Source organism: Eleutherodactylus coqui, chromosome 13 (genome assembly GCF_035609145.1).
Source record: "Eleutherodactylus coqui strain aEleCoq1 chromosome 13, aEleCoq1.hap1, whole genome shotgun sequence".
NCBI lineage: Eukaryota > Metazoa > Chordata > Amphibia > Anura > Eleutherodactylidae > Eleutherodactylus > Eleutherodactylus coqui.
The window spans coordinates 49,379,557-49,440,504 of NC_089849.1; the positions used below are offsets into that span (position 1 = coordinate 49,379,557).

At 42.5% G+C, this 60,948-nt stretch overlaps 1 protein-coding gene across 1 annotated transcript; it reads right to left on the reverse strand.

Annotated features, from left to right (window-relative positions):
• Nucleotides 1–31,949: 31,949 nt before the first annotated feature.
• Nucleotides 31,950–60,049, reverse strand: BPIFB2 (BPI fold containing family B member 2). Its single transcript, XM_066586363.1, has 15 exons — nucleotides 59,627–60,049; nucleotides 55,165–55,315; nucleotides 51,846–51,950; nucleotides 48,905–49,054; nucleotides 47,785–47,845; nucleotides 47,173–47,233; nucleotides 44,907–44,998; nucleotides 39,533–39,718; nucleotides 38,898–38,951; nucleotides 38,015–38,185; nucleotides 37,768–37,835; nucleotides 37,591–37,642; nucleotides 35,238–35,301; nucleotides 34,510–34,586; nucleotides 31,950–32,078 (listed from the first exon to the last, which is right to left on the reverse strand). Exons 1-15 carry the CDS (start codon nucleotides 59,730–59,732, stop codon nucleotides 32,037–32,039), a joined length of 1,440 nt encoding a protein of 479 aa, XP_066442460.1. The 5' UTR covers nucleotides 59,733–60,049; the 3' UTR covers nucleotides 31,950–32,036.
• Between the last annotated feature and the right edge of the window lie 899 nt (nucleotides 60,050–60,948).

Sequence of the window (60,948 nt, forward strand, 5' to 3'; positions counted from 1 at the left end):
ATGTAATACTTAACTGTTTGTCATGCATATCTTCTGATTCACACTATTAAGGATATAATCCACCGCTGGGCACACCTAAAACATATGGTCGTTTGAAATGTTATAGTCTTAAAGAGAGCCTACATTAATAATAAAAATACACAAATGTGTCTCTATCACAAGACTAAGAAACTTTTTTAAAGGGGTTTTCCCCCTTTAATAATTGCTCTGACCACTATGTCCTTCCTGGTTGCTGCTGACCAGGACATGCGACTGCTGCAGCCAATCACTAGCCACAGCAATAACCTTCAATAGCCAGTGATTGGCTGCAGTAGTCACCTGTCCTGGTCAGCAGCAATCAGGAAGGACAGAGTAGCAGTGAAACAATTTTAATTCATGGGAAAACCTCTTTAAGCATTGGATGTGGGCAATGAAGAGACTGATCGAGTGGTTTGTCCCTACGTAGTCTGACACTATCGAATCAGTGCTGAATCTATCATTCCGGCTAGAGACACACTATATTGACAAGGGGAATGCTAGCACATGAATGCTAATTTATTCATACATTTCGAGGAGGTATAACATTGGGATAGCTCAAGGCCTAGCTATAGGAAAAGATTACCCAGAACTATTTCAAGGGTAATACAGGTATTTACTAAAACAGACATGTCAGGAGAGCTGATAAGTCCTCCATAAACATACTTTAACCCCCCAGCAGTTTAGGACAAGCTTTATTAATTCTGAGGGAAAATGACATTACAGTTTTGGACGAACAGAGCTTGTTCTATTTAAGCAGCTGTAGCTCCAGTTCTATCAGACTACTGACATACTTTTGATTTCATTTTAAACTAAGAATCTTGGCTTTAAAATTGCTATAAACTGACACCAAAGACATGTCAGTAGCCCTTACAGAACCAGAGCTACAGCCGTTTAAAGTTTGGTCAGGAATACTGAATTTATAGATGTCATTTCAGTGAGTGTGTGTACAGCAGAGAGGAGGAAGGGGTCAAGCCTATAGCAGAGAAGATCTGTAATTCTGTATATTTTCCTGTCCCAGGGGAGAGGTGACATGAATTTTCGTTCATGCCATTAACACGCTATCAATCAGAGAACATATTTGCTCTCTGGTTGTCACATATGGGGTTTTCCCCAGAAAAAGGAGTGCAATAATCAGGACTTACTCATGTAATCACACCTCTAATCACTCTAATGGCGCCACACAAAATGTCTTTAAAAAAAAAAGTGTTTATAGTGTGCAAAAGTGTTAAATCTTTATACAATGTCTATAAATTTGGTGTTGTCATAATCATGATGAGCCGTAGATTAAAGACAATATTTATGCCACAATATAAGTGCCATAATAGTAAATCACAAAAAAACTAGTGGTGAAATTGCTGTTTCACTGCTTCGCGGCAAAAAAAACAAAACTGCTAACAGCTATTCAATACATTATATGTATGCAAAATTGGTTCCTATAAAAACTAGAACTCGTCCTGCAAAATCCAAGTTGCCATTTAGCTACATTGACAAAAAAAAATAAAAAAATTATGACCACTAATACACAAAAGGGAAAACTATTTACTGGCTGTTACAGGTAAAATGAGTTATGTCACCAAGGAGTTAAAAATGCACATCAACTGGCTACGTTCTGTGCTAAATACATTAATATGAGACATAAATTCAAAATCTACAAGAAAAAAAGAACTTTTCAGGACGGTTTTTCCAGTTTTAACATGACTAGGGGTTAAAGGCTGTGAGGTTTGTATGAGGGTAAGGTCATCCTGTGTTTGCAGTGAACCACCAATTTGTGCCTCCAATGTATGCCACTATATAGCCATATGTTATAATACTTTGCCCATAGGCTTTCATGGTAAAACATACACCGCACTGCAGACTCCTATTGCATGCAGCTGAAAAAAAAGACGCTTGACTTTGATTGGCTGAATGCAGACCTATAGATACATTTGACAGCGCATTAGGCAAACTGACACTGCAAACTGTCAATGTAGCATGAAAGGGAGACCTATTTATACATTGCAAACACAGTATGACTAAACACTCACAGCTTTTAACCCCCAAACAGTCATGTAAAGGGCTTAAACAGATGAGCAGGATTTTGTCCCGTTTTTCGACCATTAAGATCACGGCCGCAAAACGTGCCAAAACAAAACCAATCGATTTCAATGGTTTTGTTTTCACTAGCGGGATTCTCGCGTGTTAATATTACACTCGATAAAAGATATGCCTTGCCCTTGTTCTGCCCCGGGAATCCTGCACTGTAGCCTCGCCATGGTGTTTGTTGTTGCTGATGATGTCATCAGAAATCACCTAACTGCTGCAGTAACTAAAAAGGCTGCAGCATCACCGATCTGAACTCCTAGCATCATGGTGCCCAGGATGTACTCACAGGGCAGCCAGGAGAAAGGGCTGTGACAATACAGGTGTCAGGTGTCTATCAATGACATCACCAAACACCAGGGGGAAAGTGGGGCTGCATCGCTGTAGCAGAGGATGGGTAAGTACAGCTCTTTTTGTATTTTACACAGTTGCAGCTATAGGGGCAATATTGTAACCGGACAACCCCTTTATGGGATCAGGATTACTTCTATTATATTCAAATAACTTGGGGGGTAAAATTGAGTAAATTTAATGATTTTAAATTGAAATGCACCCTTTTTTGTTGGAGGATTACTGTCACAAGACAAAAGTCTAATGTTGAAAATATACGAAAGTTTTTTTAACAGGGGGTACTAATGAAACTTTGTTTTCAAACTGTAGAAGAATCACTGAGACAGATGGGTTCTCTTTCTGAAAACTCAATCAATCACTGTAGTGTAGAGGAACACCTTTGAGGACCTGACCACATAGGGTCTATTAATAATTAAAATATAACTTTTAATAGTTTTTATCTTAAAATACCATATGGGACCACAACACTAAATAGACAGACAAGAACAAACGAATAACAGTCATGAGCTAGGGTAGATCATTAATGATCATCCATATGATAACTACTAGCTATTATTATGCCATAGGGGATATAAATTGGACTGTGTAGTGTGAAATGCCAAGGTCCAAAATTCCCCTTGTGCATAAAGGGTACTCGAGTCTGCTCAAGTGTATTAGAGGTGAGGACGATATTTGGGTAAATTGCTTCGCCCCTTTCTATGGTCTTTAAACATATGAGAGATTCATGTCCATAACCCCTCCTTGAGTGTCTTTCAATAGAGGTCTTGTAATTAGTTAAGCTCAGGCGCCCGTATTAAGATCATACAGCCTTAACGAGCTGCTTCATCTGTCTGCTAGTAGTGCATGGATGAAACTTTCTACTCAGATAAATGAAAAACATCAATCTAATAAGGAACTGTAGTGTTTTCACTTAATATATCATTACTGATGGCGCCAGTTCTTATTCCATATCATCATCGTCATGATCTATATCATCATCATCATCATCATCATCATCGACGCGTTTCCTCAACCCCCATATATTGGGCCTGATTCATCAGGATGAGAGGTGATGAGTATCACTACGTTGCCCTAGTTGTGTTTACTGAGACAGAGTGCACAGATACAAAGTGCATCAACTGTCTATTTACTAAGGCAAAGCTCCTTCACTAGAGAACTAGGAGACTGGTCTTCATGATTGCTATCTGGGAAGGTTTTTGTAGATTGCAGCTCTAATGAAGTCTGTCCACAACCCTCATATGTTAGCATATGTGCCGTGCTCTCATTGTGAGCTCACACGGCTTACTGACAGTCTTGGACTGACTTGGACTGTCTAGTCCCAAATTTTTAATCAGGGGGTATATGGTTTCAAAAGTGTTTGTGAGATGTATTCCCAAGTATAAAGGCTCTTTATAAGCCATCGAAAATTAAAATTACATTTCAAGGGTTTAATCATGGTTGGGAGGTAAGTTTAGGTTAAAGGCCAATGATTTGGTATCATTGACTCTGAGGCCCGAGATTGCTCCAAATTTGTCCAGAATATGATATATGTTGGGAAGAGAAGTGAGAGGGGAGGAGATGAATAATAAAACGTCATCTGTGTATAGAGCACATTTGTGTTCCTGTCACTCAATGTGGTTACTAGAGATGAGCGAGCACCAAAATGCTCGGGTGCTCGTTACTCGGGACGAACTTTTCGCGATGCTCGAGGGTTCGTTTCGAATAACGAACCCCATTGAAGTCAATGGGCGACCCGAGCATTTTTGTATTTCGCCGATGCTCGCTAAGGTTTCCTTGTGTGAAAATCTGGGCAATTCAAGAAAGTGATGGGAACGACACAGCAACGGATAGGGCAGGCGAGGGGCTACATGTTGGGCTGCATCTCAAGTTCACAGGTCCCACTATTAAGCCACAATAGCGGCAAGAGTGGGCCCCCCCCCCCTCCCAACAACTTTTACTTCTGAAAAGCCCTCATTAGCATGGCATACCTTAGCTAAGCACCACACTACCTCCAACAAAGCACAATCACTGCCTGCATGACACTCCGCTGCCACTTCTCCTGGGTTACATGCTGCCCAACCGCCCCCCCTCCCCCCCACAGCGCACACCAAACTGTCCCTGCGCAGCCTTCAGCTGCCCTCATGCCACACCACCCTCATGTCTATTTAGAAGTGCGTCTGCCATGAGGAGGAACCGCAGGCACACACTGCAGAGGGTTGGCACGGCTAGGCAGCGACCCTCTTTAAACGGGGCGGGGCGATAGCCCACAATGCTGTACAGAAGCAATGAGAAATAGAATCCTGTGCCACCGCCATCAGGAGCTGCACACGTGGGCATAGCAATGGGGAACCTATGTGCCACACACTATTCATTCTGTCAAGGTGTCTGCATGCCCCAGTTAGACCGGGCTTTTTAATTCATAGACACAGGCAGGTACAACTCCCTATTGTGAAGTCCCTGTGGACCCACAGCATGGGTGGGTGCCAGGAAGCCACCGGCGGTACACAAAAATATCCCATTGCATTGCCCAACACAGCTGAGGTAGTAATGTCGTGCGTAATACAGGTGGGCTTCGGCCCACACTGCATGCCCCAGTCTGACTGGGGTTCTTTACAAGTGGACACATGTAGGTTAAACTCCGTGTGCACCGACAGCATGGGTGGGTGCCAGGAAGCCACCGGCGGTACACAAAAATATCCCATTGCATTGCCCAACACAGCTGAGGTAGTAATGTCGTGCGTAATACAGGTGGGCTTCGGCCCACACTGCATGCCCCAGTCTGACTGGGGTTCTTTACAAGTGGAAACACATGAATTTATAATTCCCTGTGGACCCACAGCATAGGTGGGTGCCAGGAAGCCACCGGCGGTACATAGAAATATCCCATTGCATTGCCCAACACAGCTGAGGTAGTAATGTCGTGCATAATGCAGGTGGGCTTCGGCCCACACTGCATGCCCCAGTCAGACTGGGGTTCTTTACAAGTGGACACATGTAGGTTAAACTCCGTGTGCACCGACAGCATGGGTGGCTCCCTGGAACCCACCGGCGATACACAAAAATATCCCATTGCATTGCCCAACACAGCTGAGGTAGTAATGTCGTGCGTAATACAGGTGGGCTTCAGCCCACACTGCATGCCCCAGTCTGACTGGGGTTCTTTACAAGTGGAAACAGATGCATTTATAATTCCCTGTGGACCCACAGCATGGGTGGGTGCCAGGAAGCCACCGGCGGTACATAAATATATCCCATTGCATTGCCCAACATAGCGGATGTAACGTCAGCTGTAATGCAGGTGGGCTAAAAATTAATTTGATTACACTGTAGGCGAGGGCCCACAAAAATTGCTGTATCAACAGTACTAATGTACATCCAAAAAATTGGCCATGGCCAGCCAAGAGGGCAGGTGAAACCCATTAATCGCTTTGGTTAATGTGGCTTAAGTGGTAACTAGGCCTGGAGGCAGCCCAGTGTAACGAAAAATTGGTTCAAGTTAAAGTTCCAACGCTTTTAAGCGCATTGAAACGTATAAAAATTTTTAAGAACAATTCTATGAGTGAGCCTTGTGGCCCTAAGAAAAATTGCCCGTTCAGCGTGATTACGTGAGGTTTCAGGAGGAGTAGCAGGAGGAGGAGGAGGAGGAATATTAGACACAGATTGATGAAGCAGAAATGTCCCCGTTTTGGATGGTGAGAGAGAACGTAGCTTCCATCCGCGGGTGCAGCCTACGTATTGCTTACGTATCGCTGCTGTCCGCTGGTGGAGAAGAGAAGTCTGGGGAAATCCAGGCTTTGTTCATCTTGATGAGTGTTAGCCTGTCGGCACTGTCGGTTGACAGGCGGGTACGCTTATCTGTGATGATTCCCCCAGCCGCACTAAACACCCTCTCCGACAAGACGCTAGCCGCAGGACAAGCAAGCACCTCCAGGGCATACAGCGCTAGTTCAGGCCACGTGTCCAGCTTCGACACCCAGTAGTTGTAGGTGGCAGAGGCGTCACGGAGGACGGTGGTGCGATCGGCTACGTACTCCCTCACCATCCTTTTACAGTGCTCCCGCCGACTCAGCCTTGACTGGGGAGCGGTGACACAGTCTTGGTGGGGAGCCATAAAGCTGTCCAGGCCCTTAAACACTGTTGCACTGCCTGGGCTGTACATGCTGCTCGATCTCCGCACCTCCCCTGCTACCTTGCCCTCGGAACTGCGCCTTCTGCCACTAGCGCTGTCGGATGGGAATTTTACCATCAGCTTGTCCGCAAGGGTCCTGTGGTATAGCAACACTCTCGAACCCCTTTCCTCTTCGGGAATGAGAGTGGGCAGGTTCTCCTTATAGCGTGGGTCGAGCACTGTGTACACCCAGTAATCCGTTGTGGCCAGAATGCGTGCAACGCGAGGGTCACGAGAAAGGCATCCTAACATGAAGTCAGCCATGTGTGCCAGGGTACCTGTACGCAACACATGGCTGTCTTCACTAGGAAGATCACTTTCAGGATCCTCCTCCTCCTCCTCCTCCTCCTCAGGCCATACACGCTGAAAGGATGACAGGCAAGCAGCATGTGTACCGCCAGCAGTGGGCCAAGCTGTCTCTTCCCCCTCCTCCTCATCCTCCTCATGCTCCTCCTCCTCCTCCTGTACGCGCTGAGATATAGACAGGAGGGTGCCCTGACTATCCAGCGGCATACTGTCTTCCCCCGCCCCCGTTTCCAAGCGCAAAGCATCTGCCTTTATGCTTTGCAGGGAATTTCTCAAGATGCATAGCAGAGGAATGGTGACGCTAATGATTGCAGCATTGCCGCTCACCACCTGGGTAGACTGCTCAAAATTTCCAAGGACCTGGCAGATGTCTGCCAACCAGGCCCACTCTTCTGAAAAGAATTGAGGAGGCTGACTCCCACTGCGCCGCCCATGTTGGAGTTGGTATTCCACTATAGCTCTACGCTGTTCATAGAGCTTGGCCAACATGTGGAGCGTAGAGTTCCACCGTGTGGGCACGTCGCACAGCAGTCGGTGCACTGGCAGCTTAAAGCGATGTTGCAGGGTGCGCAGGGTGGCAGCGTCCATGTGGGACTTGCGGAAATGTGCGCAGAGCCGGCGCGCCTTTACGAGCAGGTCTGACAAGCGTGGGTAGCTTTTCAGAAAGCGCTGAACCACCAAATTAAAGACGTGGGCCAGGCATGGCACGTGCGTGAGGCTGCCGAGCTGCAGAGCCGCCACCAGGTTACGGCCGTTGTCACACACGACCATGCCCGGTTGGAGGCTCAGCGGCGAAAGCCAGCGGTCGGTCTGCTGTGTCAGACCCTGCAGCAGTTCGTGGGCCGTGTGCCTCTTATCTCCTAAGCTGAGTAGTTTCAGCACGGCCTGCTGACGCTTGCCCACCGCTGTGCTGCCACGCCGCGCGACACCGACTGCTGGCGACGTGCTGCTGCTGACACATCTTGATTGCGAGACAGAGGTTGCGGAGGAGGAGGAGGGTGCTTTAGTGGAGGAAGCATACACCTCCGCAGATACCACCACCGAGCTGGGGCCCGCAATTCTGGGGGTGGGTAGGACGTGAGCGGTCCCAGGCTCTGACTCTGTCCCAGCCTCCACTAAATTCACCCAATGTGCCGTCAGGGAGATGTAGTGGCCCTGCCCGCCTGTGCTTGTCCACGTGTCCGTTGTTAAGTGGACCTTGGCAGTAACCGCGTTGGTGAGGGCGCGTACAATGTTGCGGGAGACGTGGTCGTGCAGGGCTGGGACGGCACATCGGGAAAAGTAGTGGCGACTGGGAACTGAGTAGCGCGGGGCCGCCGCCTCCATCATACTTTTGAAGGACTCCGTTTCCACAACCCTATACGGCAGCATCTCAAGGCAGATAAATTTTGCTATGTGGACGGTTAACGCTTGAGCGTGCGGGTGCGCGGCGGCGTACTTGCGCTTGCGCTCCAACAGTTGCGCTAGCGACGGCTGGACAGTGCGCTGAACTACACTGGTGGATGGGGCCGAGGACAGCGGAGGTGAGGGTGTGGGTGTAGGCTATGAGGCGGTAGTGCCTGTGTCCTGAGAGGGGGATTGCATCTCAGTGGCAGGTTGGGGCACAGGGGGAGAGGCAGCGGTGCAAACCGGAGGCGGTGAACGGCCTTCGTCCCACCTTGTGGGGTGCTTGGCCATCATATGTCTTCGCATGCTGGTGGTGGTGAGGCTGTTGGTGGTGGCTCCCCGGCTGATCTTGGCGCGACAAAGGTTGCACACCACTGTTCGTCGGTCGTCAGGCGTCTCTGTGAAAAACTGCCAGACCTTAGAGCACCTCGGCCTCTGCACGGTGGCTTGGCGCGAGGGGGTGCTTTGGGAAACAGCTGGTGGATTATTCGCTCGTGCCCTGCCTCTACCCCTGGCCACCCCACTGCCTCTTGCAACCTGTCCTGCGGCTGCAATTGCCTCCCCCTCTGAAGACCTGTCCTGAGTAGGCGTTGCAAACCAGGTGGTGTCAGTCACCTCATCGTCCTGCTGCTCTTCCTCAGAATCCTCTGTGCGCTCCTCCCTCGCACTTACTGCCCTCACTACTACCTGACTGCAAGACAACTGTGTCTCATCGTCATCGTCCTCCTCACCCACAGAAAGTTCTTGAGACAGTTGGCGGAAGTCCCCAGCCTCATCCCCCGGACCCCGGGAACTTTGCAATGGTTGGGCATCAGTGACGATAAACTCCTCTGGTGGGAGAGGAACCACTGCTGCCCAATCTGAGCAGGGGCCCGAGAACAGTTCCTGGGAGTCTTCACGCAGCTGAGCATGTGTCATTGGAGTGGAGTGAGGAGGCTGGGAGGAAGGAGGAGCAGCAGACAGAGGATTCTGATTTGCAGCAGTGGACGGCGCAGAACTGTGGGTGGACGATAGGTTGCTCGAAGCACTTTCTGCCATCCAGGACAGGACCTGCTCACACTGCTCATTTTCTAATAACGGTCTCCCGCGTGGACCCATGAATTGTGCAATGACTTTCGGGACGCCAGAAACGTGCCTCTCTACTAATCGCGCAGCAGACGGCTGCGATACACCTAGAACAGGAGTTCGGCCTGTGCCCACACCCTGACTTGGCCCTCCGCGTCCTCGGCCGCCTCCACGTCCTCTAGGCCTACCCCTACCCCTCAGCATGCTGTATTACCAGTGATTTGATTTCACAGGCAGGAAATAAATTGGCGCAAGACTGCAGGCCAAATATAATTTTTTCCCTTTTTTGAAAAGGAAAGGCCCCACTGCCTCTAGTGAATGAATAATCTAAGTTTAATAACTGTGGTGTGGCCCTGCAAATGTGTCACTCACAGAACTTAACTGTAGCAGAGTTATTATAACTCTGGCAGAGCAGGTATTTATTTCCCAGTCAGGAAAGAAAATGGCGCAAGCCTGCAGTAAACCGTAGCTGGGTGCGTCTGATTTTTTAACGTTGTACACGCAGCACACACGTACCCACAGCCCTTAGGACTGACAGAGGCAGGCCAAATAGAATTTTTTTCCCTTTTTTGACAACCAAAAGGCCCCACTGCGTATATTCAATGAACAATACGTTTAATAACTGTGGTGTGGCCCTGCACATGTGTCACTCACAGAACTTAACTGTAGCAGAGTTATTATAACTCTGGCAGAGCAGGTATTTATTTCCCAGTCAGGAAAGAAAATGGCGCAAGCCTGCAGTAAACCGTAGCTGGGTGCGTCTGATTTTTTAACGTTGTACACGCAGCACACACGTACCCACAGCCCTTAGGACTGACAGAGGCAGGCCAAATAGAATTTTTTCCCCTTTTTTTACAACCAAAAGGCCCCACTGCGTATATTCAATGAACAATACGTTTAATAACTGTGGTGTGGCCCTGCAAATGTGTCACTCACAGAACTTAACTGTAGCAGAGTTATTATAACTCTGGCAGAGCAGGTATTTATTTCCCAGTCAGGAAAGAAAATGGCGCAAGCCTGCAGTAAACCGTAGCTGGGTGCGTCTGATTTTTTAACGTTGTACACGCAGCACACACGTACCCACAGCCCTTAGGACTGACAGAGGCAGGCCAAATAGAATTTTTTTCCCTTTTTTTACAACCAAAAGGCCCCACTGCGTATATTCAATGAACAATACGTTTAATAACTGTGGTGTGGCCCTGCAAATGTGTCACTCACAGAACTTAACTGTAGCAGAGTTATTATAACTCTGGCAGAGCAGGTATTTATTTCCCAGTCAGGAAAGAAAATGGCGCAAGCCTGCAGTAAACCGTAGCTGGTTGCGTCAGATTTTTTAAACTTGTACACGCAGCACACACGTACCCCGAGACCTTAGGACTGACAGAGGCAGGCCAAATAGAATTTTTTTCCCTTTTTTTACAACCAAAAGGCCCCACTGCGTATATTCAATGAACAATACGTTTAATAACTGTGGTGTGGCCCTGCACATGTGTCACTCACAGAACTTAACTGTAGCAGAGTTATTATAACTCTGGCAGAGCAGGTATTTATTTCCCAGTCAGGAAAGACAATGGCGCAAGCCTGCAGTAAACCGTAGCTGGGTGCGTCTGATTTTTTAACGTTGTACACGCAGCACACACGTACCCACAGCCCTTAGGACGGACAGAGGCAGGCCAAATAGAATTTTTTTCCCTTTTTTTACAAGCAAAGGCCCTACTGCGTATATTCAATGAATAATAACTGTGTTGTGGCCCTGCCTACACAATTCTGTCCCTGTAGTATCAATGGAGGGTGCAATGCTCTGCACAGCCGATTTTGAGAAGAAAAAAAAATATGCAGCACAGCTAACAGCAGCCAGCACAGTACTGCACACAGTTAAATATGGCCCTAGAAAGGACCGTTGAGGTTCTTGAAGGCTACACTCACTCCTAACACTCTCCCTGCCTATGCAACACTTCTGTCCCTAATGCCGGGTGCAATGCTCTGCACAGCCGATTTTGAGAAGAAAAAAAAAGATAGCCACTGCTAACAGCAGCCTACACACAGGTATTAGTGGCCCTAATAAGGACCTTTGGGGTTCTTGAAGCCTACACTAACTACAAAAACTCTCCCTACAGCAGCTCCGGTACCAGCAGCACTGTCCCTCAGCTAACTCACAAGGCATCTGAGGCGAGCCGCGGGAGGGGCCGACTTTTATACTCGGGTGACATCTGATCTTCCCAGCCACTCACAGCAGGGGGGTGGTATAGGGAGGGCTGGAACAACACAGGAGGAAGTTGTAATGCCTTCCCTGTCTTTCAATTGGCCAGAAAAGCGCGCTAATGTCTCAGGGAAGAAAGTGAAAATAACCCGAACATCGCGTGGTGCTCGTTACGAGTAACGAGCATCCCGAACACCCTAATATTCGCCCGAGCATCGAGCTCGGACGAGTACGTTCGCTCATCTCTAGTGGTTACCCTTCACGTTCTCATTTGCTCTAAGCATAGATGCTAATGGTTCAATTGCTCATGCAAATAGGAGAGATGATAGAGGGCAGCCCTGCCTCATTCCCCTCTCGATTGCTATTGTGTCAGACCTAAAGCCGTGGATCCAGACTGAGGCTGAGGGGAAGGAATAAAAAGCTTCAATGAGGGTTCTGAATTTCCGTTCAAAATATTTTTATTCGCATATTTTTACTGGCATTAACCCTTTCCAATCCATTTATTTTTTCTCACCCATTCTCCACAGCTCCAAATAAATTGGAGCTGGGAGAATGGGTGAGAAAAAATACATTTTCCCTGCACCCTCCTGATCTGACAGAGTTCAGGAGGGTGCAGGGAGGAACCTGTTTACCTGACCGGCGTCTTGTGCATTCTCCTTCTGCCTCCCGGCTCGGCGATCATGTGACCGCTGGGGTCAGGTGACACCTGGCGGTCACATGATCGCCGGGTCGGGAGACAGAAGGAGAATGCACAAGACGCCGGTCAGGTAAGTAGGTCCTTGCACGGTGCAGGCTCCCGGCTCGGCGTTCATGTGACCGCCGGGGGTCAGGTAACACCGGCGGTCACATGATCGCCGGCCGGAATCTATGCATTGCATAGCGCTAATTGAGCGCTATGTAATGTATAAAGAAGTGGGCAGAAAGGGTTAAAAACCCTTTCTGCCTTCTCCTCGGGGGTCCTCGATGGGGACCAGTGCAGGACTGCATCTGCACCCGATGTGCCTGACGATCGGGTGCAGATCCACTCCTGCACTGCAGTGTCGGGCCTGCCCCGACATCGGAGCTGTGGAGGAAAATGATGATGTCGGGGCAGGCCCGACATTGGACTGGAAAGGGTTAACATACATTTGTCATTTGCTTATGAATTTGGAATGACATGCAGTATCACAGACAAAGGTAAATAAATCCTTTACATTTCAAGACTTTGGCTATGCGTCTTTTCTTTTCTTTTTCTTCCTTCCTAATCAAGCAGTTGAATACTGCTCTAACTTATCAAAACTTATACTATAACAAAAACATAATTGACAGACAGGGTGGTACGGGGTAGGTGGGAGGGGGGAGGGGGGGTTAGGCTTATATGGGGGGCTGGGGGCGGTGGAACTCTGGGGCACAATTTGGGGCGGTGGAGCCCATCCCCGGGAAGAGCCACTCTCAGCTCCCGGGAACTTTCTGGGGTCCACCAATGTCTTCTACGGACGGCCCATAGCTACCCAGACCTTAAATCGTTCAGAGGACCTGAATGTGGTCCACGTCTGCCAGGTATGGTAGAATCTTTCCTGAGTTTCGCCCTCCTCCGCCCCCAACTCGTCGAAGCGCATGAGGTCGTTTTGTCTCTTCTACCCACATCCCTCTTGAGGGGGGGGGGGGGGTCATGGTTTTCCAGAGTCTGGGGATGACCCTTCTGGTTGCGAGTATGAAGAATCTAAGGACACTGTGTTTAATACTTTTGATAGTTCCTGGGAGGACTGAGAGAAGGGCCATCTCCTGCGTGAGTCTGAGATGTGATTTACAGATATGATTATATAGGTCAATAGTTTCCTTCCACAAATCAGACACTCCCGGGCAACTCCACCAAATGTGGGACATGCTCCCTATGTCAGCGTTACATCTCCAACAAGTTGGCGGTGTCTGGGGGAAAATTTTATGTAGATGGTCGGGAGTTTTGTACCATCTAGACAAAATTTTGAAATTTAAATCCTGTGCTTTACCAGCAGAGGACATTTTGTGACATAGTGTCCAGGCATTCTCCCAGTCCTCTCTTGGTAGACTGTGGCCTAGTTCCTTCTCCCAGGCCTCTGTGTATGCAGGGTTTTGGTCCTCTGTCTCTCGATTCAGCATCAGCCTATATATGGATGAAATCATGTGCCTCTGCGTGTTTGGCGACATGGCCATTTGCTCAAAGGGCGTAAGCGCGCCCATTAGGTTCACCCGGGGAGCCAGGGACCCCACAAACCCCCTCAGCTGAAAATATTGTAGCCAGTAGCCGGGATGGGATCCTCTCTCATCTATGAGCTCAGTAAACGGTTTTAAATTCGTGTTGGACATTACGTCTCTAATGCTTGGTAGTGACGACGTGTGTAAGCCTAGTATGGATGTTCCCTCTAGCATTGTCTTGAATTGTGGATTTGTTATTAGAAGGGTTAGGGGGCCAGGGACTGAAACCATGCCTTTTTTTTGCCCGAACTCTGTCCATGTCTTGAGTAGCTGACCTACAAACGGGGAGATGTTGGGGATCTCTTTTATGAGTTTAGGTGGGATCAATGCTGCTCCTCGTAGGGTTCCCGGGACCAATGCATGTTCCGCAGCAACCCAGAGCTTATGACTGTTTTCTTTAATTAGGTCTAGTACACAGTTTGAGAGACAGGCTTTATGATAGAGGGTGAAATTAGGCAAGCTCAGGCCCCCTTTTTCCCTTTGTCTGGTGAGGAGTGAGAAGCGCAGTCGTGGCTTCCTTCCTCTCCTAACGAACGCTGTAATGAGGGTTTGAAGACGTTTTAGGTAGTAGTTTGGGAGTTTCACCGGGACCGCCTGACATATGTAGAGGAATTTCGGTAAAGAGTCCATTTTAATTACGTTAACCCTGCCACTCCAGGACAGGAACAATGAAATCTATTTGTTCAGGTCCTTTTCAAGTTCTGACAGGAATGGCAGGAAGTTGAGTTTAAAGGTCTGTGTGGTGTCTGCCGGGAGTTGAATGCCCAGGTATTTTATCGAGGACCGTTTCCATTTGAATGGGAATTGTGCCTCTAGTTGTGATACCTCGGACTGCGGCAACGTCATGTTCAAGATTTTTGGGTGTTTACTTTATAGTTGCTAACTCTGCCGAAACGTTTAAACTCTTGTAGGATTACGGGGAGTCCCACTCGTGGATTGGGCAGATAAATTAGCAGGTCATCCGCTAACAGAGCCATCTTATGTTCAATGTTCCCGGTCAGGATCCCTCTAATTGAGTCATTTTGACGGATTGCGGTAGCTAGCGTTTCCATGGTTAACACATAGACAAACGGGGAGAGTGGGCAACCCTGTCTGGTCCCGTTTGTTATTTGAAAGGCGTCCGACAGGGAGCCGTTTACCCTGATTCTGGCTGAGGGATTTCGATATAGGGACATGATTCGGTCTTTTGTTCTCGGTCCCACCCCTATTTTGTCCAATGTGGCCGAGAGAAAGGGCCAGCCGACCCTGTCGAACACCTTTTCAGCGTCGACAGAGTTCTGAATTTCGTTGCAAATCTCATCCCCCTCAGGAATGAAGAATAAGTATTGCCATGAGACTGAGTCAAAGACTGCATAAATCTAGGCTAAGGAGAAGTCCTCGCCTATTTTCCAATCTACAGTATTTGATAAGTGTTGGGCATGTTGGTCTAAGATTTGGAAAATTCTAAATAAAATTTATCATGGCAGAGAGGGTGGAGCTGGAGTTCAGGAGAACTTGGAGAATGTGTCCTTTTCCATTTTTATCTGAGTTTTGGGGGCTGGGCGTGTGTGTTTTTTTTTTCTCTCCCTGTTTTCCTTTCATAGGTTACCTATTATATTTTTTTAGTTTGCGTTTTGGATGCTACTAAGGTCTTATAAGTAAATTCCTAAAAAAAAAAGCTACTATCCATCTATGTAATAACTTACTGTAGTAGGCAAAAGAGTTTTAAGGTTTTTATCCAAAAAACTACTCATCACATTTGGCAAAATTCTGCAAAATACAAAAGGAACTGGGGTTATTAGAAAATTCGAAACAATCAATAAGTTACCAAAGAAAATCTAAATGTAGTGTACTATGATGAGAGAGAAGGGCATCCGAGACCACCACAGAACAGGGGACCTAGCATTTTAACAGCATCTAACTTATACTGTAGCAGTAGAACCTTAATTTACTCACCCTTTTGGAAGATTGGCTTCAACATTAATGATATTTACTTTACATTCCTCTTTGACCAATGTTGGGCAGTCTACCTTCTCTTTCTTCAAACTTGAATTTGTAATAATGTTTACTTCTATTTTTATATCTGTTTTTCCACCCAAGAAACTGTTAAATATTAAAAATGCATCAATAAGTTGTGTATGCCCATATCATATATAGGGCTATGCAATTATTTCGCCTAAACAAAGCAGATCACATTTCTGGGCTGAATGGAGTACCTGTGACCCTGATGACTTTGGCACTTAGAGCTTGAACATTCAATCCACTACTTGGTGTTCTTTGGGCCGCTGTATAGTTCTGTAATTTGGCCACCTTGGGTCCAATTATTTGGCACTGCATCGTGTGGCTATCTGTACACTACTGTATATTGCAGGATTCTTTGGGCAGAATATGGTACAACATATAGGGAGGTGCCAATAGTAGGTGCCATGTGTAAAACCATTCAACCTAAGGCTGATTCAGTTTATATGTTTAATTGTTACCCATATTTCTCTTATCTTACCTTTTTCCGGTGATTTCAATCTTGTTTGTTACAAACATCCGGATACCAGTGCCTGGTAGCATGATCAGTGAAATCTTGGAGAATTCAAGTTTAGTAACCTTTACACTGTAAGAATATTAGAGGTAGTTATTTCCAATTTCCTAACCAGCTATGATACAGTATATGTAAGTTCCTTGGAAAAAGAGGTCGAGCACGATGGTTGCAGTTTCTGATACGGGTACAGCGAAACTTTCATTGTGACAGCATCATTAAACGGTTGATGATATTGTTAAAGGGATGATCCTCTTAGAAGTAACGCTAAACAGCAGTGTATATAGGAAAATGTTCACACTTTATGTGCTAACACTATTAAAGGGATTATCCTAAGATTTGAACATATCTCTTATTCACAGAATAGATTGGTAGGGTATGACCATGGGTACCTACACCTATCGCAAGAATGGGAGTTCAGTGTATCCCTGTATGAATGGAGTGACGTTCAAGCATACATGCTTCCACTCTATTCATCTCTATGGAACTGTGGAAGAGAAGCCGAGTAGAGCATTCCTTAGAGCAGCTGGCATGCTAGACTACCGTTCCATTCATATGGGGATACGCGGGACTCCCATTCTTGCAATCAGTGGGAGACCCATAGGTCGGAAACCCCACTAATCAGACATATTTCCCCTATCCTTGCTGGTGGAAATGTAGTGGAAATGCTGTGAAGTTTCCTCAGTGAGAAATTCTGCGGTAAAATTTGCAGCATTTTCGTAAAAGAAACAGTCAAAATCCTCACCAATGGTGCAGATTTTGACTATAAATCAGCTATGTATCTGCAGCTGATTTCGTCTCTTCACCTCGAAAGTCTTTGCTCTGTCAATGCAGCCCTTCACCCGGTATCTAGCGCTCTCTAGTGTAAACAGGGCTGCATATCCACAGCTGATTTCAGCCGCCACAGTGCTCCTCTTCACCTCGAAGGTCTTTGGGCTGTCAGTGCAATCCTTCACACGGTACCTAGCATCCTCTAGTGAGTGATACAATACAAAATGCCCTAAGGTGTACAAGGTCTCATTACATTAAATTTCAAATTGCGAGAAGCAAAAACATGACCTATTTGTCATACCTTCCCAAAATGAAAATAAAATAATAAACCCTTATTACATGCAAAAGCACTAAGACAAAGACAATTAAAAATACAGGAGCCGGCAGTCCAAATACACTAAGCCAATGTGTGTATTGGCTGTGTGTATTGCAGGTGGTACCGTAGTCAGACCAAACTGGCTGAAGCCAAGCAACGCTATCTAAGTAATGAGAGTAGTAAATGAATCCACCTCCATTTAAAGCATTCGAGCTATCACAGTAGAGTAATATCTTATGGACCAAACAAAAACTCCTGAACTAAAAACATGAACACATCCCCCCCCCCAACATGTTTCAACATGACTGGCTTCATCAGGAAAATAATGTGGGGCTTCATTTAATATATCATTGTGGTATATTCAATAATTTATATGTAAAAAAAAAAATTGGTTTATTGCACCATGGTGGCCAATCTATAGAACTATGCCAACTGCAATATATCGTACGTCAACAGACCAATGAGAAACCATCAAATTAGCCAAAAGTAGCCAAGATGATCGGTGCAAAATGGGAATGTTTTTTGTGTTTCTTGTAAAGTTTGAAAGATTTAACATGCAACCTATTGCAGTTACCATAACGATATATTGTATAAATGTAACCACTAACCGTCTTACTCTCGATACGGTATATAATACATGTAATACTAACACAAATTAGTTCTTCATTAGAATGGGATATTTTTTTATATTGTGAATATCATCATTTTGGTTATGTATAAATTTTAAACAAAATCTTAATTTATACAGTGAGTGCACACTCTGTGTCTCTATGGGACAAAATTGACGAAATTTAGATAGTGACTGTACAACCATATATGTGGTTCTTCACTGTCCATTTCCGGGTCCATTTGGTCCTCACCGCTTCCGTTTTTTTCCCTGAAATTGTCAATCATATATCTTTCACTAAGATCCAACAGATTTTGTAGGTGTCCTTTTGTTGAACTGGCCAGGCTCTTTGTTCCTGCCGCTTTTCAATGCTCTTATACCTCTATGATCTATAAGGTCATCGTCACCTACAGTTTCTCTAAGTGTTTCTTTTGCCTAACTGAGCAAGCTCCTGGATTTTGACCGTATTTCACTAAACTCATATCTTTATAAATCGTACGGTAATCTTGATCTTCAGGAACTCTAAGTGTCTTTTTTGTCTAACTGAGCATGCTTATGGTCTTTGCCGTATTGACTATAGCGATACCTTCTTGAACTATATGGCAGTTTTGGCCTACAGATTTTCTAAGTGTTTCTTCTGCTTAATTGAGCATATTGCTAGTCTTGACAGTTTTTCACTATACTGATACTTCTATAAACCATGTGGTATTTTTGACCTACAGATTTTCTAAGTGTCTTTTTTGCTTAGCTGAGCATGCTCCTGGTCTTTGTTACTTTGACTGATGGAGATTGGTTATATGCTTCTATTCTGTGATGTCAATCAAAGAGTACTATACAATCTATTGGATATTGGAATGATTTATGGGCTCAATGAGAAGGAGTCCCACCACTATCCCATAAAACAGTTGTCAGTCCTGCGCTGCCTTACTATAGCTCCACATTATTCCCTGATGAAGCCAGTCATGGCGAAACATGTTGGGTGGGGGCATTATGTTCATGTTTTTAGTTCAGGACTTTTTGTTTGGCACGTAAGATATTACTCTACTGTGATAGCTAGAATGCTTTATATGGAGGTGGATTCATTTACCACTCTCCTATTACTAAGGTAGCCAGGCAGGCTTGCTTGGCTTTAGCCAGTTTGGTTTGACTATGGTACCACCTGCAATACACATGTCTTAAAGCGATGCATTGTCTTAGTGTATTTGGAGCTCTAGTGAGTGATGGCACTTCTGCATCACCTGACCATCGGAGCTGTGGTCACTAGAAGCCACCAGGTACTGGGTAAAGAAGGTATATCAGCAGCACTCAAAACACCAGGTGCACAAGGCCAACTGGTGGAGGAAAAATCTATTTCCTTACGTCAAAGGAACTTTAAAGGATGCCAAGCCAACCTCAAGGTTGTAGACCTTCAACCCAAGTTCATGCAAAAATATAGAAAGGAGGTGGCAGCATAAATGGTGCTTTCACAGATGTTTCTTAAAAAAACTCAAATTTTTATTGTTCCATCATAAAAGAGGCAACGTTTCGACCTGTTATGTTCTTTATCAAGCCGCAAAAACTGTGAAATAAAGTAGAAAGTCCATGTTCTTTTGCAGCTTGATAAAGACCACCTCCTTTCTATATATTTGCAGGTACTGGGTGAAGGGTTGTACTGACAGCGCAAAGACCTCCGAGGTGAGGAGAAGTACTTTGGCTGCTGAAATTGGCTGCGGATATGCAGCTGATTTCCAATCAAAATCTGAACTGGTGGTGTGGATTTTGACTGTTTCTTTTGCAGAAATGCTGTGGATTTTGCCATGGAATTTTCCGCTGTCAGAAATCTGCAGCATTTCCACTACATGTGAATGGACCCTTTAGCAGCATTTTGATATTTAGCAAAAGAAGTCCTATAAACTCTTGCAAGACTACATGCACATTGGATGTGCACAGAATTTGTATGATGCAGTCTTGTGAGCTGAGCCTGTTCTATCCATGGCGGTCAGAATCAGAGATAACTCCGATCCTGGCTGTTAAACCTTTAGGTGCCACAGGTAGCCTTCCTCTGGATCAACATTGGGGATTAATAGGCTGAACTGAATGGTCATATGTCTTTTTTTCAGCCTCACATGCTATGATACCATGAAAACATAGCAGACAGACTCAGCCCCCCACCTTCCATTCCTAAATTCAGTAACTCATGGGACCATTTCCCATCATTCTCTTCTTCTTGGAAGTGGAAACATGAAAAGTCATGCTATTAATTCTTCAACATATTAATGATAGTATCCATTCTGTGGACAGTTGGCTACAGGGTGATATAGACCACTTGGGGTCACACAGACAGAGAAGATAGGTCCTGGGACAATATTAAAGTCAGAGCCATTCCTGTAACACTTATATAAAGTTCTAGTTTATATAAACTAGAACTTCCAACTAGATCTAACATTAGACCGTACCCACCATATACCAAAAGCAAAGGGAAATATATACTTGCTCAAAAATTATGAATATTTGGTATTTTCCTGCCACCCTCACTACTTTGCTAAAAAATGAGCACGAGGCAAAGGAAGGGGCGCAGCCACTTGCAGCCTGACTGTTTTACTATAAGTTATACCAGATTTTACTCCGGTGGGCACTTCATTCTGACCGGTGCATGAAATGCCAGCCTAAGTGTTCTTTTAATAAAGAAAAAGAGTTAGTAGATGGCTGGGATTCAAAAAAATGGGTCTGCCTATCTTATTTTCTAGAAATAGTGTCACTTTTGTCTCTAGGTTGTACCTGGCATTTCAGCTCAGTTTTAATGGGGCCGATCTGCAATACTGAACATAGGAGGAAATGTATTTCAAACACTAGTCTTAATAAGCTTTCCACCCACGCACGATGCATGTAATACATGAAGAGACACACAGATCTTCATGTATTAGGCATATCTCAGTGGCTCTGCCTAAGCATAAATGTATGCAGATCATAGAGTCATAGAATGGTTGAGTTGGAAGGGACCTCCAGGGTCATCGGGTCCAACCCCCTGCTCAGTGCAGGATTTACTAAGTCATCCCAGACAGATTTTTTCTCAAGCCTTTGTTTGAACACTTCCATTGAAGGAGAACTTCCCACCTCCCATGGTAACCTGTTCCCTTCATTGATCACCCTCACTGTCACTGGCCATAGACTCTCCTGGCAAGCCATGTCCCCTTTAAAAAAAAGTGGTGGGCAGCAGTGCAGACTGCAAAAAATGTCATGTTTTTTGCTCAAATCCCCACTTGTGCAAAAGTTTATGACTTTTTTTATGCCAGAAACTGGTGTAAAATTTTTTATGAATGTCCACCATAGTCTATGAACAAACTGCACAAAAACAATTGCAAAGGGTGGTACATAATTGATCGATTGACCACTTATCAATAACTTCTAGATGACTTACATATCAATGACTAAATTTGCTTCTGAACTCCCAGTAGGTAATCCAAGCCTAAAGTGGCCAAGTCCATTTAACTACTATGTAGATAGAATACGTTCTGACTAATAACCCAGTAGAATCCAGTGCTTCTCCGGGTTCTGTTACTACTATTATGTAATATGAGACGACTCTCAACTTTACAAACTTCAAAATTCACTTACTTTTTAAAACCCTTCGGTGCACCTTTACCCTTTTTGTCCAGGGCTTTCTTAGCTTCCGGTGACTCTGCCATTTTCTTTAAGGTCTCAGTATCTGACAGAATATCTGTTACAACTGTAATAGTGAACCCAATATTATGTGTTGTAGAAGCCACAGATAGCAAAAAATGGTATCATGGATATTGATCCACAGGATCGGAACATTTAGAGTCTTAAAACATTGTGAGAGTCAATAGGGGAGATGTATCAAAACTAATGCAAAAAAGTGGAGTAAGTGTCAATGGTAGCAAATCAGCTCCCAGTTTTCATTTTTCAGAAGGCTTTTGGCTAATTGTTTGGTTGCCATAGACAACTTTGCCACTGATTTGCACCAGTTTTGATTAATCTGATCTCATGTATCTATTTCTCCTCCAAATACATATACAATCAAACTACATCATTGCATCTATTGTAATATAACAGGCTATATTGATGGAAGACCAAGGGAAAGGGTTGATAATTCACCAAGGTCTATAACTAGGACAATGCAGTATTTTTGTTCTTACAATTAAAGGGGTATTCCAGCGAGTAACACTTTTCCCAAGTTTTCATCCATCTGCTGAACACTTGAAAACGCATAGATTATTGGGGGTCTGACTTCTGGAACCCCCAACGATCCCGAGTCTTCTCTATTTCTCAATGCAGAATTGCTTCTCCCTATTCCTTTAACGTTGCAGTGAATGGGCCGCTGGTTGTGCATGTACAGCTCCATTTACTTTAATGGGGCAGACAGATAGCTAAGCGCTATGCTCAGCTATTTTCATCCCATTGAAATGAATGGAGCGGCCACGTGCATACGCAACTTTGGCTCCTTCCATTTTAATAGGGCGGACAGCTATAGCTGAGGACAAAGCACTTGGCTAATTCCGTCATTTGCATTGATGACCTATTCTCGGGATAAGTCATGAATAGTTGATCGGCAGAAGTCCGCTGCTCGAGATTCTTGCAGGTCAGCAGTTTGCCTGACCCGCTGTCAGTGTGGACAGCGCTAGAAGCAGATAGAGCGGTCAACCTTGCAGCGCTATTGTTGGTGCTGTAGGCCAAACTACTACTGAATTCAAGAAGCTGTGCCTGCAGTATCAACCCAGGCTGCTACAATATAGATAGTGCTATCTGCTTCCAATTCTATCTGGATTGACGGCGGCTCAGCGAACAGCTCATCGGCAGTGCTGGACCCTCGTTGATGAATATTTCTTATCCTGAAGATAGCTCATCACTAGAAAAAGCCTCAGTAAGAGAAATCACGTAATCTTGTCACTATGATACCTTTTAATGAGAGGTCTGAAAGCTTGCATTAACATCATGCATTTTTGTTAGCCATTAAAAGATATCATATCGACAAGATTACCTGGTTTTACTCACTTGGAACAATCACACTTTGTTCTACTGGCTACACGGTACCAAACCCCGTTCTTTTGTTTGCACTGACATGGCATGGACTGATTCAGGGAAAAGTATTAGTATCAGGGTGTGCAAAGTGAAGTTTTCTTTTTTTAGATAACTTATCCAAAAATCAATTACCAGCATTTACCCTGAGCTGTAAAATGCTGATGATTATAGTCAGACTAACCTGCGCAAGTGCCAGCAGCCTCAAAAAAGTCACGGACGCATCTGTTTTTTTGATGTGTACAGTATGTACTATAGGAATTGGTGAGTAAGAAATACATAAACTATCAAAGTCACCCTTACAAACAACATATCCTGGGGATGAAATGTACACAATATACTTAATGATGTATTAATACACAATATGAAATATAAGATTTAATGAGAGTATAAATACGTTTTATGAATGAGGTAGACATATAAGGATGGATGGATGGATAGATATGAGATAGATAGATATTAGATAGATAGATAGATATGAGATAGATAGATAGATAGATAGATAGATAGATAGATATGAGATAGATAGATAGATAGATAAAGGTAGCACTCCTTACCATTCTGTAAACTACATCTGTCCAGCTTCAGATATGCTCCAGGTCCAAGTGACTGACACAGGGTTACAAGCCCTAGGAAGACCCCAATGTAGAACAACATGACCATGCTTCACCCCCCAACACAACAGTGATCGAACCTGGGAAATTACAAAAAAGTCAAAGCCATTCCCTTCATATCAGCATCTAATGCGGCTTGGGATATCACTTTACACATGCTCCCCTTCACAATGGAAATCTTTTCTTAAAGGAGAACTACAAGATGATTCTCTCATAGGAAACCCAACATTTCTCGGTGACTCTTTCATTTGTGTCTATTTCCCTATGAAGATTGATCTGTGTTTACCGTGTATGTTGCAAAACATGGTGTACCTAGAGTATATGCTGAAAATGGCCCCTGCAGCATCTAAGCACTTCTGAAACCAGCCTTCATCCATGTACCATATGATGTCTAAAATCCCTGGATGTTCCCTAACTGAACGTTGGAACCATGAGCAATATTGTACATATTTTTCATATTGGAAGCAACTCTTAGACTACCAACACAGGCTGTAGGCACAGCTAGCGGAGCGGAGAAAGTGATGTGACTGGGGCACCTAACGGGGCACTATTACTACTGGAGACACTATTACTAAGGGGCAGCTAACCGGGGCAATATTACAATTGGGTCCTCTAAGGCCGTATTTACATGGCCGATAGCAAGTTATGCCCGAGGTCCTCAAGCACAAATTGCATCACACAGACAACCCATCCGTGTGCTGTGCGATGTGCGAGACACCACACATTGCAAGTCCTATTCTCACGTGAGGAGGTCACTGAAGGGAAGTACTATGGGATACAGAGGGTCCAGACTAAGTGTAAAAGGGGCATGGTCTATCATAAAAACATGCTGTGGTGTGCTACATTTGTCCCTCCTTACATTGCTCAAAAGTTAGGAGGTATGCAAACACATGATAGGAGTGCAGTTTCTCTTCTTTAGCAGCTCTTCGATACGTGGAATAATGAATGCCAGTTTCTTGTGAAAGTCTTCTTAAGGATTTTCTTGGCAATGCCAGTAACTAGAGATGAGCGAACGTACTCGTAATGAGTACTTACGCACCCGAGTACAGCCATTTTCGAGTACTTCAGTACTCGGGTGTAAAGATTCGGGGGGCGCCGTGGGGCGGGGAGAGGCGCGGCGGTGCGGGGGGGAGCAGCGGGGAACAGGGGGGAGCCCTCTCTCTTTCCCTCTCCCCCCCACTCCCCACTGCTACCCCCCGTGCCGCCACGGCGCCCCCCGAATCTTTACGCGCGAGTACTGCTGTACTCGAAAATGGCGGTGCTCGGGTGCGTAAGTACTCGTAACGAGTACGTTGGCTCATCTCTACCAGTAACCTACCCTTCCTATCCTGCACGGTGCGATCAGACGTTTTCCGACCTCCCTAAAGTGGCTGCACCACAATTGCAAATTATACCCTATCCACAGCAACCCTGGGTCACTGCACACTCTGCAGTGAGGAGCAAACTGCTCAAGCACACTAACTCTCCATTCACATTCAATGGGACTGTGGAGCAGCACCTGCTTGAATATTTCCGTTACCCCCATGGAAATTAATGGAGTACTGAATCTGGATGCTTGGCCAGCGCTCCATTCACAGTGATGTCACACTGCTAGGGCAAAAGTGGTCCCCACAGAGACAGGCAGGGCGGGACACAGGAGCCCTGTTCTGGAGAACGGCCTGGATCTCAGCAGTTGGAGTGTGGAAAATATGCTCTACCTGGGCATCCTTGCCAGGAGCATCTCTGGAGCATATGCTCTGGCTGTTCATCATTACTGGAGCATACTTGGAGTTTCCTAGCTGTGCTCCCTCCAAAAGCATGCTTAAAAGCAGAGTATCAAAATAGCGGTACCCAGTGCAATAGCTGTGATCCAATTTATACTGAATTAATAGTGGGTTACAGACTGGAAGTGAATGCAGAAGCCTAATGGTTATTTAGAAGCCTGTACAGACTGATAATAGAAGCATGTAAAGTATTTTGTTGGTTCACTGCACATTTTTTTTAACTTAACAAGTGACATCAATGTTCAGATTGTTGCTGTTAATAGATAAATAATCCACATAACAGGTTATATCTGCTTCAAACTTCTAGTCACATGATGTGTAATATGGCTGCTGGTGCACAGTTTGTTCATCATTGCATCTGCTGGAGCATGAACACTGTGCACTCCAGCTGGTCACATGATTTACTCTATGATGTCACGGATTACTCTGAGAGTAATCCAAGAGAGTAATGATGAATATACCTATAGATAGCTTTCATAAATCTGCTCCATAATCTTCATCCCTGTCAACTTTCATAGGGAACCAGATAAAAACTACAAAGTTATTGAGGAATATTTGGCTTTCCTAGTCAGAGTATCACCCTGTATATTAATTTTTATTAAAAAAATAAATTGCGCAATATTGTACCCTGTTATTACAAAGTCTGATTGTCACAGCATCTCCCGGACTTTAGATGTTCTTCATCTTGTAGTGTAACAATGTGTCATTGATTCGTGCAATGTATCATCTTTTAGAAAAAGTAGACTGGGCTTAGTGTAAGAGGCGGGGTTACCTCCTACGGCCCTGCAGACCATGCTGTCCACTAAGCCCAACCTGACTTCCCCAAAGGTGGTATAAAAGTAAAAAAAAATGCTAATTTTTTGTGTGCTACAATTTTGACATTTTCCATCAAAATTCTGGTAAACCACTGTACTTAGGTAATCCCCGCCTTCCCCATTGATTCTTGATATATATCTCTGGTCGATATTGCCACTTGTAATGTATTGGCTGTGGACATTGAGTCTTGATGTATATCTCTGGTGGACATTAATTCTTGTAGTATATACACCATGGACAATGATTCTTGCAGTACAGTGTATCATTAATGGTCATTGATTCTTGCATTGTATAAGTGACAGACATTGATCACTGCAACGTGTCATTACTGGACATTGATCCCTGAAGTTTTTAGTGGTGGGCACTGATTCTTGCTGTACCCACTGAAGTACAGTATGGGCCCAGAGCAGCCTATTGTTGCCTTATCATGGCTCCATACAACATATATTAGTAATACAGCTGTGTACCTGAGGGCTCAATCTGCTGTTATTGCATTTATTTGTAAATAGATAGATATGTAATTTTTGATACTATCTTAATGTCTCTCTTTGTGCAACTTATAGGTAAGAATTTGGAAACATTAAAGGGCTATTCGCTTCTTGTATTCCTATGACATATTGCTAGGAGACAACATAGTATTATTGTGGTGAGAGGCTGACCTCTGGAACAAGGGGATCGGGGATCATTAGTATTCTCTCTGTGCCATGACATTTCTGGCCATTTGCTATGCAGGAAATTGTAGCATTGCTCCACTCAAGTGTGCTGCCCAATGGATAGCCAGTGCAGTGCAAAACTGTGAATTGGTGGGGATCCCAGTAGTCAGAAAGTAATTGAGTGTCTTTTCTAAGGTGACAATGTCCCTGAAATAACATGAACATACTGCATATTCATCATTGGAAATATCAGTGCCAACTATTGACTCATTAAAAGTAATTGGATATGACCTACAAAAAAGCTAAACCTATTAGGTCATGTATGATCCTGATGCAACTTGTCCCGTAATCTACTTCAGCTGAATATAAGATCTCTACATAGAAGCAAATGAATCAGCTGAGGGTTTCTTATCTCAGTTCCGATGATAAGATTATACCTATTAGCTTGGTTAATGCATTGTAAACCTTCTGGGGAAGAATAACTGAATCTCATCCATTTCCTCCACTTACATAAGGGAATGAAGGACATAATATTGTTCATTGTGTTCTTCCCAGGTGACTCACGAGTAGTGTTGGCACCTACATTTTTGGCTGGCTCCTGGAGTGGTCTGATGGGCGGCCAAAATCTACTGTAATTTACAGTAATGAGTGTTTGATATATTAACAAGTTTCACCCGTCATCCTTAAAGCACCCATATACCTTCCACAACTGTCGCCTGAATGCTCAATCGGGCAAAAGCTATCACTCCTGACTCCCCCGTTCACACGAATGTACTTTTCGGCCAAGCATTTGTATGTTTTCGATGGGGATAGTGAAGAAAGCTGCAGTTGGACATCTCTTGTGGCAGCTCATCTTCAGGACAAACATGATCAGTCCTTGAAATTCAACATGCCAGAGTTTTCTTATCCCTGACATCATTTCTCAAGGGAAAGTCAAAAGGCCTCTATACACATCCAACAGTCAGTGGTTCCTGCTGAAATTGGTGGGTTTGGATGACTTTTGTCTAATGTGTATTGAGGCCTTTACAAACACGTGTTATCTTAAAGGGGTTTTCCAGGGAAATACTATTGATAACCTATCCTCAGGATAGGTCATCAATAGTTGATCAGCCGGGGTCCCCTGACTGATCAGCTGAGCCGGCGTATGCTGTCAGTGCGTTAAATACACAGAGATCGAAGCAGAAGACTCCACGCCGACTTCTGTGTAGTGTCCGGCGCTTGTAACTGTAGGCAAAGCTCTCATTGAAATCAATGGGAGCTGTGCCTGTAGTTACAAGTGCCGGCCACTATAAGGAGGTCGGCGTGAAGGCTTCTGTTCCGACCTCTGTGTATTTGGAGTGGACCTCTCTGAGCCAACCTCTCATGTAGTGTCCGGCACTTGTATTTGTAGGCACAACTTTCATTGTACGGCCACTGCACAGCACAGAGGTCGACTCAGAGGCTTCTGCACTGACCTCTGTGTATTTGTGGTGCTGACAGCATGTGCCTGCTAAGCTGATCGGTCGGGGTCCCGAGTGACGGACCCCGGCTGATCAACTATTGTTGACCTATCCTAATGATAGGTCAACAATAGTATTTCCCTGGAAAACCCCTTTAATCTTCAACTGATCGATGAAATGGGTTTGGGGAAAGTGGCCTTGCATTGTGCCACTCTTAAAAGACACAGTAGTTATGAAAATGAATACTTCATTACTGCATCCTCACTGGTTTCAGATTTTTCTATTTTGCCACCAATGTTTCAATGGATAGTAGCCTTTTACTTTATATTGTTCATTTTGGACCTGGGGTGATCAATTTGACGTAATCCGTACATTCAATGTTCTATGCTCCCACTTGCAGCAGAGATGTGGCCACACATGCACAGATATCCACCATTCTTGGATAGTATAGAGAGTAGCTGAACTTGACTTGTCACTTCTCTGCTGGAAACAGGGGCGAAGGAGCACCCGTTGTCTGTGTGACACAGAGCAGTTTAGGTACACATAGCGTGTTAAGCCTAGTTTAGACACAACAATTATCGCTCAAAAAATCTTTTAAATGACTTTGAGCGATATTCAGTGTGTGCTTTTACAGCGCAAGGTGATTGCTCAAACGTTGAGCGATCACCTTGCTCTCTGAGTGGGGGATGCAGAAGACAAGCGGTGCCGCTTGTCTTCTGCATCCAGCTGTTCTCTGCTCGGAGCGCCCGGCTGTTATGCAGCCGAGCTCTCCGTGCGGGGTATGGAGAACACAGCTGGAGCGCTGTGTTCTTCATACCCCGCCTGTCATCAGGGAGCGGGATACAGCTGAAACAATAGTATCAGCTGTATCCTGCTGTGAATCCCTGATAACTGATCACTTATCTTTCAGCATGCTGAAAGACAACGATGAGCAACGGCTTAACGAAAACTGGACAATGTCAGTGCAGTTAGACACAGCGATTATCGCTCAGAAGACGGCTTTGAGAGATTTTTGAGAAAAAATCGTTGTGTCTAAATCAGCCTTTAGGGAAGTAATGCATGCATGTATCTTTATACACCACTGTACAGTACATACTGTATATGGAAGAAGGGAGACAAGGACCACAGGGTGAGCACCTAGGGGCCACTTGTTCACTGCTGGTTTAGTCAGTGCAAAATTTAAATGTCCACTCCACTTTAAGACAACTTAGGCTTATGTGATAGCCAATGTGATAACTAGCAAAAGTGTAAATCGCTTTGATTATCAAAAATGGGATTTTTGTGCTGAGAAATCAAAGGCTGTCCACTGCCTATTGTCAAATGATGTCAGAGTCTATAAACATAGAAAACAAGACAGAAACCTGGAAGTGGAAGTGTATGATAACGCTTGTTGCTTATAAACGTCTATAGAGAGCAGAGGAGAGACTGAAAGACACTGTTACCCGTGTTATCTGTCTGCTACCCGTGTCCTCCGTCCTCTTGCAGTTCTGGGCAGACACGAGCAACGGTCTGCTTCTGTGTGCATGGACTCTGTATGTCTGTTTTCTTCCAGTATTGAAAGAATCAACCAGTTCACTGCCCAGCTGTGGGGTTAATTATTTTTCTATTTAAAACCCTTTCCAATCCACTGTCTGACCTCTGAAGACATTATGATTTAAGGCTGTACAGCTCCGATGTTGGAAGACGTCCGTCGGGGTTCTCTTACTGTATATTGCCAGCCTCTCTGCTGTCGGAGCCTATCCAACGTGTCACCTCCTGCAGTACTAGCTTTAGCCAGCAGATAGCGCCATTGTTAACGACAGAAAAAGAGTAAGCCCCCTAGGAAAACCAGGATACAAATTGGATTGGACAGGGTTAAGCTAGGCTGAGGCACTTCCTTTTTGCCAGAGAATTGTTGTTGTGTTAGTTTCTGACACCCAGCTTTCCTAGGTCTACTATTCCTGCCTTTATTGTCTGTATGATCCTGTATCTGTATTCTGTTTATTGGTTGCCTCCCTGTCTCTGCACCTTATCCCGTTTGTGTGTTTGGCTCTGTCATCCTGCATAGCCTCCCCACTTCTGTCTTCCCAGTCTGCCCTTTGTCTTGTATGTTTGCTGCATCCTGATGTTTGTTCCTTAGATTGGTGTAAGCCTGCTCCAGTCACCCAGCCTAGGCATCCTGTACCCATTCCTGCGTGTATGTATGTTTACCGTCTGATCCTGTCCCTGTCCTTGCTTGCGTCTTTGTGCACGTCTGTCTGCTCCCTAATTTGGTCCTGTCACAGTTTAGACAAATCTAAAATGATAATTCTTTATTAATTATATTTAAAAATTACTTAAACGAACACGGGGCACAACACAGAAGCCACTGGGTTGATGGAGATATGAGAGTCTCTTCAAGGACCTAGGTGCCACATCCTAATACTGCTTCCCTCTGTATACAATCATAGCAGAGAGGAAGAGCATGTTATGGGAAGTTGGCAACGTACAGTGGCTTTAATCAACGAACAATTAAAAAGAACTCGGACCAAATTCTGTTTAAAACTATACTATGCTCATCTATTTAAGCTTCATTGCTGAGTCTATCTAGTGATGGTAGCTGAGTTGTTCATTACTTTGATAGTGAACTAAGAGCACAAGAGAGGGATACTAGTATAGAATTTGGTCCGGGTTCTTTTTAATTGTTCGTTGATTAAAGCCACTGTACGTTGCCAACTTCCCATAACATGCTCTTCCTCTCCGCTATGATTGTATACAGAGGGAAGCAGTATTAGGATGTGGCACCTAGGTCCTTGAAGAGACTCTCATATCTCCATCAACCCAGTGGCTTCTGTGTTGTGCCCCGTGTTCGTTTAAGTAATTTTTAAATATAATTAATAAAAAATTATCATTTTAGATTTGTCTAAACAGTGAAAGGGCTTTATTACTAATGATTTAGACGTTAATCTGCTTCTGTGACGGCTAATTTGGTCCTGGTAGCAGTCCCAGTTCTGTGGTTTGTACAGCCCTGTCCTGTGGTATTGGTGCGTCCTGTGCCTAGTACATCTCCTGTGTCCCGTTAGGGATAGTCAGGCCCAAGAGAAAGACAGTGGGTCCGTTCCTATCAGAACACCTATCCCGTTTATAGGCGTTACCCGATCTTTCTTACTAACAAAGGGCTAGATTTCCCATCTAACCACCAGGAGTCAGTTGCCAGCCACATCGGGAACAATCTAAAAGCCAAACACTTGGTGGGTCCAGTGGGTCCACACTCGTTATCCATAACAGACACTCACACAGTGAAGTGCTTGCAGCTAACAGGTGAGTAATTTATAATTACTGAAATCACATCTATACTGTTAAGTCCTGCTGTATAATGCTGCTCCATGACGATGTTAGGTTTGTGTGTGCTACAGAGAGATATAGAAGAAGAAATTCTGCTATTCTCTGCACAATGTATGGAACACAACATAATATCGGGACTCTTCCCACTAGCTCAGAGAGAACTCAGAATCGGATATTTAGCCTGCAGAGTAGGACAAAGGTGAAAAATGCAGAATACAAGTCTTATAATGTCCAGAAGTTGTTTTTCCCCTTATGTACATGCACAGAGCAGCTTATTTAGAAACGTCATCTAAAAGTGCATGTTCACTTTAAATTTTCATGGTTCAGAAATGAATATAGGGTTGCAACAGCAAATATTACACAGCACAACTTTGATCAGGGGTGCAGATTTTATTCTGGATTTCAGTTATTGCTTTCCTTAATGTATATGTAAAATGTCTCCAGAGATGATTACTTATATTGTCTACTTGACATATTGAAGGTCACATGACATAACCGCGTAATCCTGTAAAGAAGCAAAATTAATGTCAATTTTTAATCACAAAGAATATAATAAAAAACATATTTATTCAAACCCAAATGAATCTTGGGAAAGTTAGTTCCTTCCTTGTTGTAAACTTTCCTTAACATGTAGCAGTATGTGCCACGACTATAAGCTCTAGGTGCTTTCCTTGCCTTATCATACGATCGTTATAACAACAGTTGGGCATTCATAGCGCCTGAATAAAGTGATGCAAACGTACCACCTTCAGACAATCAGGGTCTCAAATCACTAAACAGGTCCCATCGGCAGATGGGACTAGTGTACCATACTTAACCCCTTCAGGATGGGCCTATTTTATACCTTATAGCCAATTTATTTTTTATCATTGTCTTGAAAGAGCCATAGCTTTTTCATTTTTTCATCGACTGCCCTATGGGGGCTTGTTTTTTGCAGGACAAGCTGTATTTTTCATTTGCATCATTTTAGGGTACCTATAATGTATTGTATTTTTTTTATACAGTTTTTGTGGGGTGGATTGGAAATAAAGGCCGCCTGCAGACGGCCGGGTCGGATCCAGCTGCGAGAATTCTTGCAGCAGGACCCGACCCGAGCGCCTGCAGAGAGCAGCATGGCACTTACCCGCTTCCGCAGCTTTGGCTCTTTCATGTGCTGGCTGCTGCCCAGCTGGTGCATGCCTAGAGCGGAGCCGGAGGCTGGGGAGGGACGTTTCTGTGCGGGGCTCTGTGAGCCCCGCACAGAAATAGAGCGTGCCGCTGTTTGTTTTCTGCGCGTGATTTCGCGCAGACAAACCGTGGCCGTCTGCATAGGATTGCATATTGTAATGCAATCCTATGCAGGCCTGTACGGGCGGAAATTCTGCAGGGAATCCCGCCGCGGAAATTCCGCCCATCTGCAGGCGGCCAAAATCTGCCATTGTGTTTTTTTTTTTTCATTTCATCTTTACAGCGTGATAATGTGATACAGGGGTGTAAGTATAGGGGGTGCAGTCGCATCTGGGCCCAGGAGCCCTAAGGGGGCCCATAAAGTCTCTCTTCCCCATATTGCAAACCAATACTATCAGTGAGGTTTTATAGTTGGGGGCCACTTCCAGATTTCATGCTGGGGCCCAGCAGCTTCAAGTTACGCCTCTGACAGGGGTGTAAGTATAGGGGGTGCAGAGGGTGTGGTCACACCTGGGCCCAGGAGCCCGAAGGGCCCATAAAGTCTCTCTTCCCCATATTGCAAAGCAATACTATCAACGAAGCTTTATAGTTGGGGGCCCAGTTCCAAATTTTGTTCTGGGGCTCAGCAGCTTCAAGTTACGCCTCTGATGGGATAACATTATTCTCTGGATCCGCAGAATTCCAGCTATACGAAATTCATATAGTTTTTCAATGTTTTGATAATTTTCAATGCTGAAAACACTTTTGTGTCGCCGCATTCCAGGAGCCATCATTTTTTTTAGGGATTGCTCTCTGCGGGATTAACGCTAGTCTTCATTTTTCCCATTTTTGGGTAAATATAATATTTTGATCACTTTTTTATTCTCTTTTTGCTGCAGGTAAGATCAACAAAATTTGCATTTCTATCATGTTTTTTATTTATTTTACGGTTTTCACCGTGTGGTTTAATTAATGTGTTAAATTAATATTGCTGGTGGTTACGGTTACTGATACCAAATTAATATAGTTTTTTTTTCTTTTTGCAACTTTGCACACTTAAACAAAAAAAATCTTTTTTACTGCTCCATTAAAGACCCTTGACCTTTGTATTCTTTTTACTGTCAACAATGTTGTGTGCGGCATTGTTTTTACAGTTTTTTTTTACTCTTTCTAACTTTGTACTTTTCTCCCACCAGAGGACTTGAAATTGATAGCTTTAGATTGCTTGTGTAATACACTACAATATTTCAGCATTGTATAGTGTATTATATTGCCCATGAAGCCAAGCCAGAGGCTGAGCCTCATTGGCCATCATAAATAGCAGACCAAGAGGCCATATACTAGCCTCCGAATGCCACAGCAACTCATTGGGACCCCGAGATCATATTGTGGGGGTCTGATGGGTGACAGAAGGAGGCCCCTCCCTCTGTCAGCCCTTTATATGCCACAGTCACATTGACACGTAAGCATTAAGTAGTGGGGATCGGTGGTTTGTCTGGTGTCCACCATTAGAGCAGGTGCCAGGCTGTCATCAGACAGTGGAGCTCCCAGTCCCCATGCCACCATAAAAATGCATATGCATCAGAATAAAGTCCCTTAACAATCACTGTAAAAAGGCATATGGGTGGTCATTAAGGGGGTAACCGAGAGTATTAAGGTCTGCCCATAATGTAGGTATATGTACTATACAAAATGACCAAAAACATTAGATCACACCAGCTAGCTAAATAGGAACAGTAATGTCTAATGGCATAAAGTGAAAAAACTTCTAAATGAACTATAACACTTACTTCTTTGACCTCCATAACTTCATGGATAAGTTGCACATTAGGTATTGACGGCAGAGACACTCCAACACTCAGACCCTCTGCAAAATGAAGAATATTAATTCAAATACCCTTCCTGTGATTATGGATTTCAAGTGTAATAGAATAAGAATTAGAACTAGAGGTATAGTACACATGAAGCAGCTTTAAGTAGTGGGCGGCTTTTGTGCGCATGGTTCACATAGTAATACTGCAATAGTTTTTCCAAATGTAATTCCACAGGCTCATGAGGATCTCAAGGGTCTATGATGCCACTATTTCTGCAATGGCTATTGCACATTTATTGATATGAACAGGAATGGCACTGGCTATGGCACTTCTGCTCCCGTCCCCTATGATCAGCTCATCACTGGGGATTCCAAGGGGCGGACCCTGAGAATAGGTCAGCAATAGTTTTTGCCTGGAAACCTCTTGTAAATCCCACTAAAATATTTCATTTGCAATTTATTTTTGCCACTACTATACATCTAAGTGACATAAGAACATTATTTTTTCTGCTATACATGATAGAAAGTTCATTTACAAGTATTTGAGTTAATCTAATTGGGCTTTTAAAGCACTCAGATAAATTGGGTTTCCTTCAATGAGTGGAGGCCATTATGTCTGTCTCTTCATTCGGAGGAGACTTTCCACCTTTTATAGTTGACACCATCATAGATAGACCCAACTGTTAGTGCCAAAATGTTACTTACCATTAATCTGGAGTAGGTACGCCCTCTCAAACACTGCACGCATGTATCCCTCCAGTACTGAGGGCTATGGTGGAATCACAAATATATGTTATGAATAATATGGTATATGCTTTAATAAGAAATGTTGCTATTTTGCTATGCAATATGTTGTAGCCAGAAAATAGACCATGAAAAATAGTTGATTAATCTTCTTTTTAAAGAATTGCAACAGCCACCAATGTGCAATTTCCTCCTATGGTTCCTTTGCTCATGTTGTCTACATCTTCTTCTTTCACACATTTTCGGTCTATATAGCCTTCCATACCCACTAACAATGGAGAAACCCACTTAATCTTTGCTATTCCTCTTGATATATTGAAGTCTTTTACTTTTTATTAATATTAACCAACCTACCTGAGAAAATCAATCGAGAAACTGAGAAATAATCATGTTTTTAACATTAGAACTGTCATGGGAGTCATTTAAGACTTCTTCATCCATTAAAAGGCAATGCAGTAAAAAAAAATTATATTTCCCATGTTAATCTGTTACTCTTTTTAACTATTCTTGGAGTTTATTCTGCTGCCTCAGGCTTTTCTCACTACTATGTTAGGGGGTAATGTTAAGAACTTATGTGCTGTGACCTATTTTGTTTATTGGTGTGTAAGTCCTGCCCTCTAGTTGTTGTTACTATTATTGTTATTTCTGTATAGTGTAAAATGTTTCCCATTTCTATTGGCTGCGGTGGGTCACAAGGGGAGTAAAAGGTAACACATGGGCTATAAAAAGTGCAAACACGTGTACTTCAAGCCAGGAGAAGTTGTGAGGTGCGGCTGCCAGTTGGGTGCTGTCTTACGCCTTTTGGCATAGCCTTCAGTAAGTCGGTATTCGACCTGAAGAGTGAAGCCAGTGAGCAGACGGAAGAGAGCTTCTAACTTCTAGAGAATCTTCCACTGCTGAGATCAATGAGCTTGGTGTTTTGGACGTTTCTGACTACCCTCCTGATCCATTGTCGGTATTGGCCAAGAAGGGCTTTTTTTAGCTCGAAAAACTGTACTACAGACTTTGTGAGCACTTGCTCTACGGACTATCCACATTTGCCTGAAGTCTGTTGCTACTTCGCAATAATCTCTCATTAAAGTGAGTTTGCATCTGATACATTTGGACTTTTGAAGAGAAACACCCTGTTCGTTCACCAATTTTTACTGTGTTTAGGAAGCCTGTGTCTGCCCTGATGACTGCATATGACTAGGCCTACTTCCATTGATATGGACCAGCATCCGAGACCCAGGTGGTGATCTCTGAATCTGTGCCCTAGGAGGAGTGGAGCCCCTCTGCATCTTTGGCGGTACCCACTAGCATCCAAGAGAGTGCATAAGTGAAATGTTGGCCTCTAGCTCTGAACCTCATGGAAGACCCAGATTTCACTCCGTGGCCATTCCTTTCAACTAGTATGGTATATGTCAGGAAAATGTCCAGGTCTATACATTGACAAGCCCACAAAATTTAATGAGCATACAAGCATACGTATGCCTTTATCCTGTTGACATACTATGTATCTGGCTATGCATTCCATGAGACTATTTAAAAAGGTCCCACAAAAAATAAACACTGAAAGCCATATGAAGCTAGATGTACCAATATATTATTACGTTCACCCAGCATTGAACCTAACATAGTAGTACAACTTTGGCATATTCAATACCAATGAAAGGATGCACTCAACAACTGGGTTGCTTCTAGTCAGGAAGGGAAACAGTAGAAACATAAGAGCTCTGTGCAAAAAAATCCATCCTCCCCTTTCCAGTGGTCCCTCCAATCCAATATCACCGCTTAAGTCCCTGCAAGCTCTAGTGTTCTCATGTGGTTCATCATTCATGTGACTGCTCAGCCAATCCCTGGCCTCTGCACGCATTTGTGGGTCAACAGCCTCTGACTACTGTGACCACTGATTAACTCAGTGGTCACGTGATCCCTGCAAATGCTTGGGATCTGACCAGCGGGGACTGTAGCTTTGGTGCTGGATCTGGGCAACATCGAAAGGTGAACATGACTTTTTTCTTTATTTTACATCTTTATCTACCTCCTGCAATTTTGTTTCAATCTAGGAAAACCCCTTTAATTGTAACTAAGAGTAACTTGAAAAGTTTCTATGCTACTCTGCTTCCACTACTCCCATTCACTTCAATGAAAGCTAAGGAAAAAGCGCAGCGCTAAGCATTCGGCTCTTTCCAAAGGATGGTTGGTATGAGTTTTCGGTCGAGGTGAAAATACCCCTTTTAATAGAAAGAAAAATATGAATGTAGGATTATGGCCTAAAGAAAATAGAGAAAGCTTAAACTTTTAATTAACGAGATAGAGCACATTAACTTACATCGCAGGCGCAATTTCCAAGTGAAGATGATGCCAGTACAAGTTTCAGACCTCTGCAATAAAAACACATTAACAACTATAAAAATAAACTAATAAATACATATATAACTAAAATAATGTACGAATGATAAACACATAAATAACCAAAATCATATACAGAAAAAAAACAACCGCATACCCTTGCAGTGACAATGATGCCTGCAGCTTCCCTCCTCTAACATCCAACTTAGCAAGCAGATTAGTTCCCTGAAGATGAAAAGAAGTTGTGAGAATTATGTTCCCAAAACCAGAGGCCTAAATATAACTTTAAAAAAGTTTTTAAAAACTTTTTTCTCTTGATTTTTCTGTCAGTTGGAAGTAAATAACAGTGTGATAATCATTCAGAAGATAGAATAATCTACTCCCAAAGTTGTATTCCTACTCACCACATTGACTGTTATCAGATGCTGAATACGGGAGTTGGGATAATAAACAAACATCTCTACATATGGAGAAATCTGGACTAATAACTGGTTGGACTTCAAAGTGACAATTGGTGTTTGGCTGAGCACAACATTCAGCTTCACAGGTAGAGACTGTGGGTACTTCCTGCTGATCTAAAATAAAAAAGTCTTATTTTACAGATAGAACTACACAATGTACATTTACAATAATAGCTATTATTAGGGGAGAGGGCTTATCCCCTTTTTGTTATACAGGTTCCCTAATCATAAACTAATCACTGGGTGTCATGCTGTTAGTTCTCCTAGCAATGAATTGGAGTCAGATCAAAAACCCCGCTCCAAGAATTCCATTTTCCAGCAGTGCCTCCACAGGAGGAATTGAGTATTACATGGCGATCACTCAAATCAAATCAATTGGCTGTCTGTGTAATGCATATATATATATATATATATATATATATATATATATATATATATATATATATATATATATATATATATATATATATATATATTAAGAGTCCTCCAAAGCAACAGTTGCTATCTATTTGTAGTCATTTTTTCACTTAAATGACAATTCTGAATAGAAGGCCCACATATATTAAACTAAGAATTCACTAATAAGGGATTTGGAAATGGGTCTAATAAATCATATAACCCCTTTAAGTGAATCTGAATAGGAGTCAAGCTGTTATACTCAGTAAAATACTATGGGTCATACTGTTGAGTAACATAATGTTTAAAAATTAATAAAGTTGTGACATGATGAAATTATAGCTTTGATAGTGTTGTTTGCTGACATATTGTACAGAATTGAGGAATCCAATTTACATAATATCAATGCCGTTAACAAAAGCATATGTACCTCAGGGATAAGGGCTCCCAATGCGGATGTTCTCAGATAACTACTGAGAGAAGCCTATAGAAAAATAAAGCAAAAATAATGAATGATTTATGGACCAAGTAACTAACAACATATTGTATAAATTAAGGTCATTGAGTTTTCAGCAGTCATCTCCATATTGAAATGCAGGATTACAATAATAGGTAACACCTGTATTATAAAGCTGGAGCCAGATAACACAGGATTGCCTCTTTGCCAATAGGTAATGGGGACGCTCAGCTTCTCCTCACTCCATCTCTACTTTGCACAATGACCCCAGGTCATAGATTGTGTCCACCATACTCTCCAATATTTTCTGAACTTTTTAACACTCCTTATGGCTGTGTGTGGTATTGTAGCTCAACTGCATTGAAATAAATAGGAGCTGAGCTGTAATACCAGGCATAGCCAATGCACAAGGGTGGCGCTGTGTTTGTAAGAAAACAGCCATGTTTTTCTAACCCTAGACAACCCCTTTAAATTCTGACAATTTCGACGTAGACATGCATATATTACAGTAAGTGCTACTTTGAGCATCTCATATAAAAGTTTGTCTGTCAATTAATTTTCCACTTCTGCGCATTATACGTGTTTCTGCACTTTAGATTTGCACTTACAATTGCTGATGAGATTTCCATATTAAATCCTTCTGAAGCCTGAAAGGCTATAAACATAGAACTGAAGAACTGATTAGAAAAGCCCATGTTGACCATTGAGTTCTCGTTGCCGGCTCCAGGTGGAAGTGTGAACTCTTTGCTTCCAGTTGGGATTTCAACAACTTTTTCATGCACGGTGTATTCCACCTAACAAAGTCACAAAGTAATATACAGGTAAAAAAAAAAGTAGGATAACATTTGGATATATTTTTCCCTTTTTGTGTTTCTTTTTACTTAATACAGCGGTCAGGGTTGGACTGGCCCACTAGTGTGCCAGAGATTCTCCTGGTTAATCTAGGCCCTTGCACACTAATGGGCTCCAAAGTTCTGTAGAAGACAACCCAGTGTTACATTCATGCAGGGCACAAGTACGACAAACTTTACGGACCTCACCAACATGTCAATCCTTGACACAAGTAATGTCTACAAGGGACTCACATATACATGAATTAAGACACCAACACATGGGAAACACCAATATAGGAGTGGGAATGCTCTTCCTAACCAACATGGCAGGTTCTGCCTAAAAGTAGGTGATCACCTTGTTAGGGATGACCCCACATCTCAAACCAAAGGGGACCTATCCTGAAGTTAGGGAAAGATATATAGTAAATAGAAATACTATCTATATGTATATAACAGATCTATACAAAAGATGAATAAGCTCCACAGTAAAAGTATCACCATTGGTACTAAACTGCAATGGCTGCTGCCACACCAGATATCTCAGGCAGGAAAATAACTAGCACCCATGTAGAGGCGGGTCCAGAATAAATACATTTCCAATATGGCCAATTAGCCGGCTAGTTGAAACACCTCCCTCTCAATTAATGAGTCCATATACCACAGGAGATATTGTAGCAGGGAAGAGAAAAAGGAATCATTAATAACAGAGGGATTCCCAACAGACAACTCCTAAGGGAACTTCTGCAGTGACAGGAAAGAAGCACTCATTGGCGACAAGTGCCAAACGACAGGGGGGATCTGCCGAAGGTGTAATCACGTTGGTCTGGGGTTAACATTGTGATTAGAGATGAGCGAGCATACTCGTCCGAGCTTGATGCTCGTTTGAGTATTAGGGTGCTCTAGATGCTCGTTACTCGAGACGAGCACCAAGCGGTACTCGTCTCGATTAAATGAGCACTGACCATTGAATTCAATGGAGCCGGCAATACAGCCGGCTCCATTGAAAGCAATGGGCTGCCGGCGATTGCGGGATGAATTGTCGGGAAGGGCTTAAATATATAAGCCCTTCCCTGCAATTCATCCAGAAATGTGTAAAAATAAAAAAAAATATACTCACCTGGTCCCGGCAGAACGATGTTAGCCCATTGAATTCAATGGAGCCGGCAATACAGCAGGCTCCATTGAAAGCAATGGGCTACCGGCGATCGCGGGATGAATTGTCGGGAAGGGCTTAAATATATAGGCCCTTCCCTGCAATTCATCCAGAAATGTTTAAAAATAAAAAAAGTATATATACTCACCTGGACCCGGCAGACGGAGTTCAGCGCGGCAGGCTGCAGTTTCCCTGAACTGCCCCTGAGCCGATCAGAGGCAGCCCTCACTCACCCATTCATGAATTCATGAATGGGTGTGAGTGAGGGCTGCCTCTGATTGGTCAGGCTGTGACCAATCAGAGGCAGCTTATTCAGCAGGCGGGGATTTTAAATCCCCAGCAGCTGAATACTACTCACAGCTGTTCAGAGCAGTTCAGGGAAACTGCAGCCTGCCGCGCTGAACTCCGTCTGCCGTGACCAGGTGAGTATATATATTTTTTTATTTTTACACATTTCTGGATGAATTGCAGGGAAGGGCTTATATATTTAAGCCCTTCCCGACAATTCATCCCGCGATCGCCAGCAGCCCATTGCTTTCAATGGAGCCGGCTGTATTGCCGGCTCCATTGAATTCAATGGGCTAACATCGTTCTGCCGGGACCAGGTGAGTATATATTTTTTTATTTTTACACATTTCTGGATGAATTGCAGGGAAGGGCTTATATATTTAAGCCCTTCCCGACAATTCATCCCGCGATCGCCAGCAGTCCATTGCTTTCAATGGAGCCGGCTGTATTGCTGGCTCCATTGAATTCAATGGGCTAACATCATTCTTCTCTGCCACAGCTGTTACAGCTGTGGCAGAGGAGAACGATCTTTATGCTGACAGTGCGGGGGGGGGGGGGGTCTCACTCTTGCCACTATTGTGGCTTAATAGTTGGACCTGGGAACTTGAGATGCAGCCCAACATGTAGCCCCTTGCCTGCCCTATCCGTTTCTGTGTCGTTCCCATCACATTCTAGAATTTCCCAGGTTTTCACAAATGAAAACCTTAGCGAGCATCGGCGATATACAAAAATGCTCGAGTCACCCATTGACTTCAATGGGGTTCGTTACTCGAAACGAACTCTCGGGCATCACTGAAAGTTCGACTCGAGTAACGAGCACCCGAGCATTTTGGTGCTCGCTCATCTCTAATCGTGATGTCACTCTGGCTCTACATCCTGATTGTGGTTGGCACTCCATGAGATCTAGTTTGGAGCTAACTTTAGCCAGCCACTTAACTCTAGGGTCTATTTCTTATGGATTTATTCACCAATAACCTATTTGACATTATTGAAGATACACCCTGTGATTAATAGTGAACACACACACATTCTATACAGATGGAGGATGGACCTCCAGAATCATTTCCTTCATAGGGTCCCAGGAAGAACCCTAGTCTGACATTTTTAGTGGCATCGGAAGATACAGTCCAGTTGACTGCCTTACAGCAACTAGATTCCAGTGGTCATAAGGTGGTCAAGTTTATTGTTTTCGTACATTCTGGAGTTCATTGGTCAAATCAATTATAGCTTTAGTGGTGACTGTATGGTCGTGAGATGGGCATTATTGCAGAAAGGTCATCTTCTCACTTTGATTATGACATTCTCCATGGTTACTAAATTCATTAACATATTTTCTGTTATGGTTGGTGGCTCCTACCTCCCCCATCCACTGGTCATGGTCCCCAATCCTCTCCGGTCATGTGTACCAGATGCTGCATCCTCCCTCCTGTCAGGGCCCTGCCACTGCCACCAGTAGGGTGCACATACGATCAACCTGGCTCGTAAGCAGCCAGTGTACATCCAGCTTTCCCATCCTCAGATTATTTAAAGGGGTTTTCCTATTACTTAAAATTGCTTCAGAACTACTTTGTCCTTCCTGGTTGCTGCTGACCAGGATATGTGACTACTGCAGACAATCACTGGCCACAGCAATGACCTTTGCCAGTGATTGGCAACAGCAGTCAAATGTCATGGTCGCAGCAACCAGGAAGGATGAAGTGTCTGTGATGCAATCTTAAGTCATAGGAAAAGCCCTGTAAGGCACTCCCTTACTGGAGTGTGCCTGGGTAGTAGGTTCTATATAGTTCTGCAAAGGAGCTTTTGTATTCTGACTGACTCTTTGTTTGACCCATGCTTGATCCACCACGCTATATCTGTCAGCTGCCTGCCCTGATCATCCGCTTGTTTTACCGTTACGCAAGGACTCCAACTGTCCAAACCTTGGCTAGTGTACTGACTATGTCTTTGCCAGCTTCTCTGGTATCACGCTATGGAACTCCTGATCTGGGGGTAACACCTGGGGGTCCTGCAAATCCCAATTAAAAAGAGTTAAGGGTAAAAGCTAGGTGACCCAAGGTGCTGCTCTTAGGAGCAGACCACAGTCAATTTAGTTGCAGCATGGTCTGACCACACTCGCTATTATGACTTTATTCCTTTCTAGTAATATTGTTTTTGTTGCTGTGACTCAATATGGAATTCATAACATCTTTGGAAATATTTTATCATATGCGAATTGCATCAATAAAATGCAGGTATCATTGTTATTCATTGTGCCTTGTTCACACCAGCATTACTGTAAGTGTGTCATATATGTCAGGCCCCCAACAGCCAATTGTAGGAAACATGCCATACACAATGATGCCATGATTCTGGACAGGGATTGGCTACTGTGGTAACACATCATTGTGCTGCAGATGTAAACAAGTCCCAATGGGGAAAAACAGTGAAATCACACGGGATTCAAGGAGGATGTACAGTATGTACAAAATATGTAGAAAATATACATTAAATATATTTTTAGCCATTTAGAGCCAGGTAGAGCTTACTATCCATAGTTAGCAACCCTTTCAAAGCAGAAATATCCAAAAATGGAAATCATAGTACATCTAGAAAAAATAGTTTATGCAAGAACTTTATCCAGATAGGGCAGACTCAATATGATCATATTGTATGTGAGCGAGTGACTTGATTAAAGTGAAAGATTTCAAACATAAGAATACATTTCATAGCCCATAATAAGCAAAAGAGAGGCTTTGTTGGCGCCGTGGAACTGATAGAGGTACTATGATTCACGTTTGGTGGAGTTATAACATGATAAAACCTTTTTCGGACAAAATATTTTCTACATCCAATTTAATACAACATAAGAGAATAGAAAACACCCCACAGGTTGTCCTCCTTTCTATACCACAAGGCTCAATTAAATCACAAAAGAGAGGTTTACTACAATTTTGCCTGGCAGTTGCTAAGGCGGTCATACCGCACCATTGGCATACCACTCATGTTCCTTCCATGTATAAATGACAACAGGAGATGTCACACCTGTGTGACATGGAGGAATTGTGTGCGGAAAATGGGAGGAAATGCAGAGTTTTGTCAGTATGGCAACCATGGATAGAATTTGAGTCCTCCACAGAGTTCCAAGACTTGTTCTCTTAGGCATGATAAATATAGGAACCAGCTGTGGTCCATCAGAATGGCGGGGTTAAAAGGGGTTTTCCATGGAAATACTATTGATGAGCTATCCTCAGGATAGGTCATCAATAGTTGATCAGCTGGGGTCCGCCGCTCAGGGCCCGACCGATCAGCTGAGCGGGCACATGCAGTCAATGCTGCAACAGCAGAGGTCGGAGCAGAAGCTTCTGTGCCGACCTCCCATGTAGAGACCAGTGGTTGTAACTGCAGGCACAACTTGTGTTGATTTCAATAAGAGCCGTACCCGGCCACTACACAGAGGTTGACTACAATGCAAAGAAAAATCAATCCCTTTTTTTTCATTTTTTGAACCAGACACAAAAGTGCAGGAGTCTGAGCTTTTGCTCCAGTGTAAAAAATGGAATGCAGACAGAAGATTGAGAAACAGATTGAATCTGAAGGTCTTCAATTTCAATGCATTTCCTTGGGCAGGAAAACTGAAACATTTTCTTTCCATTTTGCTCCTCTTATGACAGAACAGCTAGATGGAAAGCAAAAACTGTAGCGTGAAATGGCCCTAATACATCAACTTACATTCATATCCATGTCCATGTAATCCTGCTTCACTACAGGGGGTGCTGGCATAATGTATTGCATTCCACGATCATCATCAATAGCCTTTGCACCTGAAAGGATAGAACACAAGGACCAAGTGGAAAACGAGATCTATCTGATATCTATCTATCTGATATCTATCTATCTATCTATCTATCTATCTATCTATCTATCTATCTATCCCATATCTATCTATCTATCTATCTATCTATCTATCTATCTCATATCTATCTATCTCATATCTATCTATTTCATATCTATCTATCTATCCCATATCTATCTATCTATCTATCTATCTATCTATTTCACATCTATCTATCTCATATCTATCTATCTCATATCTATCTATCTATCTATCTATCTATCTATCTATCTATCTATCTATCTATCTATCTATCTATCCCATATCTATCTATCTATCTATCTATCTATCTATCAATCCCATATCTATCTATCTATCTCTATATCTCATATCTATCTATCTATCTATCTATTTATCTATTTCACATCTATCTATCTCATATCTATCTATCTGTTTCACATCTATCTATCTATCTCTATATCTCATATCTATCCATCTATGTATCTATCTATCTCTATATCTTATATTTATCTATCTATCTGTTTCACATCTATCTATATCTCATATCTATCTATCTATCTCATATCTATCTATCCATCTATCTTATATTTTTTCTATCTATCTATCTGTATATCTCATATCTATCTATCTATCTATCTATCTATCTATCTATCTATCTATCTATCTCATATCTATCTATCTATCTATTTCACATCTATCTATCTCATATCTATCTATCTATCTATTTCACATCTATCTATCTCATATCTATCTATCTATCTATCTATCTATCTATCTATCTCATATCTATTTTTCTATCTATCTATCTATCCCATATCTATCTATCTTGCTATCTATCTATCCCGTATCTATCTATCTATCTATCTCTAATCTATCTATCTATCTATCTATCTATCTATTTCACATCTATCTATCTCATATCTATCTATCCATCTGTTTCACATCTATCTATCTCTATATCTCATATCTATCTATCTATCTATCTCTATATCTTATATTTATCTATCTATCTGTTTCACATCTATCTCTATATCTCATATCTATCTATCTATCTCATTTCTATCTATCTATCTATCTATCTCATATCTATCTATCCATCTATCTTATATTTATCTATCTATCTATCTCTATATCTCATATTTATCTATCTATCTCTATATCTCATATCTATCTATCTATCTATTTCACATCTATCTATCTATCTCTATATCTCATATCTATCCATCTATCTATCTGTCTATCTCTATATCTTATATTTATCTATCTATCTGTTTCACATCTATCTATCTCTATATCACATATCTATCTATCTCATATCTATCTATCCATCTATCTTATATTTATCTATCTATCTATCTGTATAACTCATATCTATCTATCTATCCCATATCTATCTATCTATCTATCTATCTATCTATCTATCTATCTATCTATTTCACATCTATCTATCTCATATCTATCTATCTATCTATCTATTTCACATCTATCTATCTATCTCATATCTATCTATCTCATATCTATTTTTCTATCTATCTATCTATCCCATATCTATCTATCTTTCTATCTATCTATCCCATATCTATCTATCTCTAATCTATCTATCTATCTATTTCACATCTATCTATCTCATATCTATCTATCCATCTGTTTCACATCTATCTATCTATCTCTATATCTCATATCTATCTATCTATCTCTATATCTTATATTTATCTATCTATCTGTTTCACATCTATCTATCTCTATATCTCATATCTATCTATCTATCTATCTATCTATCTATCTATCTCATTTCTAGCTATCTATCTCATATCTATCTATCCATCTATCTTATATCTATCTATCTATCTGTATATCTCATATCTATCATATCTATCTATCTATCTATCTATCTATCTATCTATCTATCTATCTATCTATCTATCTATCTATCTATCTATCTCTATATCTCATATCTATCTATCTATCTATCTATCTCTATATCTCATATCTATCTATCTATTTATCTATCCATCTATCTCTATATCTCATATCTATCTATCTATCTATCTATCTATCTATCTATCTATCTATCTATCTATCTATCTAATACGTATGGCTTAATACTTTTTTTAAATTTACCTCCCATACTGTGCAACTTACCTACTAACAGGCCAAGGTTGCCATTAAAGCCTAGGAATACATTTGAAACAGATAGACAGAGCTGTGCAGGAGGAAGAAGAAACATGTTTACCATAGATAGCTACATGGTTGAATTAATTATACAAAGTTGGATACAATTTTACTGCTTTAGAAATGTAACATTTTCCATTTTCATTGGAGACACTTGTAAGGTTACTTCATTTTTCATCGTAGGCCACTCTCACGCACACTGCTTTTTACCGTGATAGCATGGCACCCTGAGCACCGCGCTAACAGCGGTACAACTCTCCAATTGATTTTAATGGGGCTTCTCAGACCTGCGCTCGAATGAGGCCTTTGTAATGCCACAATTTTTGAGCGGCGTCTGTTCTATTTTTAAGCATTTTTGTTTTTTTCAATGCACCCCATCACAATGATGGGGTGCATTGAAACGTGTTTCAAGCGCTGTGACATGTGTTCAAAAATACCGCTGGAAATCGGGGTTAAATGCAGCAGTACCAAGTGGCATTTAACTGAATGCATATGAGAGAGTGGCCTTAGATGTATTAGAGCACCCCACTACTTCATTTCATTTTCTTCTTTAATTTGGAACAGATTATAATTTGCACTCACCCTGTCGCTCAGAACGGCTTGGATGTGCCCTTTTATTATATTAACCACGCTTGGAAGTATACTGTGGAGAAGAAAATGAAATAAATGAATACAATACATTTTTAATTCTTCCTTTCTTCAGTGTTTCATGACATTAATATAGTTAGTAATTTTACAATACAAAAGCTGAAGCTTCACTGCAGTTCCTAGCTCCACTCTAATTGAATCTATTTACTGACATTGGTTTGTGCTGTATTAATGTTATAAGATGGGTTCTGATGCTCTATTTATATACTGTGCTTGGTTCTGATACCGTATTTATGTTCTGAGTTTAGTTTTGGTACAGTATTTATTGACTGAGCTGTTCTCTTGTGGGTATACTGCTATCTTGCTACTTGCTGCATAAGCAAAATACAGACTGACTGCCTATCAGTGCAATATGTATATATTTTTTTTTTGTTATGACAGCACAATTCCACACAACGTGCCATCTAACCCAAGGCCGTCACTGGACCTGCCCGCATGTTGGGTGATAAGTGTTAGATCATTGGGGGCTCAACTGCTGGTACCTCTCACTGATTACTAATAATAGGGGTCCTTAAACCCACCTGTTCCTCTTCACCAAGAAGTGTGAGGTCAAGGATGTGCAGCTTCACCAAACTACCATATATGGGAGTTACCAGAGCAGCCAAGTTGAGAGCGGATACATGATGAATATTTTGTGTGGCAGTACCCGACACGGCCACATGGACATATATGGCGCTGCAGTGAACGAGTGACTGTGCTAATTAGGGTGTTTCTTGGGGCAAATCTCTACTAATCAAGCATAGCTCATCAATGTTATTATATCCCAGAACCCACCCACTAAATACGATATATCTTTAACTCGTATATTTATATTGCCTACTGCTATGTTCCTGAAAGATCTTGATTTGTAAGGTTACATAAAATCCGATTTTGCCAAAATACCAAAAGAATATGTTTTTCAGATTTATATATGCTGTTTGTTAAAAGAATTACAAGACCTGCATAGAGAAATCCTGGGACAGACCCTCTATATCAATATTCATTCCCTTGCCATATATACGGTAGTATGATGCATCCTTGCATCACATTAGATTATTATAAATCTGCCTTGTACCCGAATAGTCCACCAGTGACTTGGATGCCTGCTAATACAGTCTTGCAAGCAGAAACTTCAATAATAGGCAATCCTTTGGCTGTCCTGGTGACCTTCAGATCTGCATTAACACCAGCTCCTGCTTTGATAGAAATATCTCCAACAAGCAATCTAGGAAAATAAAAGAAAAAACATAAATAGCAAAGATAGATACAGTCACACAAACTACTCATTTTTGCAAAAAACTATGGGTATGCTTTAAATTACATCTAGCCCACGGGCAATGAAAAACTTCTAGACTCCCCAAACATTAACTTGTCCCAAATACTAGTCATGGTACAGACCAATGTGAACATTGAGGTGTGACTGTAGTTACTATCCAGGATCTCCTACTGCTCAATCACATCTGAATTTTCAGTTTTTGAGTGGGATTTGGGTTCAATTATTGAGATTTGTGGATACAAACATTTTTCTGGCATTACATGAACACATTTTGCAACAAATCATTATTCAGATATATAACTGAATGGGCATTCAGAACATGCATGTCTGAGGAACAGCGCAGCACTGAGCAATGGGGCATCAATATGTATTAGCCAAGCAACTAAGGGGAGAAATTGAATAGTTACATTCTTATTCAGAGGCTGAAATCTCTTCTTGATTATGTACAACTGATGATAGATAGATAGATAGATAGATAGATAGATAGATATGAGATAGATAGATATGAGATAGATAGATATGAGATAGATAGATAGATAGATAGATATGAGATAGATAGATAATGAGTAGAGATGAGCGAACGCGTTCGTCCGAGCTTGCTATTCGTGCGAATATTAGGGTGTTCGGGATGTTCGTTATTCGTAACGAACACCATGCGGTGTTCTGGTAAATTAAACTTTCTTCCCTGAGACGTTAGCGCTTTTTTTTGGCCAATATAAAGACAGGGAAGGCATTACAACTTCCCCCTGCAACGTTTAAGCCCTATACCACCCCCCTGCTGTGAGTGGCTGGGGAGATAAGGTGTCACCCGAGTATTGAAATCTGCCCCTCCCGCTGCTCGCTATGGATGCATTCTATATGCGCTCAATGGGGCCAGCGGCAGCAGCGCTGACCCCATTGAGAACATATAGAAGACAAATCCTTCTTCTCTGGCACAGCTGTAACAGCTGTAGCAGAGAAGAACGATGTTTGCCCATTGAATTCAATGGAACCGGCAATACAGCCGACTCCACTGAATGCAATGGGCTGCCGGCGATCGCAGGATGAATGGTCGGAAAGGGGTTAAATATATAACCCCTTTCCTGCAATTCATCCAGAAATGTGTTACACTAAAAATATATACCGGCGTATAAGGCGACCGGGCGTATAAGACGACCCCCCAACTGTCACCTTATACGCCGGTAATACAGTGGAGCAAAGAATAAAAAGCATTACTTACGCTTTTAGATGATCTGCGGCGCTCCTGCAGGCTGTCACTCCCTCCTGGTCCACGGCAGACAAGCTTTCTCCACGAAAGACTTTAAATCCCTGCCTCCAGAAGCACATGTGCCTTCAGCCAATCACAGCCAATGACAATGATGTCATTGAATGGCTGTGATTGGCTGTGTTTCTGGAGGCGGGGATTTCAAGCCTTGAAATCCCCGCCTCCAGAAACACAGCCAATCACAGCCATTCAATGACATCATTGTCATTGGCTGTGATTGGCTGAAGGCACATGTGCTTCTGGAGGCAGGGATTTAAAGTCTTTCGTGGAGAAAGCTTGTCTGCCGTGGACCAGGAGGGAGTGACAGCCTGCAGGAGCGCCGCAGATCATCTAAAAACGTAAGTAATGCTTTTTATTCTTTGCTCCACTGTATTACCGGCGTATAAGGTGACAGTTGGGGGGTCGTCTTATACGCCCGGTCGCCTTATACGCCGGTATATATTTTTAGTGTAACACATTTCTGGATGAATTGCAGGAAAGGGGTTATATATTTAACCCCTTTCCGACCATTCATCCTGCGATCGCCGGCAGCCCATTGCATTCAGTGGAACATGCTATATTGCCGCTCCATTGAATTCAATGGGCAAACATCGTTCTTCTCTGCTACAGCTGTTACAGCTGTGCCAGAGGAGGACGATCTTTATGCTGACAGTGGGGGGGGGGGGGGGGCACTCTTGCCGCTATTGTGGCTTAATAGTGGGACCTGTGAACTTGAGATGCAGCCCACCATGTAGCCCCTCGCCTGCCCTATCCGTCACTGTGTCATTCCCATCACTTTCCTGAATTGCCCAGATTTTCACACATGAAAACCTTAGCGAGCATCGGCGAAATACAAAAATGTTCCGGTCGCCCATTGACTTCAATGGGGTTCGTTGTTCGAAACAAACCCTCGAGCATCACGGGAAGTTCGTTACGAATAACGAACACCCGAACATTTTGGTGTTCGCTCATCTCTAATAATGAGATAGATAGATATGAGATAGATAGATAATGAGATAGATAGATGGATAGATAGATAAATAGATAGATATGAGATAGATGGATGGATAGATAGATAGATATGAGATAGATAGATAGATAGATAGGAGATAGATAGATAGATATGAGATAGATAGATATGAGATAGATAGATAAATAGATATGAGATAGATAGATAGATAGATATGAGATAGATAGATAATGAGATAGATAAATATGAGATGGATAGATAGATAGATAATGAGATAGATAGGAGAGAGATAGATAGATATGAGATAGATAGATAGACAGGTATGAGATAGATAGATAGATAGATAGTTAGACAGATATGAGATAGATAGAGAGATAGATAGTATGAGGAAATCTGAGAGGAGTGCAGGGTTGAAATATGTTATATGGCTTAAAATATTTTAAATATGTCATTTTTAATATTGAACACAAGGAGGCGCCATTGTGCAGAACATAAACACTTCCTATATAAAATAGTTATTTACTCACAGATTCGCACTGATATCTATATTGGTGACTATAGAAACTCGTAGTCCGACATTTGGCATAAACGTCACGTCGATCTCAGGAAGCTGGACATTGTTTATTTTTACCCTGCATTTAAACCAGATACACCAAGTTATTACATGAACTTTATTTCCAGGGCTCTTATGCATAACATTTATATGTAAGGGATATTTCCATTTAACCCCTTCCCATCATACATATGGCTATATACATCCTAACTGCACATATCCCATGCAGTTAGGAGATCTATAGTCATCCACTGCATATTCTGTATATGGAGTGGGCTTGGGAACCGAATCCACGCCATACGCTACTCCTGCCCACAACAGCCTTGATCGGAGACAACTGTGATCGCAGCTGTAAAGCCTTTGAATGGCAGCAGCATTTAAACATTTTGCTCAATTGGGATTTAACCCCTTAGTGACCACACTTTTTTGCTTTTTTCCATTTTAATTTTTAAAAATCGTTACTCCTTTATTTATCCATCGATGTCGCTGTATGAGGGCTTGTTTTTTGCGGGACGAGTTGTATTTTTTAGTGGTGCTATTTAATGTACCATATAATGTACTGAAAAACTTTTAAAAAAAATTCTAAGTGGAGCAAAATGAAAACAAAACGACAGTTCGCCATTTTTCAGTGCGTCTTGCTTCTACGGCGCACAAACTGCCACAAAAATGACATATAACTTTATTCTATGGGTCGGTACGATTACTACAATATCAAACCTATGTAGTTTTTTTTTTGCTGTACTACTTATATATTTTTTTAAAGATATTTAATTTTTAAAATTATTTCCTGCCTCCATCTGCGCACAATAACTTTTTGTAGTTTCTGTTGGTACCAGTGATACCAAATATGTATTTTTGTTTTATTATTTAGATTTTTTAATTGTAAATATGGCAATAAAAATATGGGGGGTTTGAACTTGTATAACTTTAAAAAAAAATTATTAATAAAACTTTATTGTTCTTGTTTCTTTACTTTCTGTTAGTCCCCAGAGGGGACCACAACTTGCGAAGCTTTGATTGCTCCTGCAGTATGATGTAATGCTATAGCGTTACATTATACTGCAATCTGACAGACAGTCTATCAACCCCCCTACGGGTACGGCATGATAGGCATTCTGCTATGACAGCCCTGGGGCCTTTCAGAAGGACCCCGGCTCCCATAACACCCGCACGGCTCTCCCAATCTCATCGCAGGGGGCCGTACGGGACACCTGAATATCGTTCAGGGGATTTAAATGCCATTGTCAGATTTGACAGCGGCATTTAAAGGGTTAACAGCCCCGATCAGCTGCGTGGCTTGTCGGGGCTGTTGCCCTGCGATGTATGGAGGGAAATAGCAGTGCGATATCTCTCCATACACGTCCTGCAACGGCAGGATGTAAAAACACGATAGGGTGGTCACTAAGGGGTTAAATGTCATGAACGATCCCTCTGCAATAAAATTGTGGGAGTGCTGTCTAAGTGTCATGGCAGCCTGGAGACTGCTGGAGGCCTTCAGGGCTGTTATGATCATTTGTCTATTAGAGATGTACCTGTGATATATCTCTAATAGACAGCCTGTTAAACTACAGCATAATGCAATACTATAGTATTGTAATATATTGTATAAACAATCGGAAGTTCAAGCCCCCCGTGGGGGCTAATAAAAAGATTTTTAAATTATTATAAAAAGAAAAAATATTAAAAGCTAAAAATAAACCCTTTTTCCAGTCGTCGAATTAAAAAAATAAAGACATGTTTTAAAAATGTAGAAAAAGGTATCACTATATCTGTAAAGGTCCAGTTTATTAAAATATCACATTATTAATACTGCATGGTAAACTCTGTTAGAAAAAATGTGCAACAGCATAATTGCCCTTTTTAGGTCACTCTGTCTCCAGGAAACAAATTGAATAAAAAGTGATCAAAAAGTTATGTTTCCCAAATCGGTATCAATACAAACTATAGACTTCCCCACAAACAAAATAGCCCTCAGACAATCCCGTTGATGGAAAAAAAAGTTATAGGGATCAAAATATGGCTGCAAAATGATTTTTTTTTTAAAGGTACTTTATTTTTTAAAGTATTACTATATAAAAACACTATATAAGTTTGTTATTGCTGTAATGGTGCTGACACACAGAATAAAGACAGCATGGCATATTTACTGCACTATAAACATAGTGAAATTATCCTCCCCCCCCCAAACAAAATGTATGCAATTGCAGTTTTTTTCCATTTTCACCTCACTTAGAAAGTCCTCCAATACCTTATATGGTACCTTAAGTAGTATTACTGAAAAATACAACTTGTCTTGCCATAAACATGCTTTTGTGTAGATATGTCATCCAAAAAAACAAAAAAGTTATGATTCTTTGAAAGTTGGAATACAGCAGAATGTGAGCTGAGTGCAGGTGCATCAACGACCCTTGGTCATGAAAGTGTTAGAGGAACCCTATAGGGAAAACTGATATACAATGCAATGCCTAGTAGAGAGATAGTTTTACCCAGACTGCTTCTAGAGATGAGCGAGTATACTCGCTAAAGGCAATTGCTCGAGCGAGCATTGCCTTTAGCGAGTACCAGCCCGCTCGAGACGAAAGGTTCGGGTGCCGGTGCGGGGGAGCGGTGAGTAGCAGCTGTCAGCAGGAGGGAGCGGGGGGAGAGAGGGAGAGAGAGATCTCCCCTCTGTTCCTCCCCACTCTCCCCCGCAGCTCCCTGCCCGCCGCCGGCACCCGAACCTTTTGTCTCGAGCGGGCAGGTACTCGCTAAAGGCAATGCTCGCTCGAGCAATTGCCTTTAGCGAGTATACTCGCTCATCTCTAACTGCTTCTTCTTAGCTCTAAAGCCATATTATTGTCCAAAGTAAATAATGATGTCATTGATAGATGGGCTGAAAAGGACTTTGGATCCAGTGTGCTTTTCCCATGGGAATAGAAAAACAGTTGCCGTTTTAGGAAAACCAAAGAGTATCCGACCCACCATCATTTTTAAATATATTGCAATTAGTTTGTCTCATTTTCCAAGTAGCAGAAGAAAGTTTAAAAACTTTAGAAAGACAAGTTGTACCCATATGAGGTATGCTACTCCCCATGGAGGTTGGTGCTTTCCCCTTTACATACTCTTACATAGAAGCATAAGGATCATTGATACCGTGGTAGTCAGTCATATGCATGTCAAACCCTTTTAGAATTAGGGTTTTGGTAAGGATAGTTTTGTCATTGAAGGCATGAATATATGTCTATATCATTTGCTAGCATACAACTTATTTATTATTCATTTTTTGTTGCTTTGTGGTTACATAAAGTACCTACCCAGCCAGTTCAAGAGCGTTTCCAAGTATTGCGTTTCCCATGCCAAGTAGACCTCCATTTGCAAATAGTCCTACCTGTTTCTTCTCTATGACTGAAGGAATTGGGATGAGTCCAAATGCATTCTGGAGAGATCTTTTCTGGGTTTGACATGCTGTGAAGAACAACATTATATGATTATCTTCTCCTAAAGAGTATAAAATCAGAAAAGTAATTACTAATGGTAAAGACTTAGGGTACGTTCGGAACCCCTGTCACTGATTTCCACTAGAAAACAGGATGAAGTAGCATGGAAATTGAATGGACCCCCATTATAGTCAACAGAGGCCGTTCGGCTAGGGGTTGCCGTTTTCATGCTCTTCAGGCTGATGTGAACAAGCCCTTAATCGTTACATTTATAGTTTATAGCAATGAAAAGCATATAGAATATTTGAGATCATGGCCTTCATGACTTTCAAGGATAGTCAAGAAAATAGCAATGAACAGTACCAGGATGAGCAAGAAACTCGTGAAGATCTCAAGATCAGATTCATTTTCTTTCTCCTTGGAGAAATCCAACCCAATATCACTGACCTCTGCTGTGAGAACCTGGCTCTATAACTAATCTTCTCTTTGCTGTGTATTCTGCACATTTTTACCGACCTCCAGGTCACATGACCAGCACTCTGACAACTTTCTGTGTCCTACCCCTAATGGGTCAGCTTTATGTTAACTGCCATGAATAAAAAACTTTCTCCAATCACAGAACAGCTTCCATTTTGAAGAGCAGAATATGAAATAAAAGCTGCTCTGTGATTGGTTGCTATGTGCAAGAAAGACAATTTTTCTTTATGATAGTTGACATAAAGCTGACCCATTAGCTTGGACCACAGAGCGTTGTCGGAGTGCTGGTCATGTGACCTGGAGGCCAGAAGAAAAGGGTAGACTATACAGCCTGGATAGGGAAAGCTATGGAACAGGATTTCACAGCAGGAGTCACTGATATTGTGATGGATTTCTAAAAAAAAAAAAAAAAACTGATTGATTTTTTTAAAGTCTTTAAGTTAACATTTAGAGCAGTGGGGTAAAAATGGAAACAAAATCATAGTGGTCATCAAAGGGTCGTATATAATTATAGAAGTGCCTCATCTATCAATGAGCTGTGTCTGATATTGCAGCAGCACTCAATTGAAGTTAAAGGGTGATAAGCTGCAATACCATACAAATCCTGTAGACAGGTGTGGCGCTGTTTTTGAATGAAACCAGCCATGTTTTTCTAATTCAGTACAACCCCCTTTAACCTCCTTCCTGCAGGGAACATATGACTTGGTTTCCACTGATCAAGTCATCTTTAGGGACCACCTTAGAACTTGTAATTTAAGAGTTCTGTAGTACCCCCTATATACAGCAGGTACGGGGAAAGCAATTACTTTGGATAACATACTATGGAACATGATGAAGAAGTCCCCACTTATTAAGAAAATATTTGTTTCCTACTTGTTTCCTATTTGTTTCATGAGATGGAACATCCTCTTTGCCACAATACCATCCTAGCAGAGAATATATAGAAATTCTACATGAAGCCCAGTACTATCCTAGAAATATATATGTATATACTACACACTGTATGCTATATACTGTACTAGATCGGGATATTTGGGGGACATGTTCAGTATATATTGTGTTGCAATGAGACACGTACTGCTAAACAATACTAATATTTGATGCAGTTGAGTAATGTGGACCTGCAAGTAATTTGGACATTTTGTGTAGATGAAGAGAATCACTGCCAGAAAAACATAAAAAATACCCATTATTAAAAATCAACACAAAACGGGAGCCATTAAATCTCAAAACACTATAAGGTCAAGATTTTTGACGGGAGCTACCTAATAGCTGCTATAGCGCTCACGCACATAATAGACTGGGCGCTAAAAGGGATAAAAATATATAGAATTCACCAGTTCAAGTAAAGCATAAATGGTTGGAATAACATGTTTCCCGAACTTAAATAAATACTCCTGAGCAGGTACCATACACTCCAGAGTACTATTTTGCCTAATCCTGACTACACTCCATATAGAAAAAAGAGACCGTCAAGCCTTAAACACACACAGCTCACAGTCACTGACCTAAAAGCTGGTTACGGTACATTAAGGTTGGGGTCACACGGGACGGAATTGCCACGGACTTTCCGTGCGGAATTTCTGTGCAGCAATTCCATCCACGGCTCCTAATCTTGGGATTAGCCAGCCATGTGGACGAGATTTAGCAAAAATCTCGTCCACACGGGGCGGCCAATCCGTCGTGGCAAAGCCGGGTGGCAACGGACATGCAGCGCGGAATTCAATTCCGTGGCATGTCAATTCTTTTTTTTTCCGCTGCGGCCTCACTCACTATGGGGAGAGAAAATTGCAATGGAATGATGGTGGCCAAACCACTCCAAAACCCGCGGCATAATGTTGTGGTTTTTGAAGATGCAGCTCTCCCAGGGAAATCTCACGTTTTTTTGGTGCGGCGAGATTTCCATCCTGTGAGAACCCAGCCTTAGATTGAATTGTTCATAAAATCGTTCAAACGAACTAAAGTGAACCTTACAGTCTAAGTACGAGCCAATGACTGAAGGATGATGAAGAATTGTGAGGTTCTTGTTCATCATTCAGTTTCAGCCGTCTTAAAAACCAGTGCCGGCTCGGGTGCTTCTCATACCGTTTACACACAGATCGTTCACATAGGAATGTGAAATACTGAGGAAGAGGTGAACAAGAACTCAATGAGAATCGTGGAGTCTAAACAGGCTGCCTGAGCGTAAATGAGCTGGTGATGATGTTGCCAGCTCGTTTGCTTGGGCATATGAGAGTTGGGCACTTATGTTATATCTAAAAGGTGCTTAGATGAACCCTTTCCAATCCACTGTCTGACGTCTGAAGACATTCTGATTGAAGGCTGTACAGCTCCGATGTCAGAAGACATCCGGCAGGGTATTCTTACTGTATATTACGGGCCACTCTGTTGTCAGGGGTCTCTCCAGCATGTCCTATACTGCAGTACTGGATCTAGCCAGCAGATGACGCCATCAAATCCAAAATTGGATTGCGAAGGGTTAAGACTACTACTGCTTAAGCTAAAGAGCCCTAAATAATGAAGCTGGAAACTACTGCTATTCGCTAATCCTATAGACTCTGCTAGCTAATTGCTAATGGCAACTAAACAATGATGATATCACAAATGCTCTGTTATCTAGTACCTGTTATATCCTAAATACACAACACATTTCAGCATTGGTCTTACGTTTCTGCCTCATCAGAATTACTTGTCATCTGATGTCCGACCTACCATCAAGGTTTGACGTGTTTGTTATTTTCTAAATGTGATTGTTCTCAGTGAGAGAAACAAGTAATCTTGTAGATATGATAGCTTTTAATTGCTAACAAAAATACATGATGTTATAGCGAGCTTTCCAACCTACACAGGTACTGCTTCAGAGAAAAGTAAGCCATATCTACAAGTTAACGTGGTTTCTCTTGCGGGGAACAATCACATTTTTTTTTACTTGGTAACATGGTGCCAAACCTTTTTTTTTGTTATTTTCTATCATTTTAACATGCAGAAACGTAGACAAATGTCTAAGTGTTTAGAATGTAATAGCTAGCTCCTAGTCTATTGTGTGAGTTAGCGCCATAGCAATTATTATATAGAGCCCCTCAAAAATCTTTACATTATAATACTTTAATATTTAAAGGGGTTGTCCCGCGGCAGCAAGTGGGTCTATGCACTTCTGTATGGCCATATTAATGCACTTTGTAATGTACATTGTGCATTAATTATGAGCCATACAGAAGTTATAAGAAGTTTTTCACTTACCTGCTCCGTTGCTAGCGTCCTCGTTTCCATGGAGCCCATCTAATTTTCGGCGTCTAATGGCCGAATTAGACGCGCTTGCGCAGTCCGGGTCTTCTTCTTTTCTCAACGGGGCCGCTCGTGCAGGATGCCGGCTCCGTGTAGCTCCGCCCCGTCACGTGCCGATTCCAGCCAATCAGGAGGCTGGAACCGGCAATGGACCGCACAGAAGCCCTGCGGTCCACCGAGGGAGAAGATCCCGGCGGCCATCTTCAGCAGGTAAGTAAGAAGTCACTGGAGCGCGGGGATTCAGGTAAGCGCTGTGCGGTGTTCTTTTTTAACTCCTGCATCGGGGTTGTCTCGCGCCGAACGGGGGGGGGGGGGGGGGTTGAAAAAAAAAAAAACCTGTTTCGGCGCGGGACAACCCCTTTAATGCCTCCCGTTTAGTGTTGATTTTAAAGATCTTTAATAAAGTTTATTTTTTTTTATTTTCTCTGCAGTGATTCCCTAATAATAAGTCATAAGAAAATTCTTTAAGGAGGGATGATATATTTTTGGTAGATGAAGGGTTAATGATCACATTGTTCCTGTTATATTTTACAAATACTGTCGTTTTTCTTGCGAATTTCTACATAATGGCACGCACCATACTGCATAGCTTCTTGCTTTATGCGGACAACCGTTTTACAAGGTGTACTTGTCATCGGAGAAATCCATACTATCAGCAGGGCAGATATAAAGAGCAGCTTCATGTTGTCTTCTGCAAGATCTACTTTGCCTTCAAAGAAGAACAAAAGTTGAAAATGAAGTTGTTGAGCAGCACAATTTCAATATACCATACCGTAAAAAGCTCAGTATAAGACTTGCATTGCATTTAAACAAATCATTGGTTTTCCATTGTGTATCCTGATGGGCAACCACTTATCTACATGCAGAAGTGCTGGTGTCCATTGCTCTTAATCCTCCAGAGTAGGAATTACCATGTCTAGCAGTTCTCTACTCTTGATGGGAGATCCCTATTGGGAGACCCCCCGAACTGAGGACCTTTATGCAAAGAAAGCCACCCAAAATCTTTTGATATATATTGATTTTTATTTAATATTCAGTTTTGATTACTTTAAGATTTTTTTTCTTTTCCTTCTAAGAAAACTATAACATAAAAACCTTAAAGATAAATTTCATACCTGTGTTGCTGGCTATTCAGAACCGTCCTCCAGGTAATGAAGTCTGAGACTTATTTCGACAGATTGGGATTTTATAAGTTGTGTCAGGAGTGTTGACACAGGAAGCAAATATGTAAAAAGCTACTTACAAACGAAAAGTAATATATGGGTGTAACTTTCTAAACATTTAATATGTATTTTGGATGAGCAAATAAAATTGATGCCAACTTAATTTTTCTCATAGCATCCAATACTTGTGATTAGACTGTATTTCTGCAACTTTATAGGGCTTTGGTTGCCACTTTGTGAGGAAGATTGAAGTGGGTCAGTGTTATGGTATACTACCCTTGATACGCCAGCCCTGGTGCCCTAGATCTTACCCACAACCCCTAGTCCCTGCCTACTTGCCTCCAATCCTGGCTAACCCCAGGTGGGCAACTGGGTGGCGGTCCCTACTGTCACTAAGGACCGAAAAAGGGATGCTGGCGTGCCTGGATGGAAAGGGTAGAATACTGACAGAAAAGGCAGATGTAAATAACCAACACGAACAATACTAAGCAGAACTGAAGCAGATGGAAAAACCTGGCGGATAATAGCAAAGTATAGCAGACAAGATGACAGAAGCAGGAGACCAACCGAGGCAGACTAGCTAGCACACTGAGGGAAACCAATAACTGGCAGTGATTGCAAGTCTCTGCCCGACCTTTAAATAAAAGCCTCCACCCAGGGGCGGAGAGAGGGAGACAGCCAATTCCCAACAGAACACAACCAAAGGGGAGCTCGTGCATGACAGCTGCACTCACAG

Bases quoted from the DNA above. Each gene is read 5' to 3' on its own strand.
- BPIFB2 (XM_066586363.1), bottom strand. From the start codon at position 59,732: ATGAAGCTGCTCTTTATATCTGCCCTGCTGATAGTATGGATTTCTCCG. The intron at 44,999-47,172 runs GTAAGTTGCACA...CTATCCTTTCAG, and splicing joins CAACCTTGGCCTGTTAGTAG to GTGCAAAGGCTATTGATGAT. The intron at 38,186-38,897 runs GTACATATGCTT...TTTTTATTTTAG, and splicing joins TGGGAGCCCTTATCCCTGAG to ATCAGCAGGAAGTACCCACA.